The sequence below is a fragment of the Lolium rigidum genome, chromosome 2 (genome assembly GCF_022539505.1).
Source record: "Lolium rigidum isolate FL_2022 chromosome 2, APGP_CSIRO_Lrig_0.1, whole genome shotgun sequence".
Classification (NCBI taxonomy): domain Eukaryota; kingdom Viridiplantae; phylum Streptophyta; class Magnoliopsida; order Poales; family Poaceae; genus Lolium; species Lolium rigidum.
In genome coordinates, this window is record NC_061509.1 from 263,804,468 (window position 1) to 263,875,239 (window position 70,772).

General features: G+C 43.4%; 6 protein-coding genes across 7 annotated transcripts in view; 2 read left to right on the forward strand and 4 right to left on the reverse strand.

The window, feature by feature from the left end:
* Positions 1–2,307, forward strand: part of LOC124693366 (nudix hydrolase 3) — an 8,239-nt gene extending 5,932 nt beyond the window's left edge. Inside the window, exons 15-21 of the mRNA XM_047226849.1 lie at positions 447–553; positions 717–885; positions 1,010–1,093; positions 1,246–1,340; positions 1,447–1,537; positions 1,652–1,798; positions 1,943–2,307. Of these exons, the coding sequence (XP_047082805.1) occupies positions 447–553; positions 717–885; positions 1,010–1,093; positions 1,246–1,340; positions 1,447–1,537; positions 1,652–1,798; positions 1,943–2,002 (753 nt within the window). The 3' untranslated portion in view covers positions 2,003–2,307. The remainder of the gene's footprint in view (positions 1–446; positions 554–716; positions 886–1,009; positions 1,094–1,245; positions 1,341–1,446; positions 1,538–1,651; positions 1,799–1,942) is intronic.
* Positions 2,308–4,403: 2,096 nt separating this feature from the next.
* Positions 4,404–5,231, reverse strand: LOC124690865. The gene is made up of 5 exons (XM_047224192.1): positions 5,094–5,231; positions 4,925–5,020; positions 4,708–4,833; positions 4,575–4,614; positions 4,404–4,465 (listed from the first exon to the last, which is right to left on the reverse strand). Exons 1-5 carry the CDS (start codon positions 5,229–5,231, stop codon positions 4,404–4,406), a joined length of 462 nt encoding a protein of 153 aa, XP_047080148.1.
* Positions 5,232–11,201: 5,970 nt separating this feature from the next.
* On the reverse strand, positions 11,202–21,486 carry LOC124693368 (protein REDUCED CHLOROPLAST COVERAGE 2). Its single transcript, XM_047226850.1, has 23 exons — positions 21,175–21,486; positions 20,894–20,955; positions 20,108–20,200; positions 19,950–20,022; positions 19,581–19,832; positions 19,367–19,431; positions 18,982–19,113; positions 18,859–18,900; positions 18,091–18,624; positions 17,843–18,003; positions 17,165–17,654; positions 16,757–16,819; positions 16,568–16,669; positions 16,108–16,428; positions 15,927–16,019; positions 15,739–15,840; positions 15,531–15,635; positions 15,016–15,149; positions 14,708–14,891; positions 14,462–14,593; positions 14,232–14,344; positions 13,873–13,954; positions 11,202–13,762 (listed from the first exon to the last, which is right to left on the reverse strand). Exons 1-23 carry the CDS (start codon positions 21,239–21,241, stop codon positions 11,828–11,830), a joined length of 5,337 nt encoding a protein of 1,778 aa, XP_047082806.1. The 5' UTR covers positions 21,242–21,486; the 3' UTR covers positions 11,202–11,827.
* A 5,770-nt stretch (positions 21,487–27,256) lies between these two features.
* Positions 27,257–27,853, forward strand: LOC124688693 (probable steroid-binding protein 3). The gene has a single exon (XM_047222333.1). The coding sequence runs from the start codon at positions 27,314–27,316 to the stop codon at positions 27,617–27,619; it is 306 nt and encodes a 101-aa protein (XP_047078289.1). The 5' UTR covers positions 27,257–27,313; the 3' UTR covers positions 27,620–27,853.
* Positions 27,854–28,722: 869 nt separating this feature from the next.
* LOC124690866 (F-box protein At5g03100-like) lies at positions 28,723–30,897 on the reverse strand. Its single transcript, XM_047224193.1, has 3 exons — positions 29,923–30,897; positions 29,685–29,819; positions 28,723–29,569 (listed from the first exon to the last, which is right to left on the reverse strand). Exons 1-3 carry the CDS (start codon positions 30,895–30,897, stop codon positions 29,186–29,188), a joined length of 1,494 nt encoding a protein of 497 aa, XP_047080149.1. The 3' UTR covers positions 28,723–29,185.
* A 699-nt stretch (positions 30,898–31,596) lies between these two features.
* On the reverse strand, positions 31,597–32,407 carry LOC124688694 (probable leaf thionin). 2 transcript variants are annotated; one of them, XM_047222335.1, is made up of 3 exons: positions 32,137–32,407; positions 31,957–32,025; positions 31,597–31,832 (listed from the first exon to the last, which is right to left on the reverse strand). In XM_047222335.1, the coding sequence occupies exons 1-3, from the start codon at positions 32,384–32,386 to the stop codon at positions 31,747–31,749; spliced, it is 405 nt and encodes a 134-aa protein (XP_047078291.1). In that variant the 5' UTR covers positions 32,387–32,407; the 3' UTR covers positions 31,597–31,746. The 2 variants fall into 2 exon arrangements, with proteins under 2 accessions (XP_047078291.1, XP_047078290.1); XM_047222334.1 differs by having other exon boundaries at positions 31,597–31,850.
* Positions 32,408–70,772: the final 38,365 nt, after the last annotated feature.

The window sequence follows — 70,772 nt, forward strand, 5'->3', positions numbered from 1 at the left end:
TTGCAATTATGTTTGGATGAAATTATTAGTACAGAAAGGTTTTGTAGATTTGTAGACAAAGAAAAATAATATGTTCTCTTCCCATTCTGCTTGATTGATGAAAAGCTGATGAACCTTAAATCCTTCAATCCCTGATAGAAGTAAGCAATTCCACTTAAGCGGCGAAACACTAGGATTTCATGAAAGGAGTATTTTCTTTTCTTTGTAGTCTCAATGGCCTGGTTGTTTAATGCCGGAGATGTGTGTAATCGTGCCCAAATTAATTACTGTGTCAACAACCATTGGCTAGCCCATTCTTGGGAGATCTTTAGTAATTCCATCCCCTTTTCTGGAGAGACTTGGTAGGCTGAGAGTCAGGAACTGTCGATCTACTGCATTTGATATGATATGTCATTTTCGTATCCTTGGCAGCTTCATGATGAACTAAACGAGGACTGCTCTTGCAGGATGTGAAAGGTCCTCAAACTATCGCCTTCAATTTGCCAAATGATGAGCGGATTGTGAATGAGCGTGGAACTTCAATGGTTATGCTTAAGAACATTTCAGAAGCCAAGTATGCCTTTTAATTGAGTTTTGTTTACAGATTTTAGAGCCCGTTTGGTTCAAAGCTTTCCTCGGCTGACAATTTATGTACTTATCAGTTTATAGTGGCAACTGCCAAGGGAAGTAAGGGAGTTCATTCCATTATTGACAATTCAAGTTTCTTTATTATTCAGGTTTAAGCTTATCGTGAAGCCTATAGCCGATGCCTGCATCAGAGAGGAACAGAAGGATTATGTTGATTTTGAGCCTTATTATACACATATAGTTTGCCATGAGTGCTGCCATGGAATTGGACCTCATTCCATAATCCTTCCAAGTGGTAAAAAGTCTACAGTTAGATTGGTATGTATACAAAAAAACAATAAAATCAAGAAATGCTTGCATGAGATTCAGTGCTATAGCAGAAAAGGAATACAATGATATCTGGGGTCACTAATTAACTCTCGTTGCCTTGATGAATGTACAGGAACTTCAGGAGTTTCATTCAGCATTGGAGGAGGCAAAAGCTGATATAGTTGGTCTGTGGGCACTGAATTTTCTTATTATTAAGGTCAGTTACTTCACCAATTATGAGAGTATCATGGTACTTGTGTTATCCCAGAGTTCTGGGGCCCAAACGTAGACATTCAAATAATTTTCATACAATAATTTCTACCGCTTGAAATGGATCACATAATACCTCATTTGCTTCTGTTCTATCAGGGGTTACTTCCTAAGAGCCTATCCAAATCCATGTATGTCTCTTTTCTGGCTGGATGCTTCCGGTCAATTCGCTTCGGACTGGAAGAAGCCCATGGGTAAGTATATCTTCCCTGCTAGCAAACTACCGAGAAACTCAGCATGAATACTTCACATGGTTTGTTGAGCCCTGATGGTAGTTTAAATATTATTATGTGAATGTAGGAAGGGACAGGCGTTACAATTTAACTGGATGTATGAGAAAGGAGCTTTTATCTTGCATCCTGATGGGAAATTCTCGGTTGATTTTACAAAGGTAATTTTGTTAAAACGACTAATTCCATTGTTATCTGATTTCACGAAAATGTAGTATAATTTAACTTATAGTTCCTTTGTTATTACTGCTCATTTTTATCTGCGTTTGTGGAAGGTTGAGGATGCTGTTGAGAGCCTCAGCAGAGAGATCCTGACAATACAGGCAAAGGGTGACAAGCCTGCTGCCCAGGCTCTCCTTCAGTCCCGTGCAACTATGACGCAGCCCTTGCGTGTGGCATTGGAGAAAATTGAACACATGCAGGTACTAATCAAGTTTTACCATGTCTCTAAGCAAATTCTAGTGCTCAATTATCTCTCCATTACTTCTCGCTGGATGTCTGACTGGAAGTTTTTCTTCATATGTTAAGTAACATGGACTTATTACCTTGTGTATGTTCATTTCCAGGTGCCTGTTGATATTGCCCCTATATTTGGCACGGCCAATAAGTTGCTTGCAAACATTTAATCACCAGAGGACATCAATCCAGCAAGTTTTCTGCCTCCCAGTGTAATCCGAAAAAACAAATTGTTGAAACAGGATAAAGCTCCACGCTGGGCGACGCGAAAGAAAAGTAGAGGAATAATGAATGACTTCAAATGATCACTGTTAGCGTCACTGTCTGTGTGCTGTGTTTTTAGAGAGGCGTTCACTGTAATCTTTGAACATACGTAGTATTTCCTAGGGAAATAAGAATAGAGAATTGTGTCAGACTGCTGCTGAACCTCTGTTATTTGCCACGCTAAAGGTCATCTTGTGCTTATGTGGCTCTACACATTCTTGTTCTTTTCAGTGAATATACTCTCCTTCCCAAAATAGGATGCATGTGATTTTTGCTCAAAGTCAAACTTCTTAAAGTTTGACCAACTATATAGAAAAAGATGTCAACATTTGCAATCTCAAACCAATGTTGTTAGAACAATCATGAAATATACTTTCATATTGTGTGCATTTGGTATTGTAGATGTTTATGTTTTTTCTATATAGTTAGTCAAACTTCACCAAAAACTATATACATCCTATTTTGGGATGGACGGAGTATATGTTGCAAATATGTACCCCTTTGCAGTTCCATGTTACAACAGTTTGGAGGTGTGTCAGAGACAAGCCTGCAACTGCCAAGATCCTAAACAGTTTTGAGTTCTGACATGCATTTGGGAGTCATATTCTAACCTTTTTCCTGGGAGGACCCTATTCAAACTTTTAACAATTACTTGATGAGAACTTTTTTGGCCTACAGCTGCTGAACTCGTGAAACGGGGAGCTGACGACTGTATATATAAATGTTGTGCAAAACACTGGAGCTAAATGCATAACATTGACATGAACACCGAACTTTCTCCACGTTGGACTGGAACTTACTCATGCGAGTCTGCAAAAGGTTGAAGAAGCAATCCTGTTTGAAGGTAGTAGCATCCGCAAGGCGCTGCTTTGGGCCATGCCATTTTATTTATTTCTTCTTCATTCCTTTTTGCTCTCTTTTTTTTTACTTATCCATTTTCTGCACTTCATAAAAACAAAAACAAAATTGGAGAGATTTGATGATGCCATGCGTTTTTCTGGCAATCTGATCCCTAATTTTGACATCGACACCGTTCTGTCGTCATACCATACCATACCATACCAGAGACTCGTCTTAGAGAACAGCTAGTTTGAAGAAGAAAAAGATATGGAGTACGCAAATTCTGAACCAGGCCAAAGGACATCATTATCTTGATTACTGGCCCATACAAGAGACCAAGAAAGCCAAAGAGTTTATCAGATACACTCCACATTACCACACACGCCACTTATCCAAAAACTCGTCACACATAACGTAGAGGCTCATGTGGCAATCTGCTGAAGAAGCAAACAAATGTACATCAGAGAGATTTTATGTCGCTCTAGACAACTAGACAAATGCCGTGCAGAACAGTGGAGCTAAAGGCAGAGCAAGAGTAACATCCAAAACCAAGAATAAACACTGTATCTTCTTCTCAGAGAAGCCTGGAACTCCCAAGATCTTAAATAGTTTTGAATTCTGATATGCATTTGGGAGCCATATTCTAATCTTTTCTGAGAGCACCCTGTTCAAACATTTAAAAATTACTTGATGAAAAAATAACTTCTTTTGGCCTACAGCTGCTGAACTGGTGAACCGGGGAGCTGATTAAAAAGATAAATGATGTGCAATACACTGGAGCTAAATACAGAGCACGGACATGAGCACCAAACTTTCTCCACCTTGGATTGGAGAAAAACAGAGTACAAGCAGATGAACCTTCTTTTGTTTTCTTCAGAAGTGAGTACTACAGTTACACTACTTTGAAGATAAAAGAGTGCAAGCAGAGGAACCTTCTTTTCCTTATTTTTCTTTTCTTTTCTTCAGAAGTGAGTACAGCTACACTACTTGTGCTTGTACTCTAGTCTTACAGAGAACAGCCAGTTTGAAGAAAAAAGATGTGCAAATTCTGAACCATGCCAAAGGACACCATTATCTTGACTCCAGGCCCTTTGATAAAGCATAAAAGAGACTAAGAAAACCACAGAGTTTATCAGATGCACTCCACATTACAACACACACTGCTTATCAACAAACTCGTCACACATAACGTAAAGGGTTCATGTGGCGATCTGCTGGAGAAGAGAACAAATGTACATCGGAGAGACTTTGTGTCACAGAACACTGGAGCTAAATGCAGAGGCAGGAGCAACATCCGAAACCAAGAAATCAACACTGCACTGCCTCTTCTTCTCAGAGACACCCGAAAACACTTCACAGGCCCATCGTACAAAAATGTGAAAGCTCACTCCACTCCGCTGAAAACTCTCACAAAATGGAAGGACAGACTTCCAAGGTAGAAACTGTTGGTTGCTGGACCCAGAGATCTCAGTCAACGATGGCGGAGAAGAGGATCTGGTTGGTGTCTTGGTCCTCCCCATCCGCATCCCCTGCGAAGAACGGCCAGTTGCGGCGAGTTCCCCGTCAGAAATCCACTCACAGTAAGGTAAGGAACAAGGTGAAAGGCGAGGTGGGGGAGAAAAATTCTACTGTATGTACCTGCCATTGGCCTCAGCTGGTCAGTCCACTCGTCGATCACCTGCAGCGCATGCAAACAAGCGGGCGGCGTGCAAAATCGGTCAGATCTCGTGCGTGCGATTGCGGGTGTTATGGGGGTGGGGATGGTGCTGACCTGCTTGAGGTTGCCGTAGGCGGCCTCGTCGTGTTCGGTCATGAGGGGCAGCCCGGAGGAGGCGAGCAGCCGCTGCGTGGCGCTCCGCTGCGCCGCCAGGCTCGTCCGCATCCGGTCGATCAGCTCCTGCGCGCGCGCAGGCAAGAAGACAGCCCCCAACGGATCAGCGGGCCTGGAAGAAGAAGGCGGATTCGGGAGGGGATCTGGGCTGACTGACCTGCTTCTGGGCGAGGAGGTCGCGGCAGAGGTCCTTGAGCGCGGCCACCTCCTCTTGCACCCGCTTCACCCGCCCCACCAGCTTCGCCGGGTTCGCCTGGATGAGACCGTCGAGTCAGGAGGGAGCGGCTACGGAGGAGGGAGGGGGAGGGGAGTTAAGAATTACTGACGTGGTCGGGGTAGGAGGCGCGGAACTCGAGGTCGAGGCGGCGCTGGACGTCGGAGAGGGCGTTGCTGGCGCCGACGAGCGTCAGGAACACGTCGTTCACCGCCGGGTGGTGGTGCCGCCCGCTCGGATCCGCGGCCATGATTTGTTTGGGTGGAAAGGGAAGGGAAGGGAGGCTGGGACTGGGAGGGAGCGATCTCTTCGTCCTGCCGGCGCCGTGCGATTTCGAATTGGGGATGGAGGTGACCGAGCGGGAAAAGAAAAGTTCACCAATTGCAGCTCCAGTTCGTGTCTATTAAGAGCATCTCCACTCAGGCCTAAGAGCATCTTCAACAGGCGGCGCGCTAAACCTCCGTTTCGGCATGCTGCAAACCGCTGGGCGCGTGATACCGAATTTTACCCCCGCTGGGGGCTCTATTTTGCAGCGCGTGTTGGTGCGGGAAAAAAGCACCTCCGTCGGATGCTCTATTTTGCAGCGCGTTTCGACCTTTTTTTCAAAATTAATCAAACGAACAATGAAAATTTGATCGAAAATACGAATATAATTAAAAGTTTAACGATACAGCGCGACATAGAGGACGAAAATGCAAATCTATCTACTCGTCCGAATCCCAGTCGTAGTCCGACGAGTGGGTGCTCGGAGTCGTCTCCGACACCGGCGTCGTCGTCCACTCGAAGGAGGAGGAGGAGGAGGAGGAGGACAGAACAATGGTGGACGGCCCTGCGCCGTTCTTCTTTTCCTCCTCCTTCCTCGCCGCCTTCCTCGCGGCGGACTCGGTGCGGCGCTTCTCGCGGCTCGCCTTCTTCTTCGCTTTGAGCGCCACCTTCTCCTCCTCCTTCTGCGCGTAGAAGGCCTCCGTGGCGGCGACGTCTTCGGGGAAGCGGCGCGCCCACTCGAGGCGAAGCGCCTTGTCGCGCTCGGCGATGAGGAGGCGCTGCTCCAACTCCCGCTGCCGGCGCTGCTGCTCGCGCGTGATGACCGGCGGCGGCGGCGCGAGCATCTCCCCTTGCTCCCGCGTGAAGACGTCGTGGAAGTTCATCGTCCGTCGGGAGCGGCCGAGACGCCAGGCGACGACGTCGTACGCCTGCGCCGCCTCGTGCGCCATATCGTATGTGCCGAGGCAGATCCGCTCGTCGCCGGAGCGGATCTCCGCGTCGAACCGGCCGCTCGGCCGCGCCCGAACACCGTGGTAGCCGGAGGCGGGGCGGCGGCGCGGAGGCATCGTCGGCGGCGCGGAGGCGGAGCGTCGGCGGGAGAGAGGGAGAGGTGGCGAGAGAGGTGAAGCGTCAGCGCGGAGGCGGAGCGGCGGGAGAGAGGGAGAGGTGGGGGAGAGAGCGGAGCGGCGCGGAGACGCGTGGAAACTTTAGTCAGTTGGCGCGTTCGCGCGTGTCGCGTTTATAGCGCGCGTGGCAGCGGACGCGTCAATTCTCCCGCGCGGGATAGCGCAAACGCGGACGCGCGGCAAAGATTTTAGCGCGCGCCCTTTTTTCCCGCGTCCGCTGGAGCTCCGTAGTTTTTTTGCCGCGCGGCTGTTTTAGCGCGCCTGTTGGAGATGCTCTAATGCACCCCCTAAAGGTACTGTCTTACATCATCCCGTCAGGCCGAAAAATGCGTCGGGTCCACGCTCCAGCGGAGCGATGCAAAGTAACCGAGTTGTCCGCAGCGACGCAAATCTGGCCAAAATATGCGCCTCGGATGCGTCTCTGCGGACGCAGCGCTGACGCATAAAGTGTCCGCTCGCGTCTGGCGGGTCGCCTCAGCGACCCTGTCTTAATGGGTCATCTCAGGTGCGCCAGCGACTGGCGCCGCTGCGTCGCTTCAGCAGTCTGCACCACGTTAATGGCGATGTCTCGCCTGCCGAGCAGCCGCCGCCCACCTTCGCCAACGTAGTAATGGCGACGCCACGCGTCCCGTGGCCGTCGCCTGCCTCCGGCCTATATAAAGAGGGCGCGCGCTCTTCTTCCTCATTTACTCCTCCACACAAACCCTAGCCGCCACAAGCTCCACCGCAGAGCCGCCTAGCTCTTCCTGCGACGCAGCCAGACCCGCGAGGAAGTCCATGGCGGGTCCTGGTGGCCGAAGAGACGATCGAGGCCGCGGGCCTGGGCGCCCCCGAGGCAGGGGCCGCCGTGGTGGAGCAGCTACGGCCCCACGGTCGTTGTCGCCTGCATCTTCCTCATCTTCGCAGGAGGAGCGCTGCTTCGAGTTCCTCCTCCGCATCGACGATGACCCACTCGGCATCAAGCAGCTCCCGGACAAGTTCACCAAGTTCGTCGATGGCGTCGAGCCAGCTCAGTTCCAACAACGGGAGGCCAGCTGCAGTTGCCGGTGGCCTGTCGAGGTCTTGTTCGATGGGCAAGGCAAGATGTACCTATACACGTGGTGGGACAAGTTCCGCCCGCGACCTCGCGCTCGAGCTCGGCTGTTAGATCACCTTCCTCTACAAGGGGGGCGGTGATATGATCGTCAAGGTGTTCGACGGCGCAGCCTACCGCAGGCACTACCACACCGGCGAGTCCGGCTCGGACACCGACAGTTAAAACTGTTAGAGTGTTCTTTCTTTGCAGCGAATATGGCCACGAGCCAATTGAAGTCAGTAGTGGCGGTTTCTGTAAGGTCTTCCTTGGTGGGAACAACAGGGTCATCATTGCCAGCTGGATTTTCCAGTTTGGGTGATTGAGTGTGCCCGAGAATGTTCTTTCTTGGCAGCGAACATACGGAACCAACACTACTGGCTTTCCTCATTTTGCAATGTTTCAATTTGTGTCAACCATGGTTCAAACTATGTATTAGTTTGTGTAAACCATGTTCTAAATTATGTATTAGTTTGTGTAAACCATGTTTCCAATTATATCTATTAGTTTGTGTAAAACCATGTTCCCAATATGTAATGTTTGAAACTATGTTTAAATGGAGAAGGAAAAAAACAAGTAGAAAAAAATAAATGCGTCGCCCCGCTGGAGCCGCCCCCAGGCGCAAACAGACGCGCAGACAAAAACGGTCATTTTCGCGTCCGCGGGGCGACGCAAACGGACGCGCGTGGAAAATTTGGGCGTTCGTCGCCCTGTTGGAGATGCCCTTACACCTTTAACTAGATTCGGGTGATCCAAAATAGGTTCGAATGAGGAGACAGATAGCCTCCTCTTCACGAAGCGGGATCTTAAATCTTAAAAGCATGATTTTTGAAGAGATCAAGAGATACTGTCATATTTGTGGGGTTCCTTCTCTCTATTCTAACTAAAGTTGTACCTTCCACTAAAGAGATGAAATTCATCACGTTGCTTCTAACAACTTTTCTTACGTGGAGTAGCCATTTGTGTATGCCACCATTGCTCATGCTCTCAGTCCTTCCCAAAGTCGTTTGGGGCGCAGGTAGAACGTTAGACACGGCTAGTGGAGTGATACGTTGCAAACGTATCTATAATTTTTGATGCTCCATGCTTGTTTTATACCAAATTATATATGTTTTGCTCACACTTTTGCAATTTTTTACATTTTCCGGCACTAACCTATTAACAAGATGCCATAGTGTCAGTTCCCTGTTTTCTGCTATTTTGTATTTCAGAAAAGTTACAGGAAATATTCTCGGAATTGGACGAAACAAAAGCCGAAGTTAATATTTTACCGTAACGAAGACATAGTGCAGAGGGGGGTCGAAGAGGCGCCACAGGGCGGCCAGACCACCCCATGGCGCGGCCAAGGGTGGGCTCGCACCAAGGGGTGGTGTGGGCCCCCAGGTGGCCACCGACCTCGTCCTTCCGTCTATTTATTCACGATCTCAGGAAAAATCTAAACACCCAAGCCTCCATCCACGAAAAGTTCCGTCGCGGCCGCCATCGCAAACCCTAACTCGGGAGGGTTCTGAAGCTCCTCCCAGCATCCTGTCGGAGGGGGGGGGGGGGATCATCGCCGAAGGCCTCTACATCGCCATGCCCGCCTCCGAAGTGATGCGTGAGTAGTTCATCCCTGGACTATGGGTCCATAGCAGTAGCTAGATGGTTGTCTTCTCCAATTTGTGCCTAATGTTTAGATCTTGGGAGCTGCCTAACATGATCAAGATCATCCTTATGTAATGCTACATGTTGTGTTTGCTGGGATCCAATGAATATTGAATACTATGTTGAGATCGATTATATATTTGTCATATGTTATTTGTGATCTTGCATGCTCTTCGTTGTTAGTAGTTGCTCTGGCCAAGTAAATGCTTGTGACTCCAAGAGGGAGTATTTATGCTCCATAGTAGGTTCATGCCTCTAGTTTTTTGGAAGAGTGACAATAAATTCTAAGATTGTAGATGTGTTGTTACTACTATGGAGAAAACAACAATGTTTTATCCAAGGGTAATTCTATTATTGTTTACTTTACACACATTTCTTAATGCGATAATCTGTTGCTTGCAACTTAATACTGGAAGGGGTTCAGACGATAACAGGAAGGTGGATTAGTCATAGATGCAGTTGGATTTATGTTGTAATACCCAAAAGAATCTCATAGTAATCACATTGTCATGTATGGTCTTATTTTGTCAATTTCCCAGCTGTAATTTGTTCACCCAGCATGTTATTTATCTTTATGGAGAGACACCTCTAGTGAAGTGTGGATCCCGGTCCTTTCTTTTAAACTGATAAATTCATCTACTGCAATCTTGTTTTGTTTACTTTCTGCAAGCGATGTTCTCTTTAGTTCCACTACAAACATCTCTTTCCACTCGATACATTTAATCCTTTATGTTCAACAAAACCGGTGATATTGACAATGTTACTGTAAGTTGGGGCAAAGTATTTGGTTGTGTTGTGTGTAGGTTCCACGCTGTTGCTGACGCCGGTAGTGCGCCCTGCCAATAGTCAGCTAGCAACACCTTCAGAAGTCACACATTTCTCCTACTGGTCGATTAAACTTTGATTTCTTATTGAGGGAAAACTTGCTGCTGTGCTTATCGCACCTTCCTCTTGGGGTTTCCCAACGGTGTCAAGCACCATCAAGACTTTTTCGGGCGCCGTTGCCTGGGAGAAAAAGGATTTATGCAAGGGAAGTCTCTCATCTCCAATCTCTTTACTTTGTTATTGTTTTGCTTAGTTTATTTTACTTTGTCTTGTTTGCTTCATTATATCAAAAACACAAAAAAATAGTTCCTATTTTAAGTTGCTTCTATGTCTAATCCTGTTACTATGTCGTCCGAGGAAATGATCTTCACTTTCAAATAAGGGAGTGAGGAGAGTTTTAAGAAAGCTTGGTCTAGAATTAATAATTCTTATGATAAAATTGAACCTAAAATGACTTTAGGCCTGCTTCTTAGTAGCTTTATTTTGGTCTTGTTCTCGTTCCTAGAAAATTATAATCCTCAAACACCATCGACGTCACGAGTGAGATCTTGTCGTCGAATAAAGGGCCAGAAAACACTTATTTTAGACGATGCCATCTCCATTAATAATGAGCTAAAAAGAAGATAAATACCAAAACCTTAAACTTATCTGTTGAAAACCCTATTTTCTTAAAGAAAACTTCACGCGTAGACCAGTTCCCCACCCCTCATAATGTCAGAGGCTGGCCGGAGGAGGGGGAACCGACCTTTGGAGGAGACGAAGCTCTTTTCTTAGACGCGGCGGCTGCTGCCAGGAGACAAACCTCTCCCCCGGAGAGTTTATTACAGCGCGCTAGAGTCTGCTTGATTCTGAAGATTATGTGAAAAGTATGTTTGGTTAACATCGCTGGATTGCAAATAGGTTTCACCGTTTCAGGGGAGAGGGTATGTCCTATGCTAAGGGCATATATAGGGAATATTCATTTTGGCTCACGGGTGCATATGAACCTGCTGTGTGAAAACACATTCAAAATGCTGAAATAAAATTCCGCATGTAGGGAACAAAGGAAGCGGTAATACCGTAATAGTAGTAAAGAAACATGTCTGGTCAAAACTGTGCTAAATTAGATACCTGAAGAGTGAACTCTTCCTTCCGTTTAAGTTTTTGAACTTGTGGTGGGTGCCAACTTTCTTCTTTATATTCACAATCACAAAGCCAAAACTTACACAGATCAGAAATCAGATGATAGCTGGGGCTGGTCTCTGAAATACTCCACTCTTACAATGAACAGGCTAGAAATGCACAAGAATAGTACAAGTATAACAGATCTATTATTCTCTGTGTAACAATCACAAAATGGATCAGCGTCTCATGGATTCTTGTACAAGCAAAATTGTCCAAAAATAACAGCCTGATTACAGGGACATTTGATACAAACTTCCTGCTCAGGGAAGTACGCAAAAGTGCATCACTTTCTTTACAACAGTCTAATTTATCAAAATTCAGAAGAATAACTACAAAGGTGTTATGTCGACAATGTGTTCAGTACATTGATAAAGGAAATAAAAAATACCGAGTAAAATGGGGGGAATGGTGACATGTTTACCACCTCTCTGTACTCTTCGCAAGCTCCTTCGCAGTAACATATCAATATCACAAGGCCACCATGTGGACATTCTGATCTCTCGAGTCACATGGCAATGCAAAGCCTTGCAATGCCGCAGCACCATAGCAGGGCGACAGAAACACGTAGGTACTAAAAACCACGAAAGATCAGAAAGAAACTAATTCCCCACCCAGAAAAACAGCATCTCTTCCTTCCCGCAAAAAACAGCAGCATGTTGGTTTGCTTTAGCATGCTTTTATTGTCCATAAGAAAGGCTCATCTGTATAAGAATAAAATTTTCTGCAACTACCTGAGGAGACCATCTTTTCTCAGCTCGCAACCTGAACAGCCTCGACTTCTCCATCACTGTAATCAGCCCAGGACTTTGGCTTTTCAGTCATGCTTAAATCATCTTGAGCATCTTTTGGGACTGAAGAGTCATCTTGGACATCTTTGGGGGCTGTTGCGTCAACTTCAGCACCTTCAGAAACTATGGTTTGAATATCAGGCTTCACTTCACCGTCTTCACTTTCCACATGGTTGGTCTTCTCCGTGTTCTTGTTTTCACTTCCAGCTTCAACATCAACTCCACTAGATGTATCATTTCCTTCAGGACTAGTCTTGCCACTTTCAGAAACTTGTGGGGATGCAGTCTTGGGTGATTCGACAGGACTATCTGGAGATGATGGAAGCCCATCCAGTGAAGCTTGGATACCGGCTGGCGATGCTAGAGACTCGTTTGGCGATCCTGGATGGCCATTAGGGCTCCGAGATTGACCCGGCACAAACTCCGCCGCATGAGGATTCATCACTTTAGGGGATGTGTTTGCTTCTGGAAGGACTTCACCACTTGGCAAAATAGGCTTGCTACGAGGCACCCGGTGCCCTGATCTGTTGAACCCTCCAGCTAGACGTGGACCATAAGGGACCCTTGCCGTTGCAGATTGGTGAGGGTGCTTACGGAGAGGGATGGATAACATTGGGGGTACATTGGCTGGTGATGGCAATAGTCCTCCATGTTCTCTGAAACCTGGTACAGCCATTGAACCAAAAGCTGGTACAGTGGCTGGACTGAATGGAGCAGCAGCAGCAGAAAGCTTACTGGTTGTCTCTTTGGCACCTTCTACTGTTGAATCATTCTTTTCACTTCCAGATGGTGAAGATTTCTCATTTTCGGCCCCACTAGACAGCTGTTCTTGATTATCCTCTCCTGGGTCTCTTTCATCATCATTGGACGAACAATCATTTGCCTCAGTCAAAATTGGTGCTTCTTCATTTGGGACGTCAGCTTGTGCTGCTGATGGTTGCTTCTTCTCTGTAGATGTCTCTGCTGAATCTGAGGCCTTTTCAGCTTGATTTAATCCTAGGGAACCATTTGTATTTTCACTATCAGAATTGGAAGATTTGGGTTCATCTGTTGCTTTTGATACCTGCGAATTGTTATCCTTTGGTGACACTTTTATTGTTCCATCTTTCTCTTCAGAAGGGCGAACATTGCTTTCTTTCGGAGCCTTAGCACTTTCAAGATTTACATTAGGATCAGTTGCATGCTTTTCCTCTGTATGTACATCATTCAATGCTTTGACAAGAGTTCCTGGTGCAGCTATTGCAACTTCCTTGTATGACAGTGACTTCCTTACTGTTTGACTGACAATTGGTGCTGCAGATGATATCACCTTGGCAGCCGCTGGGGTTGCTGCCATGGATTTGGGATTGGGTGAATTTTCCCCACTGTTTGATTGGATAGCAGGGTTACTTGCTCTGGAATTGAAGCTCGAACTCTTTGCCAATTTCTTTGCAAGAGGGCTGGAGGCAACAGAAGCTGCGGCCTCATTAGGTGAAACTCGAGGGGAAGAGAAGTTGGGTGGAGCTCTGCCTTTGTATCTTCCATTCTCGTTTACGGCATTTGTATTGATCTTTGCCAGGTTTGGCCTCCTCACGCTTGCAGCAGTTTTGCGATTCCCTGTGGTTCTTCCCTTTGGAACAGCCTCTTGCCAACCCTCATCAGATCTGCACTCTTCAGTATAATCAGCTGGAGGCATGTGGACCATAGTGTTACTTGGTATTTCATCATTTAGTTTCACTTTCACTTGCTCAACAACCGTTCCGTTCTCTTTGACTTCAGAGTTTTTCTTCTCGGTTAATTTCTCTTTCACTTCAGAGTTTTCCTTCTCAGTCGATGAACGATCATTGTTAGGTGGAGGGCTCCTTTGATCTTCATCATCGGCTACTTCAGATGGGTTTTGCCCGGTACGACCTTTTATCTACGATTCATAATGTATATTTATGAGAATGATTGCTAGAGCAGTGAAACAACAGATAAAAAGGTTTGTCTTCAAAAAAAAAGATAGAAAGGTCATGAAGATGAACGTACTTTAGCACGGGCTTGTTTCTTTAGCATTTCCTTGGCCTTGAGCTCATCATCTGGATTGATATAATCTAGAAGATCTGACACACTGACAAAAGGACAATATAAGATCCATACTTAAGAACCAGCCAATATTCGAAACTGATTATTCTGTAAATACAAAGACACATTTAGATTTTTCCCAGTTGACTCTCTTCCATTTGCACTGCCTCACAGTAAAACTGATTCAATTTTGAAGCAGGCCATCACTTTTATTATTCCATGTTGACACTTACAATATGTGGTTCACTAGCAAACCGGAAAAAAAATCTTTGCCGTCTCTTCAATGAAAATATTTAGCTATTGCAAGCTATTATGTCATCTACCTCAGATGGCCTCTGCTTGCTATTGAAGCATCAGGCTTTGGAGTACCGTTGCGTGCTGCTTCCTGCTGCTCTAGTGCCTTCGATTCGAAGTATTCCAGCCAGGCAGCAGCATCCTGTGGAAAATATGATTCAACAGATTTCCTTGTTGCTATGAGAAAAGGCAGTTCATTGGTAGAAACTGAAGACTAAGTGAAAAAATCACCATCTGGAAGATCTTCTTTTCTTATTACCTGTGTCCGAAGATCTTCTGATCCGAGCTTTGATTGAAGTATCCGTAGAGTGGTCTTTTCATGTTGGACACTCAAAGAGTATGCTTCCATTAAAGACAAAGCAATAGCAATAGCATGATAACTAGCAGCCGTCTGTCAACAAAGATGAACTTTCAGTCTAACCTCGTAAGCAGGCGCTAGTGTATGACTGTATGTGCCAGAGCATAACAGTCACACTGAAACACGAGGGGAGGTTGAGTTGCGCACCTGTATATGATCAACACCAAGCAATCGTTGGTTGCATTTTAACGCCTCATGCAAGTAACGGAGTGCAACATGGACGTTACCCAACCCTTCTTCCATCATAGCAACATTGATGTAAGTTGCAGCAGTATTAGGGTGAGATGGGCCACATGTCAGGTGCAAAAGATACAAGGCACGATTGACATACCTGAAATATAGAAATCAGAACATCATGTAGTTGAGATATTAAGAAGAGTATACAAGTGATAGGTAACTGGGGCAAAAACACACCACTAAGCATGGAACTACAGTAAATGAGAGAGTGCACTTACTTTAGCGCCAATTCTGTATGTTGCAGGCGATAGTAGAAAACAGCAAGATCTCCATAGCTTTTCATAGTATCTGGGTGATCAAGTCCAAGTTCCCTCTCGTTAATATCTAAAGCCTTCTGTTGATAGATAGTTGCCTAGTACAAAGAGAAAAAGATTTATGAAGCCAGACTCCACAACACAAAACAACAGGAGATACTAACAAACAGTTTATATGCATTAAAAGCTAAACACATGACAAGTGCATGGCAGCTCCAGGTCACTCAGATGAGCAGTATTATTGCATTAGTTACACTAAAGCAGCTTACAACCTACGCATTCCACGTGATCATCACATTTCAGTGTTGTCCAAAATAATTCCCATCATGCCAACTGTAACACCTATAATTTTTCTAGAATCCCAGTGCCATTCCTTGAACTAACAATATTTGTACAGAAGCTAGTGCCATGTAAATTAGACTGAAGAGTGTTACTGAATACTGTGAAAAGAGAGCAGCAAAATCCCAAAAATATGATACCTGGTTGAAGTCGCCGGTATGATAAAGCACTACTGCCAAAAGGCTGTACGCTCCTGCAGTCATTCTGTGATATGGACCACAAACTGCAACCAGTTTTGCAAGAGCCTGCACCATAATATACATCCAAGTGCAGATTGTATAAAGTGATTGGAGTAGTCTTCAACAAATCATAAGATATAGATGTAATAGTAGGACAAGGACTTTGTACCTTTGTGCCGTAGTTAACAGCATCTTCAAGTTTTCCTTTGTCCAGGAAAGTCTTGGATGACTCCAACAGGGTGCGACCATCTGCTGACGAGCATGCAACATGCTGCAGAAAAGAGACCAAGGTTAACGAACTATTAATTATTTATGCATTTCTCAGTTTTTTGTAGTTTTCATAAGTTCAAAATTTACCTTGTAGATAGGAACAATACTGATAATATCTGACTTTCTGAATGGATGTGGCATATCCATATCGTAGTCTTTGGTAACAAGCTCAAGTCCTACCTATTTGATCATGATTCCAGAAGTGAACAGGTACAATCAGAAATGCCGAAACTAAAAATAATATTAACAGTGACATCTAAACTATTACCTTATGGCAGACGCCACGGAGAATGGCATACTTTCTCAGATCAAGGCTATATTCATCTTTCCATCCCAAGCCAAATCTCTTCATTAAAAAGACTTCCAACCATTTCTGCCTGAGATTATGATCCTCTACGCACTTGCCATCGTTATTTTCTTCTGGAAATGGTCCCAGCAATATATTTAAACATGATGCAACTGATTCAGCCATGTCATTTATATCATCAACAGCTGCAATAACAGCCCGAATTACGTGCTTAAACGCTCGAACTACCATCTCGTGTATACAAAGTGACTGTATATGTGGGAGCTTATCAGAGAGCTCAACCTGAAACACAGAAGATGTAGAAGAGTACTTCATTTTGATGTTTATGGTATGTTGAATGTTCTTTTATTTGTTCAGATAAATGAAGATATGTTTTTGACTCAAAAAAATCTTGAACTTGAACAAACTAAGTAGTATTTACCACTTGTCCCAGTGAACGCATCTGAAGGCCTCTGGTGTGCATAAAATCCGTTAATGTCCTTCCATCAACAGGGGAAAGCTCAAGTGAACCAAAGTCTGCTACCTGATAACAGGATAAGGATGAAAATAAAATAATGTGCCACTCAGAGTACATGCTAGTGATAGCTGCAACAGAAGTACAATATATTACCAATTTTGGCAGGGCAGTATCATCATAATATTTGTGTGCCATCTCAATCAATTCATCGGGGGACTGAAAAGAGAAACATCGGATTATAAAGCATGCTGTAACAGTTAGGAATGGGACTATCGTCACCGACATACAGCACCATATCAGTCTGTTTCCTGTAGCAACTCGACAGTCAGCAAATGGGCAAATTCTTCACAAACTAATGAGGGGCTTAACTGTCCTTAGAAATATAATTCACGAACAAACCAACTATAATGACAGCAAGGCCACCTGTGGACTAATCTACATTTCCGTTTGGACATCTACTTGGTGTGATGTTGTTTGAAGAAGCGGGATCCGGTATAAATTAGTTCATGTCGCCTGAAAACATTTAAGAAATCTCCAATGCAAACATGGTGAGGGAAAAACCTTAGCATGAAGTCCAGTTTCAGATTCTCTTAGTCTTTGGAAAGCAGCTTCTGATAGCGCGCCCTGCAGAATAGCCTCTTTATCATCCTGTATGCTGCCAGTGTTTGCATCACTTGTATTTAGCGAAGTACTTTCTTTCGAGGATGCACTCTTTCCACTCTTATCATCTGACTTCTTCTTGATCTCCTTCAGCTGACCAAATTGTTTACCCAGGCCCTTTACCGTAGGAACATCCTTAGTCTCATCACTTTTCTTTGTGTCGGTCTTCTCAGAAGTTTGACTCTGTAGATGTTGTACCCAGCAAGCACCAAGCTCCCATCTGATTGGTCTTGTTTCTCTTGGAGACTCGCCTTCAAGATTCTGCAGGCTATCTGTAATTATTTTACGAACAAAATTTGTAGTAGTGTCGCTCTCTTCAGAATCAGAACTCTGCAAGCGTTGAACTGCTCCAGATGACTGAACACATGATTTCTGAAGCAGCATCCTTAAGCTGCCAAAGGAAAAAAAAAACAGTCATAGCTGGTTTTATCTAATCAATACAATGGCAACAACAGCAAAAAAAATGACCAAGTGAGCAGAGCTGAAGTAAATTATTTAAAATTGGCTTTGGGTGAACTCGTGCTGTTAAGTAAGCACGAGAAAATAAACGTGCATCATTTAAATGCCCCCAGTACTAACCTGTTGACATTGAGAGCGTTGCTACCTCCCTCAGGCTGGTCTTCAATGTGAATATCCTGCTGTGCTGGAACAACAGTTGTTAATTGAGCATCCAATGGAACTTGGACAACAGCTGTATATCCACAGTGCTTCACAAGAACAACACCAAGAGTAGCAGTATCCTGTAAACCAGTCGAAATACTATATGTGTTAACATAAAAATAAATATAAGTAAACCGTAGTAGCCTGCATCAAAGAAAATATCTTACATGTACTGTTGCACTCTCATCAGCAGTGATTCCCTTCAACAAGTTCCTCTTAGCAAGTTCGTCAAAAGATACTCCTGGAGCCTGACTTCCATCTAACTTAACATCTAACTTCGAACTTGCATCTGCTTTATCTTTTGTCACAGTTATTTTTATATCCCCAATTTGTTGCTTGTGCAAAACTGGACTTGCAGTGCCATTTGTTTTCTCATGTGAACTCTTGTCGTTGGGGATCAGTTGCTGGATAGCTGCAATAGCTTTAAGGACACCAACATCTACAAATAAGCTATGGAGTAGGAAAGCCTTCCTATCTCTGACTTGCCTCTCCTCGGCTGTTTTACAAGGCATTGCGGCCAGGATGGCAAATTCTTTCGCCCATGGTCTGTGGTCATGTTTCCCATCTCTTCCCAGGCCACCGCCATTGCCACCCCAAGTTTCATCTTCTGTTGGAAGGGGTGGGAACACTGATGGAGAATCAGCAACAACAGGGGGAACGACCCAAGTGTTTGACCGGAATCCGTAGGGAAGATTTCCAAACTGGAAAGAAACGAGAAGTAAATAGCAAACTTCAAATATCCAAATTTCAGTTGCGAATTCATGATTTCTAGATGCAAACTAGTGCACGCCCCTTCAAATATATTGAACAGCAAATATCTTGTCTATATATATATATATATATATTGGTTTCAAGATTCAGATATTATCGCATATCAAAGCACATCTGATTATTTTTTATCTTTTTGCTAGAAACCAAGCATTAGTGAATCTCACCTTGTTGTGCTCAACAAATGCCTTCATAAGAGCCTTGTAAGCCTGAAAATCAGAATCACGTTACCATAAAAATGAGCAACCAATGATCAGAAATAGAGCAGACAAGTTCATTGGCTGACTTACCCCCTCGAATCCGCGGTTCGTCTGCTGCAACAACCCAACAAGGGAGTGGCTAATGAGTGCCCGCTTCCCTGATGGATAGAATCCAGCTCGGGATGCCACGATTGTCACCGGCTTCCCGTTACAAACCCTCACCTGCACAGTGGCACCCAAATTCAGAAGTTAGCGAACTATAACTGCAACTGATACACAGCTACACTGAAAAACTAGGCACCATTTGTGACATTGACTATACTGACTTACTCACTGATACAGTTTTTTATATAAATGAGCTAAATGTACAGGTACATTAAATGCAATAAACATAAGAGTACACAGTAACTATCTCAAGTCTTATTTCCCACTTATATATCATCAAATCAATAAGAATACTGAGTAAAAACCTCACATCGATCTGGAAGAAGTCATCCTCTCTCTTGTCATCGACGAATGGACGCGTGGACCTCCTAATGTCTGAAATAGACCACGTTTACAATTAAACAAAACAATGGGAATCTCTTCTCCAACTACAACTCGAACCTACGCATTTCCGTACCCAATGTGCTACGAGTAGAAGAAAATGCAGAGATAGAGAAGAATAAAAAACTTGCGCTGCGACTTACAGTGGATAGGCGGCGAGAGGTGGGAGAAGGAGAAGAAGTCGTAGAACTCCCCCAGCTTCGGCGGCGGGTACATGGGCTCCTCGCCGCCGCCGCCGCCAGCGACCACGGCGCCGGGAGACCCGGCCTCGGCGGCCGCATCGGTGGCGGGCGCAGGCTTCTGCTCGGGCTTCCTGACCCCGAACGCGGTGGTGCACGCGACGACGTCGAGCAGCCGACGGACGTGCGCGACGGCGAACTCCTCCGTGTACTCCTCTGCGGCATTGCGACGGTGTCAGTCCGATATTTTCCTCTCAAAAAAAAAAAAAGTCCGATATTTTCCGTTTTAGTCCTCGAGCTGAAGGCTATTTGCGACCGTGTCCTCGCGTTTACCTTCGACGATGCTGAGGTGGCAGGGCTTCAGGGAGGCTATTTCCACCGTGTCCTTCAGCTGGGCCCCACGGACCTGCATTGCACAAGAAAGGAAGTACAGGCTGTCAGCTAGCACGAATCTTGAAACAGTATGAACAGCTGGGATATGTTATGTGTACCTCGTGGGAGAGGGAGAAGCTGGTGAGGTGGCAGGTGTCCACGTGGACGGCTAGGAGCTTCCGAACGTCGAGGATCCTGTCCGTCGATATGCCCTGAAAGTGCAAGTAGCATATATGCATTGGTCAGTCATTGCTCAGTTGCTAATCGAGCACTCACTTTTTTAGTTTGAAATTACAATTGAGCACTCAATTGGACCTCCTCTTCTTTTAATTCAATTTTATGTTGTCCGGTTTAACGTCAGATAAGGTGGGCCTAGCATCCCCTTGCTCGAGCAGTCGTAAGCGCAACACTATGGCTCGAGTGCAGTTCTGTGGAACATAGACCTTTGATTTACCTTTGATTTGTCAGGCTTCAGAAACTTTCTAGGTCCGCCATTGGGTATGGATATTATTCCACATGTATGTGAGGTTCTTTTCACAATCTTTTTCTAGCCGAATTTGTCAAGTTTGGCCACCAATTTGGCATCTTTCAAGTTTTCCTTTTTTTCTAAATATGTCAATATGAGCGTGTGAACTTTAAGTCTTTAAGTACCTAAGTATGTTTAGTCCATGCTACGTACGAACCACTCATAGGCCGGTGGCTGGGTACCACGTAGTGGAAGGCAATGGTAGAATGCACGATTGCTTGAACAGTTACACGCGTATAAACAAAGAAGAGAAGAAAATGCCAAAGGTGCATGTATATATTTCGTGGACTGTAATTTATGGAGCTCTCCGTAAAATCTTGTGCAATCTGAAAATCGAGGAAGGAGAAGATAAAGCTAAGACGCGGGCGGCGTCTCTCACCTTGAGCGTGAGGTGGGTGTAGTCCGGCGTCTCCACGGTAACGTCCAGCACCGTGGGCAGAACTGCATCAGTAGTTCAATTCATTGACATGTAAGAAGAACAAGTTGAGTAAACACTGATAACAATTCAATCCACCCATTGACCAGAAAACCAGTACAAACAGATTGAAAGCACGGATGGATTGAATTCCCTGTTCAGATTATCCTCTTCTAAACATGGAATTCAGCAAAGAAGATAATCTGAACTTCAAATTCAGCAGAGAAGCCAATTTTGCAGCGCACCTTTCTCTTCCTTCTTCTTCTTGTCGCCCTTGGCCTTGGGCTTGGCCTTCCCTGCCTTGGGCGCCATAGCTGCCCCTGTCCACGCTAGCTAGCAACACCCTCGCTCGCAATTTGTATGCCAATTCCCTCAACGAATTGAGAATCTGGAGACACAGCGCTAGCTACTGTGCTCTTGGCATTGCAGAGAGAGGCAGAGCTTGCAGCTGCGAGGTAGTGATGAGAAGGAGATAGAGTGAGCGAGAGAGGTTTCTGGAGAGAGGATAAGGTGATATATAGCAGTACCCAGCTGCTACGAGCTAGCTAGCTAGCTGAGCCTGAGCTGAGCAGCTTCTACTGGCCCTGAAGCTGAAGGTGAAGGGCGTACGTCGTTCCAGGCAGAGTGGGGAGAAGAGGACAAGAGCGCAGCAAAGGTTGTGAATATGAATAGTGGATAGAATGTTACATTAGTTCAGAGAAAAAAAAGGAAGGAATAGTGCAAAATGCTTTATGAGTAAATAGTGGATGGGAAATCAAAATGTTGTGGTTACCAGCAGGGGAGAGTGGACATGGGTGTTTTGTCGGTCAACTAGTGAATGTAATGCAATGCAAGTTTTAAGTGTCTGTGTGTGCAAGTGTTTTAGTGGCGCCGGGCTGCTGATGTATGTGGGAAAACATTGGCAGTACAAAGAATGGTGTTGATATCATTTTGGGCTACGAGGACATGTATCTCCGATTCTGAAGTTTCTGTTTTTTTTTTCCGGTGCCGGTGTTTATCTGAATATAACTGATGGCGCAGAAGCGTCCACTTGCGCTTTTGCCATTCACGGCGCGCGGTGAGTCTCTAGAACGCGGGCGAGTTCAAAGTTTCTTTTACCAGTATGTGTGCCTGAATAATGTACGCCACATAAATGCACAACTGCTGTTTTTTTTTCTGAACGGATATCATAGATTCATCGGGATGTTACTTGAACCACGCTGACAGCGTCCAAGTGTTGTTCAGCCGTTTGGATTCAGATAATTACACTACTAATAAACTCTGGAAGTTCTTCTAGACACTGTGGAACCACTGGAGCAGGAGCAGATCCCACTGTACGCGCGACTGACTGACTGAGTTTACTGAGCTTGGATGGAGCGAGCGAGGAGCAGAGCAGTACGGGGCGGGCAGTGGGCAGTGGAGCCAGATCCCAGTTGCGTCGCCGGTGTTGTACGCTTGCGCTCGTGTGCGCGTTGGGCACGTGAGAGCGACGGCGGCGAGGTGGATTTGGCGGCATCCCGGCGAACCAATGGCTAGCGGCCGCCCCCTCATCTCGTCACCCGCAGGACCTCTCCCATCTCCCCATCGCAGCCAATCTCGGCGCCCACTCCTCGGCGTCCTATCTATCTGCAGCAGCGCCACGAGCCACGAGGGCTATCTCGCCATCTTGTCCACCCGTTTCTGACCGCGCGTCGCCGGTCGGGTACAGCAGGATCGGTGGGGCGCGTCTTGGAGTCTCGTGACCGGGGCCGGCCGGAGAGTTGTTTTTACGACGCCGTCGATCGACCTGGTGGGGCTTGGTTGGTTGGCTTTGGAACCCACTGCGTTCCGGGCAAGCGGGGGACGGTGAGAGCATGGTCATTTTTGGTGCTCCGGCCACCGTGGGAAGTGGCGGGGCGTTCTCTTGTGCTGCCTCGTGAAGGAACAGCATGCACCATGAATTAGCACTAAAAAACCGTTTCAACCTAACTTGCAACTCATAGATGCATAAATCATGATGCAAATTTAATACAGTGTTGGACTCAACTGAGAATTAGCAAGACTGTAATTTTAGCTCTTTCGATTAGATGGAACTACACACTAGATGTATAGGATAATCTTCTTGCATCGTTCGGGTCTGTGGTGAAGAATCCATATCCGGTTTTATCAAATTCAACAGATGAGTATTATATGTGAACCTGAACTTTGCTCTGGCGGAGTATTTTCCGTTAGACGAGACCTAAATGTATAAATGTATTGGATTATCGTCCATTGACGACATCTCACTTACATAGTAATCTCAAACATAACAGTTTTCCGTGTGCATGCAACATTTGCCATCAACATTTTTTGGTGCTCTCTTAAATTGTGTAAAAGTAATGCAACATTTCGAACACACCCATGGAGCAAAGAAAAACTACGTTTGCAACAAATATCCATTTGTTTGCAATGAAATGTAAAATTGTGTGATGTTTGCAACAAACAAAATCAACACACCCAATAAATGTGCCCAACGAATCCACATTATAGAAACATGTTTGCATCATTGGAGAAGCTCTTCGTAGCATACATCTGGAATAACATTGCAACATTTTTACACACAGATACACAACAAAAATGCGCCGTAGTAAATCATGACATCGTTCGCAAACATCGAAAGTTCCAAAAGAAAACTAACCTCTTCTATCGACAATGAAGAAACCGCCATGGCCGATCTTAGCTTGCCGGTCACTAAATTCCCTGCAACAGAGCTTCGTCGAAGCTAGATCAAAGTGAAACTGAACCATCCACTCGGGATGTTGTCTTCTCTAGGTTTGACATGTTGTAGAGAGCTCGTCGTCCATGACGGGCACTCCCATGGCGTCCATGGCAAGGTTCTTGGCCTTCACTAGAGTGCGAGCGGAAGGCTGGCTTGACTTGAATGATGGCCAACATGTCGAAGGCCGGCGGTCGTGCGTGCGGGATACTTGCGGCGTCTTCTGCACTTACCAGGGTGCACGATGGTGGCCACACACAAAGGAGTTGCGAAATCAACAACCACACTAGAGGAGGAGAAGAAACATCGGTCGTGCAAAAGGGAATAACGCTAGAGGAAAGAAAGCCATGCACTAAGGAAGATGACCGACTGATCCAACAATTGGTAGAATATAAGTTATTTCCTATATATATATGTGTGTTTATTCTATGTTGTTCCATTTATTTATTCTATGAGTGTCTTGTTTATTTTGTACTATAAATTATTTTTTGTTGTATGGTTTGTCAATCTACTTATGCACGTACATATCCAATAATTTTGTTCTGCTCTGTTTTCCTTCCAAATCCACGGTCTTGTATATATGTGTCCCGAATCCACGTTATTGTTGTATAAACTGTGCTCTTGTTTATTGCGCAATTGAACTACCCAGTCTCTCAAAGGATTTGCATAAGAACGAGAGAGAAATAGTGATAGAGAGAGAGATAGAGAGAGAGGGAGAGGGAGCCTTGGATTAAAGAATAGATCTTAGATCTACAATTCAAACCCACTCTCTCAAAAGATATCCATAAGAATAAGATAAAGATAGAGGATATTGCAATGAATGAATATATCTCGAAACTAGAATTCAGCTCATCTCCTCCAATTCTTTAACCTTATCCCGTTGGGACTGGGTCCTATTTATAGGTTCCACCCACCACCTATCCATTGCAAGTAATATTCATGTACAAAAAATATATTTCTTTACGAACAAAGCTCAACGCGTTCCAGTTTTTCAATCTTCATCTAACGCTTTCTTAAACCTCTATTGTCTTCAACTGGTGTTTTCTTCAACCTATCTTGTCTTCAACCAGCGTTGTATTCAACACGATGTTGTCTTCAACCTTGTTATATTCAACTGGCATTGTCTTCAACATGTGTTATTTTCAACCGAGGTTGCTTTCAACATGTGCACTATATGTTGTGTATAAGACAACCCATATCTAGAGCTTCAATCGTGTCCATGAAGCTCTAAATCCTAGGAATCAACTTTTCACCACATGAGGCACTAGAATCAACACTAGTTATACTCAGGCGGCACCCTTTCTTCAACCACATGTTGAAGCTACAATCTTTATTCAAGCAAACTGATTCGTCGAGAGATTTTCAAAGGATTTTTGTGAAAAATATTTATGAGTCATATTGAGCACACAATAAGTTCACTTTCTTCTTTGGAAGATATAGCCCCCCTTGATAGTCCGGATTTCCTATTGACTCAATGCTATAAAGTAAAGACTAATGGTCTGATGTCTTCAACCTTGTTTACATTTGAAGTCTTCAAGCACGCCCTAACCGCTACTTGCATCAAGCCATCTTCTGCGTCTCGAGTCTTCAATTTCTACTTTCTACAAGTCATTTTGAGGGTTTGTCTTCGACATGGGTAAACCAACTTGGGAGGTTTTTCTTATGACTGTAAGAACTTAAGCTTATTAAGAAGTTAAGTCAAGTATTCATCCCGAGCCTAGGTCATGTATGTCTTCAGAGACACTTAGTTTCTTAGGGAGCTTGGTTTCTTAAAACAAACTTAGTTTTTCACTTTTAGGTACGCTCTCGATTCTTCGGGAGCACTCAGCTTTATGCATGATCATTTTCTTCAGGAGCGCTCACCTTTAGGCACGCTCGGTTTCTTCATTCTTTCGTATCACATATATTTTTACTTCCTTGTGAGAGGTCGTCATATATGGTTAAAAAAACTCACGGGGCTCTATTCATGTGTATAGATGAATACTATGTTAGTCCCTTGATCGATTATTATTAATCATCCAAAATTCATTAGGAGGGAACCGGATGCACTTTTACTGACTCATCCAGATTGAATCCAACTTGGTTCCTTTCATCCTGCTAGGTTCTTACAAGTTCCGCTTCACCTACACAACACACCAAAATCCGGTTCTCGTCCATTGGATCTGTTGCCTTGACGTTGTCTTATCCATCGCTAAGCGTACTTGGCGTGGGTCCTACGTGATTTGAAAGTGCATCTGGCCCACTATTTGAATTCAAAAAGGTGGGTCCTACGTGATTTGGAAGTGTTGTTAGTGCTGATGTGGTTTGCTAACCCAACAATGATGGTAACAGTGGATTACTAAATGTGACACGTGTCAACCAATGAATGCGTGCTCACGTATACACCCGGTCACCAGGCTTCTTTTGTAAAAACTAAAGCCTATGCATTGCTCCCATTAAAATGAGTGGAAATTAGTAATCGTGCATAATAGACATGAAAGTAGCTAGATGGATCATGAGAGGAGGGTATTCATATGAAACATGTAGGCTCTATTACACTATGTGAAATGCACTCATCAAGATCTCCCATTTTCCAAGATCAAACTTGGACATATGTCACGTAAAAGAAAGAGGAAACCGGGATATATATTTCCACCGAGTCATATTGTATCATCCCTTGAGTTGATTGCTTTGCTTATTAATCTTGAGCTTGGTGGGTAACCTTAGATAGCTATGGTTGGTTGAATCTTTAAAGTTGTGGAATTTCTCTAGGAGAGTTTGTGGAGGTTGGAGGCCGACTCAACGTCTCACTTATTGGACTATGCAAAATATAGAACGAGGGATCCTGTGGTCTTTGTGTTCCACGGTCTCTACATGCGAAGATTGTAGTTTCTTGAATTTCTCGAAGGAACTGAACTTCGGGATACATTCTCTTTGTCTATACGTCTACTTAGGCTATGTATTTCCTTTTTTATTATGATGTTATAAGTGTTTCCTATATCTTTCTTATGTATTTCCTTTTTTATTATGGTGTTCTAAGTGTTACCTATATCTTGCTTGACTTGTTACATTGTTCCTAGTGTAACCTTTGTAGGATTGAATGACATGGTTGCATTTCAGATATGTTTATATTCTACCCTTCTCCCTACAATCAACAAAAATTTAAAATTTGAACCATTTTCAGACTTGAACATCTTCGAATTGTGAACATTTTAAGATTTTGAACTTTTTTCAGATAACAATGTTTGATTTTGAAATTTTTTCAAAATTTGAACATTTTTTTGATTTGAAAATTTTATAGTTTTGAACATTTTCAATTCTGCACTATTTTAAATCTGGAGATTTTAAATGCCATTTTTGAATTCGAGCAAAAAATTTCAAACAGGAGAATCCGAACTAGTACGTGCTAACAAGAAAAAAAAACTACAACGAGAGAGGAAAATAATGTAAGCCACAGCCATCGAGCTGCTACATGGGCCGACCACCCGGGATCCGCCTTCTTATGGGCCTCGGTTTCCCTTCGTTCTGGGCCGCACATCTCCATGCCAGCCCATCCCGTCAGCGTGCGTGTGGTGTGGCCGACGCAGTCAGCAATACCACTTCCTCTTCTTCACCCACCCCAGACCATCCCCCACTCTCCTCAAGCCGCAACACCTACCACGCACGCACACCAGAGACCGATCAAGATCGAGATGTCGACGGAGCTGACGGCGGCGCAGCTGCGGGCCTACGACGGCAGCGACGCGTCCAAGCCGATCTACGTCGCCATCCGCGGCAAGGTCTACGACGTCACCGCGGGGCGCGGCTTCTACGGGCCGGGCGGCGACTACGCCATCTTCGCGGGCCGCGAGGCCAGCCGCGCGCTCGCCAAGATGTCCAAGGACACCGCCGACGTCTCCGGCGACCTCGCCGGCCTCTCCGACAAGGAGCTCGGCGTGCTCGCCGACTGGGAGAAGAAGTTCCTGGCCAAGTACCCCGTCGTCGGACGCCTCGCCTGAAAGGAAGTCAATTCGCCTGGTCGTAGGCACCCCTCTTCCGCCGTCAAGTAGTACTGTACTGTCCTGTGGTCAGCTCTGTCGATGTGTATCCTGTTACTCCCTGCTGTCAGGGTGTGTATGCTTGCTTACTGGCTGCTTAATACCTGTCCAATAATCCGAGGGCGTGTTTGGCAATAATTTGGTGAATGCAAATACTGAATGGAAATACTGGGATCAGCTATGATTATAGTAGAAGCGAATGGTCTTTGTATTCGTCACACTGATTTATGCTTTAACTGGTTGTTCTACGGCTTGGTTTATGTACTGCAAACGAATGGGAGCAATATGCAGAATCACCAGCCTCCGGAACAAATTAAACGATGCTTGTCCACTATTCCTTGCCTGTAGTTTCAGCTATTTCAAAATTAACCTTTTGCTCTCTGGAATACTGGTGTTCGATTTTCTGCTTTGGTTGTGTAACACTGTCCCCGAATTATATCAGTTCCCGTACTAGCAAAACTCTGTTATTGTTTGCATGTGATTTGAACAAAACCAGTTGAGCTACGTATATGTTATGTAGCATCTATGCGTTTGATTTGAGTGTGCATCTAGGCCCTTGTTATGGAGTTGTGAATTTTGTCATGTAGCCTCTGCTTACATACTACCATGTCTTCTGCCTAGGCTGTTCCATGATGATGGTGCTGGGCGACACTAGAAAATAACAATTATTCGGCAAAACAACACAACCAATTGCTCTATGGTGTCAATTCAAACAATGTAGACAAATCTAGTACATATTCTTCATTTTCAGTCTGTCAAAATGAGGTACACTACAAACAGTGCTGGAAATTGGAAAGCACATCTTTATACACAGGAAATTCAGCATTTGTACTTAACTTTCTTTTGTTTATGAGAGCAAAGTAAGTAACAATGCCGTGAAAGAAATGAACTCCATGAAACAAACATGCAATCCTTGCAAATATCATGATTGGTTGTTTCAATATGAAAGTGACCTGAATGACTTTGCTGAAAAAGTTAAATGTATTGCACCGCAAAGAAATAAACTTTATACTGCGTAATTCTAGACAAAATACACAAGCTTTCCTTCAGATACACAGATATCTTTGCTTCAGCCTGCAGGTGCTACACATAGGACACCACGAAGGACAGAAACAACCCAGTACCAGCTAAACATAACACATAGATGCTAGTAACATTCAGAGCTGCTACACATAGGACACCACGCAGGAGAGAAACAACCCAGTACCAGCTAAACATAACACAGAGATGCTAGTAACATTTAGACCTGCTACACATAGGACACCACACAGGAGAGAAACAACTCAGTACCAGCTATAAACATAACACATAGATGATAGTAACATTCAGAGCGTCTTCTACATTCGCAAGTTCAGATTTAAATCTGGGGCTTAGGCACCAACTCCTGAATCCTGGATTTCTACAGAGTGGTTACCAAATCATTACATTGCAGAACGGAGTAGATCATTTTGCAGAGCATCACAAGGGTGAGATGACATTAGAGAGACAGACAAGGGCAGCCGGTGACAGAGTCTCCGGAAAGGCTATCTAACACGACAGTAGCACGCGTCCACAGGGCATATCGAAGGGATCAGCCATTGAAAAATCATGGGTATGCACGTGGTGCTCGAAAATCTGCTGCCCATCTCTTTTTAGTTCAATACGTGCATTTTGAGAAGCTCTATTCTCCACTTTGAGCCGCTTACGTTGATGGCGCAACCATTTCTTGTTGTTGCGTCTGTTGAGGACTCCAATTTCCATTTCTTCTAGCACTTTTGCATTCAAAATAAAGAACTTGGCAAAGTCAACTGCTGGCTTCTTGTTACCATTGTAATTCTTCAACACCACTTTTTTTAGATGGAGTTCAAGGCATTCAATTGGATCAAGTGGGTCATAGTTCCGCACATTATCCATATTCTTTTGTGGATGTGACTAGGGATAGGAAAAAGAAACAACAATAAGGCAGTTGTTAGCAACAAAAGCAATAGATCATAAGCCTGAGAAAGTGCTGAGTTTGACATTTAAGGCAACAGATGCGAAAACTCACAATGACATACAGCTTCTCCAAGCAAGGGAAGCACTTGAGGAAGTCCAGAACCGCATCCAGATTAGGGCCAATAGAGTCAAGAAACAAAATCTTCATTGTGTGCACTTTAGTTGTCAAGCTGACGGCAATCATTTTCTGGAGAAAAAGAAAACAAGTGTGATATAAGAATAATATCATGCATAAAGGGATGGTGAATGCATAAAGGGATGGTGAATGCGCAGTTGACCTTGCAGCTAACCTGGAAAACGGTGGTTCCAATGCTGAGTGTGGATATGCCTTCAGATAACAAGCCAAGTATCTTCAGTTTAGGCGCCCGGATCACCCGGATGGTCGTAGGACCATTGTCTGAACTAAGTCGTATTAACCTTTCAAGGCATGGGGCGTCCTCGATGATCATCTCTTGGAAAAAGACAATACCTTGAGCGAAGTCCATGCTCCTAAGAGTCAGGGAGCTGATGCGAAGACAAACAATGCCGATGAGATAATGCAGTGAAAGGCTTTCCAAGGCGGTGCAGGCTGAGAGCAGGCTGTGGAGAGAGGCCTCCGAGATGACGATGTTGTATAGGGTGAGCATCTTGAGGTGTGGAAAGTTTGGCACAATCAAGTGAGGGAATTTGCAGGTGCCAAATTTGGCCACCCGAAGTGTCCGCGAGAAGAGGAGCACGGACGGCGGCACATCGCCATAGTGTCCGGTGTAGGTGAGCTCCAGATCCTGCAGATTGGCGAGTGATTCAGAGCGGAGCCAGCCGTCGATCTGGCCTAAGCTGATCGGGAAGAAGATGCCACGGAGCAAGAAGCATCGGGCAGGGCCAGGATGGTCGGAGAGGATCTTGGAGATGACGGCGAGGCGCTTCTGGGTGACCCCCATGGCGAGGTTCCCGTCGGCCACGAGGTTGAGAGGCGCGGAGGAGCGCCAGAGGGGACGCCACCGGCGGGAGAGGACCTGCGTGCGGGCGCCGTCCTTGGTGGGGAGGAACGAGATGATGGCGCCGAGGACGTCGTCCGGGAGGCGGCTGATGAGATTGACGAGGCTTCCCTGCTCCTGGCGGGTGGGGAGGCGGGGGATGATGAGGTCGTCGTGTAGGCGGCCGATGCGGTCGTCGAGGCGTCCCTGCTCCTGGCGGCTGCCACTCCCCGATTCTACTTGTTGGTCGTCGACTCGGCTCCACTCCGAATCGTGCATTGCAGCCTCCGCCCCGGCCGCATCCTCCATTGCCGGCGGCGAGGGTTTGGTCGAGGAATTGGGGAGAGAGTGGGAGGTGGTGATTTAGAGCGACTGGATATCTGCCACGTCAAGATTCAGCCCATCCCAGCCCACTCGTCCTTGGCAAGTAGATGAGCTTTAGCATGGGCCAATATACTTGGCCCAAAGAAAACGAGTTATTTTCAATCCCACTAGCCCAACAAATTGCATGGACAAAGGGAGTAGGATCTATTTGTTTTTACAGAAAACAAATAAAATAGCTACCCAAATTGAGAGCAATGGGTTGGAACCCCAAGACTCACCATATTTTTTTTGGACAGCCAAAAAAGATGGTCGCGGCTGCAAAACTTTCAAACCTGCGAACTCACACATGGAAATGACACATCCTATATATATATATCCACCACAACACCTCAAAACTTCTCTTAGCTCCAATATACGAACGTCATTTGACGTGACTACGAACTTCAAATTTAAATTTATCTAGAACTTTTTGGCCGGTAGACACATTTCTCGGAGGTGAGCGTAATCTCGTCCGAGAAAGAAAAACGAAAATTAGAACTTACAAAAAGAAATGACAATGAAAATGAACAAGTACAACTGAAATCTAACACGAAGTATATACTAGTAGAGTTTACATTAATTAATTAGTCAAGCCAAGGGTAACAATACATCATCGTGGTGGATGACCTTTACTTCAACATGAAAGGAAAACACACACATTGACACATACATAAATAACACGACACACTGACTTTGGATATACGGTGGATGGTATATATATCCATCAATCCATGTTTGTTGGACCGAAATAGTAACATGACCTTGGCCTTGGGCATCATGCACGTGAGTGCATCATTAGGCCGCAATGGATGTGCCGACGGCAATCTTGTTGCAGAAACGGGCACAAACACTGCCGCAGAGTTCCGCATCCACATTCGCCTCTTCACCGTGATGATGAACTGATCCAAATTAGCGGTATATATATTAGTATGTGGTAAGCACAATCTCATTTGAATATATATAATCATCCTAGAATTTTTTTTTGGTGTAGCATAGAACCTTCACCGATGTTCATGTTGTCACAGACGGATAACCTGCATCCCACGTTGCAGAACTTGATGGCATTTGGTGTATCTGCCAAAGGAAATTAAATAGTTGGCATGTAAATAATAGTACTCGAGTATATCTTACTTAGCGAGAGATCGTAATTAAACAAGTTGGAAATGAAGGGCGGCTTTTCCTTACCGGAGTCAGAGTGATTGTGCAGATGAGGATACCCACCTGGGCAATTTCCATCTTCATCTACATTTATACAATGACAGAGAGACGCGCACTTGTACTTAGAAGCACCAGCGAGAGAGCAAGTCGTGTAGCAGTCTCTTCCCGAGTGGGACCGGCAGCAACTCTTTCCCTCTACATGGAGGACCTGCGCCAGGACTAGCCCCAATATGAGGAAACAAGTGATCACACTCCTAAAATCCTTGTTGCTTCCCATGGCTAGCTAGCGATCGAGAAACTGAGAAATTGCAAGTCTGGACTGATGCACTGCCTGAACGTACCCATGGCTCCTATTTATAAAGAGACGATGGTGAGTCATGCATCAGTGCTAGCCATATCCAAGGTGCCTGCCACTCGTGTTCTCGTGGTGTAAATCTCTCGCTCTCTCTATCTCTTATATATCGGAGCAACAATAATGCCCTATGTTTTCTCTCCTGATCGAGTGCGTTCATCTAAATCTGACGGGTATGGCCGCGCCCTTTAAAGATAGAATGCCACTCATGTTCTCGTGGTGTACGTAGATCTCTCTCGCGATCTCTCTAGTGCGTCCTACACGTTCAGATTTGCATTTTGTCTACAATATACTCGTGTGACACATGTTCTACCACCTGGCTGGCTAACCTAGCGCTGAGCAAAAGATTCTGCCACGCCTCTTGCACAGGCCATATGCGTCGCTATCGCTAATATTAGATACGTATTCATTGCCATTTTTATCCATCATATCTGTTGCCTGACGGTGATTTAGTTTAGCAAGATTTTCAGTGGTAATCTGTATCACAGGATCACTGTGTTTAACTTGATCGATTAGCATTGCATTGTCTGGACCATGGTGGTGGTGAGTAACCGATCGATGCACTTACGTCAACACACGAGATTACAAAATATATGAACTCTCGGAACAAGATAAATACTCCGTATTACAAAATGTTCTACTACTGAAATAGTACAAAAATACCCCCGAAAGCTCTAGCTGCTGTTCTGAAACACATCATCTCTCCACCATGTTAGACGCCAAACCTCGCTTCAGTACGCTCTTTCACTTGCTGGTGTATGCGGAAGCATATTGGCACAATGGCAGCATTTTACAGCCAGCTAGCTATCCAAGAGCTGATAGCTTCATCCGATATAGAGCTGATGAATGGATAATTGGATATATATCGACTGTATTCCTGAAAAAAAAACTCTCTTCCCTCCCACGTCTCCCCCGCGAGGCGACGGGAGGAACCCTAATCCGTACAATGGGAAAAACACCACAAAGATGATCAAATTCTTCTCTCTTAAATTCCAACAAAACTACAAAAGCTATTTGAGGAATAAGAGAGAAAGAACAAAGAGGAGAACACCAAATTCTTCAAGATCTAGACCCCAAAAATTTACTCATAAAAAGATTATTTAGTTTGGTCAAAGTGTGGATCTAGATCTCCTCAAATTTTCTCTCAAATAGATGCAAGAATCATTGGATGGGGAGAGAAATATCAAGCTCAAAAAGTCAACAACAATGGTGGAGGAGCTTGAGAGAGAGACGAAGAAGAAGGAATAGCCCAAGAGCGAGAGAGAAAGGAAAAAAGCTTTAAATAGGTTCCCTCACATTTCTGTCCGTTGGGTTCGAAATCCGGCCAAAAGCGCGTCTAGGCGGCACCACTGCTACCATTTCTGGGTGGCAGTTCCGTCCTTGGGAATCCTATATAACTAAGAAGTTCATCTCCACTAACCTATTTTTCTTAACATGCATCCTATCCAAGTCAGCAACTTGCCACGTAAGCAACTTTAGTCCTATTTATTTTCATTTCTTTTAAAACCATCTTTCTATTTACGTGTGTGGTTCACGTGACATGCATAATAGAAAGCCATTATTGGGCCCATCTCCAGTTAATAGAAAGCAACCAGCCCAGGACTGTTTCTCTTCTTCACCCAGCAGAATTTGGATCGACCCACAGTCACCCTCTCTCAATCAATCAATATCCACGGCAGCCCTCTCTCTTCGTCTTCCATGCGATTCCCGTGCGAAATAGCTCCACAGATAATTGATGCCGACATAACAGAGGTTCCTTCTGTGGCTTCTCCTCCCCTCCCCTCCCAATCTTCCGATAAATACCCCATGCTCGACCTAGATTTCTTGCCCAACAGATCATCAAACATGCTCTTTCTCTCTTCCAAGGATCTCAAACATGGCTGGTGTCATTGCTGAGTTTTGATACCTCTGTTCTCTCAAGAGTTGTTCGTTCCGATTCGTAGTCTTGCTGCATCGGCCCTGCCGGCTTTTACCATGCCATCCACCTCACCGTGCCGGCGGGCCACGTAGTGCACTGGCTCTGCCAAGTATGTGCCAGCCATGCATGACCGTACCGCAGGCATGTGCAGCCTGTTCGACCGCACATGGTCTCCCGATTTAGAGGGCCTCCAAATTAATATGTTAAACTAGTACTCTAATGACCCATTTTGTTTAATTGGATCTCAATCATTTCGATGACAGATTCTACGGAGTACTATACTCCATTAAGGCTAGCCATAGTGCTAGTATCTTAGCTAGTACGTAGTATCATGCATATTGGTCCCATAAAAATGCTGATGTGGCGGCTAATTAAGGAGGAGAGAAGATTAGAGTAACATAGGTAGATTCCGTATTATAGAGCATATTACGAGAAAAGTTAATACCTAACAAATCTTGTACACAAATCTACATTGAGATTCTAAAAAATAATAAATATAGCATATCTATGATAGTACTCCATGATACCACCCACTATAGAGATAGTATCATACACAAGTATCATATGCATGATACTACTACATGATACTTAGCACTATGGCCAGCCTAAGGCAGTACTGGTGCTTCGAAAATTTGCAATCGCATTAACTCTAAAGGCCCCCAAGCCACCTACGCCTCTTTAGAGCAAGAACAATAGTGTAGCCAGCAGCTGGCTATAGTGGTTTTCCATGTCATCTATAGCTAGCTTATAGCCACCATGTACAATAGTTGACTCTAAAATCTACTACTTTATAAAAATTATGGCCCACATTTTACTCTCATAAAGTGCCTAGGAGCACGTGCTAGAGCTGACTCTTGCATTAGAGCCCACTTCTCTCTCCTATTCTCACTCCTCCAACTAAACCAAGATATAATATTTTATAGCTAGCTGACTGTTGGAAATTCAATTCAGCTCCCGGGTGCGTATGCTCCCTCTACCAAAAAATCATATTTTGAAATGTCGAAAAATTTGGACAAAAAGTTTTACATGTACATCTCCATAATATAAGTGGGTTCGTCAAGTTTCACGAAAAACCAATATTTTGTGTGGTCTATATAAAAAAGAGAACGTTTATCTTGTGAAAAGCATTATTTTTAGCACTGAATTTTGTCTTTTTTACACACGTCACATGATAAGTTATTTTTTTATTAAACGACTTTGTGAGCACGTAGCACGTGAAGATGTACGTGCGAACTTTTAGTTTCAATTTTTTTAAACCATTTAAAATGTATGTAAGATGCATTTCAAAATATAGGGAGCATTCACCTGGGTTTGGATGGGCTGCCTTGGGAATATTGCCAACATACATGTTCTATACAGGGAGTGGTAACTATAAAAACTAGATAATACCCCGCACGTTGCTGCGGAAATTTGTAAATAAAATTTGTCAAGATAAAACTGGAGTATAAAGTAAAATTATCTTCAAAGTATTGTAAGTATAATAATTGGGTAAACAAAAATTTGTCTGTGAGATAAGCCCAACAAATATACCAAATTCTGGTTACCATGACAAATAGGAGAACAAATTCAGTTCCAACATTAACGAAAAATATACAAATGAGCCAAAGATTACAATACTTACTACAGAGTTACTTCATTTTCTGAAACATGGTAGAAGAATGTAACACCAGTTCGAAATCATTATACAAAGAAATAACCACTATTCATGTACCAGGTTCAAAGCCAGCATTTGAGCTCCCCTAGATTCCAGGGATGTTTCAAAGAACTAAAAAGCTTGATCATGAAAAGAGCAGGAACTTTTACTGTCTGAACCCCTCTTGCAAAAGAATTGAGAAAATAAGTTACACCTAGTTTATGCGTGTAGAAAGAATTGCAGTATGAACAAACACATCCCACCAAGATCTACACAACTATTTACCACACCATTGTCTTGCACAGATAAAAATGAATAGAAGCTGCTACAGACTGCTTGAAAAACATGTAAGACAACTTACTGATGTGAACAAATTTCGTGATTTTTTTGCATTACGGACTCTCATTTGAAGGAATAATCCATGGAAAAATGAATTGTTATATACCAAAATGATACGGCTCATACGAAAGCAGCAATAGCCAATGGAGAATGGAAGATAAAACACAATTAGCACGCTTATTATTATGAAATTAACGTACAGAAACTTTGAAAGAAATAATTTGAAAACTTAAAATCAATTTGAAAGTCGGCTACGGTTACAAAATATGTGAGTCAGGAAACAAAATTTACCTTGTGACATATGAGGCGCCTGCAATAATATAAAAAAAATCAACTACAATAGAAATAAGCTAAACAACGAATGGTAGTAGTGCTTACCCATCTCTTGTCTAGCAGTCTAGGAACGTGTTGTTTTATGCAATAACCTGTCCACAATTCAAGAACAGAGAAAGATGAGTTCCATTGGTTTTGGTCTCTGCAGTAAAAATTAAGCATGCCTATATTAGCGGAACAGAAACAAACACTCCGAAGATGCAACTGACCAAAGCCAAGGCAAGATTTTTTTTTTGGAAGGATGCCAATTGGATCGTGGAACCTCCTAGTTCAGGTCCTTATGCAATAACCTGTCGGCAATTCAAGAATCTAAAGATGAGTTCTCACATTGGTTTGGGTCCCTACAGTAAAATTTTCACCATACCTATATTTGCAGAACAGATATAAACACTGGAAAGATACGATTGTAATCAAAGCCTAGGAAAGAAATAAATAGAACGATGTTAATTGGATCATTGAACCTACCTGTTCAGTCCTCCGGCTCCTTGTCGACCTATGTACAGATAGGTCGGTGTTGTCCTCACAATCGTGCGGTCCACGACAGTACATCAACATCTCATGGATCTGCTGAAGGAGAATGATAACTGTGGACCTCGCTGGGATTGGGAGCTGCTGTGGCCCTTGTCGAAAGGAAAATGCTTTCCATCCGGCGACCGATCGCTCGCCAGCGATCGGTCGTCGTCCCTCGCTCCTGCGCGGCCCTATATAGGCCTGGTTTTTCGGTCCAAACTGGAGTGTTGCTTTTTTTTAAAGAAATGTACCGTGTTGTTTCCAGATTTGTAACAATTAGATAAAAAAAATTGTTGTAAACTCACACGACATAATTTGTAAGATTTTTCTAAGTGATATGTTACGAAAATGTGTGTTTCTTGATACGTTGTAAACAGATGACTTTTTTGTTGTAATTATTTGTGATTTTTGGTGTAATTGTACTAGTCATGGACATTTTTTTCGTAGAGATGTTGTATATGTTCGTTAGTTTTGTAACAAATGCGTATAAAAGTTATAGAGAAAGCATGTCAGAGATGTTGTAATGTTTAGTTGTAAATTATTTCTTAACAATTTTTGAATTATTTGCAAAAATATATTTTTTAGTTGTAAATAGTCTGTGGCTTTTGTGGATGATGTTTGCGACTTTTGTTGTAAACACCCAAATTATTTGTGGCCTGTGTTGCTAATTATTGTTGTAAATATTTTACTCGGTTTGTTCTAAAGATATTTCTGGAATGAAAGCAGACTTTTATTGTAAACATTCAAATAAAATAATGTTGGTTTTTGTTATTAATTATTGTTGTAAGTATGTTTCCGATTTGTTGTAAAGATATTATTGCATGGAAACTGACTATTATTGTAAACACCCAAATAAAAAATATTGTTTTTGTTGTTAATTATTATTGTAAATATATTGATAATTTGTTGTACATATATGTCAAGATTTACTGTGAAAATTTTGTTGTAATACTTTTTATTTTTTGTACACAAAGCGGCGGGTTTTTCTTGCTATACTAAATAGCGGGTTTTGTTGTAAATATATGAAAGTTTGGGGGCAAAGGGAAACACGTGTTCGGTTTAAACTGATAGGCTTAGGACCGCGGGTTGATTTTCCAAAAACCAAGGGGCAAAATGCAAAAAATCGAAATGCTGCTAATTCTGGACGCCGGATTACGGTCGAACGGCGCTGGTACGACCGATCCCCGCGCGCGGATCGGCCGACCGACGGCCAGCACGCGCCTTGTCGAAAACCGCGGGGAGCACGCGGCGGGGGCGCGCTGTCAAGTGGGTGACGAACTGGTGGCGGGGCAAGAGAATGAGAGGAGATAATGGATGAGACGAAGATAAATATAGGGCAGTGTTTGGATGCTTAGAATTGAGCTCTGAATTGGGGAATTTGGAATTGAGGGCCTAATTCTACCGTTTGGTTGTCTTTGGTATTCGTCTATGAAATTGTAGTCCAATTCCGAGCCCACCCCCGCACCAGCCTAACTTACCCCTTCGCGAATTCAGACCTCAGCATCTCCGTATTCATCTCTAAATTGGAGCAGCGCTTCGCTCCGTCCCGAACAGGCCAGCCACGCGAGAGAGCTCCTCCCAGCGGCCAGACGAGCGCCACCGCCGGCCAGACGAGCGCCGCCGCCGGACAGCCTCTTCTTCCTCTGCCACCGGCGCGGTCCCGGCTACCTCCGCCTCCCCGTCATCCTGCTCGGCTCCGCCGCCTTCCCCTGCGGTCGGCAGGAGGCGGCGCATCTCCCGGCTCCCCGCATCTCCGGCCTCCCCTGCACCAGCTTGCCGGCCGGTGGTCTGCTGATACGTCCAAAACGTATCTACTTTCCCGAACACTTTTGCTATTGTTTTGCCTCTAATTTGTGTATTTTGGATGCAACTAACACGGACTAACGCTGTTTTCAGCAGAACTGTTCTGGTGTCTCGTTTTTGTGCGTAAATCCAACTTTCGGAGAAAACCTCGGAATTTATACGTGAAGGCCCTATTTTCCCAGAAGACTCACGGAGCCTGAAGGGCAAGTCAGGTGGAGGCCCGAGGGCCCCACACCCTAGGGCGGCGCGGCCCAGGAGGGGGGCGCGCGGGCCTAGCGTGTGGCCCCCTCGGCCGGCCTCCGACGCCCTCCTTCGGACTACTTATCGCCCTCGACCTAAAAACGCACGGAGAAAAGTCGAAGTCGCCAGAAACCCTCCAGAACGCCGCCACATCGCGAAACTCCGTCTCGGGGGCCAGAAGTCTCCGTTCGGCACTCCGCCGGACGGGGAATTGGAGGAGATCATCGCCATCATCACCACCGACGCCTCTCCATCGACCAGCCATGTTTCCCCCATCCATGTGTGAGTAATTCCCCCGCCGTAGGCCGAAAGGGATGGTAGGGATTGGATGAGATTGGTCATGTAATAGTGTAAGATTGTTAGGGCATAGTGCCTAGTGTCCGTAATTGGTACTTAGATGATATTGTTGCAACTTGTTATGCTTAATGCTTGTCACTAGGGCCCGAGTGCCATGATCTCAGATCTGAACATGTTATTATTTCATCATGATATTCATTGTTTATGGTCTTACTGATACGTCTCCGACGTATCGATAATTTCTTGTGTTCCATGCCACATTATTGATGTTATCTACATGTTTTATGCACACTTTATGTCATATTTATGCATTTTCCGGCACTAACCTATTAACAAGATGCCGAAGAGCCGCTTGTCGTTTTCTCGCTGTTTTTGGTTTCGTAAATCCTAGTAAAGAAATATTCTCGGAATTGGACGAAATCAACGCCCGTGGTCCTATTTTTGCACGAAGCTTCCGGAAGACCGAGGGGAAAGGAAGTGGGGCCACGAGGCGCCGCCACAACAGGGCGGCGCGGCCCGGCCCCGGCCGCGCGGCCCTGGTGTGTGGGGCCCTCGTGTGGCCCCCGCGTTGCCCTTCCGCCTACTTAAAGCCTTCGTGGCGAAACCCCCGCACCGAGAGCCACGATACGGAAAACCTTACCGAGACGTCGCCGCCGCCAATCCCATCTCGGGGATTCTGGAGATCACCTCCGGCACCCTGCCGGGAGAGGGGAATCATCTCTCGGAGGACTCTTCACCGCCATGGTCGCCTCCGGAGTGATGAGTGAGTAGTTCACCCCTGGACTATGTGTCCATAGCAGTAGCTAGATGGTTGTCTTCTCCTCATGTGCTTCATTGTCGGATCTTGTGAGCTGCCTAACATGATCAAGATCATCTATCTGTAATTCTATATGTTGTGTTTGTCGGGATCCGATGGAAAGAGAATACTATGTTATGTTGATTATCAATCTATTATCTATGTGTTGTTTATGATCTTGCATGCTCTCCGTTATTAGTAGAGGCTCTGGCCAAGTTTTTGCTCTTAACTCCAAGAGGGAGTATTTATGCTCGATAGTGGGTTCATGCCTCCATTAAATCCGGGACAAGTGACGTGAAAGTTCTAAGGTTGTGGATGTGTTGTTACCACTAGGGATAAAACATTGATGCTATGTCCGAGAATGTAGTTATTGATTACATTACGCACCATACTTAATGCAATTGTCCGTTGTTTTGCAACTTAATACCGGAAGGGGTTCGGATGATAACCTCGAAGGTGGACTTTTTAGGCATAGATGCATGCCGGATAGCGGTCTATGTACTTTGTCGTAATGCCCAATTAAATCTCACAATATTCATCATATCATGTATGTGCATTGTCATGCTCTCTTTATTTGTCAATTGCCCGACTGTAATTTGTTCACCCAACATGCTATTTATCTTATGGGAGAGACACCTCTAGTGAACTCGTGGACCCCGGTCCATTCTTTTACACCGAATACAATCTATCGCAATACTTGTTCTTTACTCGTTCTTTGCAAACAATCATCATCCACACTATACATCTAATCATTTGTTACAGACAAGCCGGTGAGATTGACAACCTCACTCGTTTCGTTGGGGCAAAGTACTTTGGTTGTGTTGTGCAGGTTCCACGTTGGCGCCGGAATCTCTCGGTGTTGCGCCGCACTACATCCCGCCGCCATCAACCTTCAACGTGCTTCTTGACTCCTACTCGGTTCGATAAACCTTGGTTTCTTACCGAGGGAAACTTGCTGCTCGTACGCATCACACCTTCCACTTGGGGTTCCCAACGGACGCGTGCCGTACGCGTATCAAGCTAAATTTCCGGCGCCGTTGTCGGGAGATCAAGACACGCTGCAAGGGGAGTCTCCACAATCCAATATCTTTACTTTGTTTTTGTCTTGCTTAATTTTATTTACTACTTTGTTTGCTGCATTATATCAAAACACAAAAAAATTAGTTGCTAGCTTTACTTTATTTATTGTCTTGCACTCTATATCAAAAACACAAAAAAAATTAGTTACTTGCATCTGCTTTACTTATTTCAACATGTTTCCTCTTAATTTTACTGTAAAAGATATACCTGTGGGACAAGGGTCTATAATTGGAAGAGATAATATAGAAGAATTTTTCACCCATGTTAGTATGCATGAAGATCTTAAAGATATACCACTTGCAAAAGCTGTCCCTACTTATGAAGATACCTCTGTTTGTTTGGTACGCATGATGGAAGCTAGATTTATTAGTCTCAACCCCATGATACAACACATGTTTCTTACACTTTCCGATATGGAGCGGGGAGAGAAGAGAGATTTTGTTCTAAAAGTCTTAGTGCGAGAATTTGAAGATATAGCTATAGAAGCTAGAAAAGTTTTTATTAAGCATAAGAGGCTTGGCTTTTATACCGACTTTAAAAGAACACTTGAAAAAATGGATATGGATAGAATTAAGTACACTAATAATGTTAATGATGGTGGGGAGATTAAAGCACCAATACCATGTAAGCTCCTAACGATGCATGAAGCTCTAGATGATAATTATGCTTGGCTTGTTCCTGAAAATTTGTTTGATGAGAGTAGCAAGCCCAAGACTAATGAAAAGGGAGCCGCTGAAACTTATGTATCCAACATACTATGCATGGTTGAGAAAACTCCCAAAACCCCTGGTAATGATGTCAATGCTTCATCTCTTGATAACACTTGATATACACTTTCTGCGCCTAGCTGAAAGGCGTTAAAGAAAAGCGCTTATGGGAGACAACCCATGTTTTTACTACAGTATTTTTGTTTTGAATTTGAGTCTTGGAAGTTGTTTACTACTGTAGCAACCTCTCCTTATCTTAGTTTTGTGCATTGTTGTGCCAAGTAAAGTCTTTGATAGTAAGGTTCATACTAGATTTGGATTGCTGCGCAAGAATGCATTTCTTTGTCGTCACGAATTTCGACCTGCCTCTCTCGTAGGTAGCTCGGAAAAATATGCCAATTTACGTGCGTGATCCTCAGATATGTACGCAACTTTCATTCAATTTGGGCATTTTCATTTGAGCAAGTATGGTGCCTCGATAAAATCCATCTTTACGGATTTTTCTGTTTTGACAGATTCTGCCTTTTATTTCGCATTGCCTCTTTTGCTATGATGGATGAATTTCTTTGTTCCATTAATGTCCAGTAGCTTTATGCAATGTCCAGAAGTGTTAAGAATGATTATGTCACCTCTGAACATGTTAATTTTTATTGTGCACTAACCCTCTAATGAGTTGTTTCGAGTTCGGTGTTGAGGAAGTTTTCAAGGATCAAGAGAGGGAAATGATGCAATATGATCAAGGAGAGTGAAAGCTCTAAGCCTGGGGATGCCCCGGTGGTTCACCCCTGCATATTTTAAGAAGACTCAAGCGTCTAAGCTTGGGGATGCCCAAGGCATCCCCTTCTTCATCGACAACATTATCAGGTTCCTCCCCTGAAACTATATTTTTATTCCATCACATCTTATGTGCTTTGCTTGGAGCGTCGGTTTGTTTTTGTTTTTTTTTTGTTTTGTTTGAATAAAATGGATCCTAGCATTCACTGTGTGGGAGAGAGACACGCTCCGCTGTTGCATATGGACAAATATGTCCTTAGGCTTTACTCATAGTATTCATGGCGAAGGTTGAATCTTCTTCGTTAAATTGTTATATGGTTGGAATTGGGAAATGCTACATGTAGTAATTCTAAAATGTCTTGAATAATTTGATACTTGGCAATTGTTGTGCTCATGTTTAAGCTCTTGCATCATATACTTTGCACCTATTAATGAAGAAACACCTAGAGCTTGCTAAATTTGGTTTGCATATTTGGTCTCTCTAAAGTCTAGATAATTTCTAGTATTGAGTTTTGAACAACAAGGAAGACGGTGTAGAGTCTAATAATGTTTACAATATGTCTTTTATGTGAGTTTTGCTGCGCCGGTTCATCCTTGTGTTTGTTTCAAATAACCTTGCTAGCCTAAACCTTGTATCGAGAGGGAATACTTCTCATGCATCCAAAATCCTTGAGCCAACCACTATGCCATTTGTGTCCACCATACCTACCTACTATATGGTATTTCTCCGCCATTCCAAAGTAAATTGCTTGAGTGCTACCTTTAAATTTCCATCATTCGCCTTTGCAATATATAGCTCATGGGACAAATAGCTTAAAAACTATTGTGATATTGAATATGTACTTATGCACTTTATCTCTTATTAAGTTGCTTGTTGTGCGATAACCATGTTCCTGGGGACGCCATCAACTACTCTTTGTTGAATATCATGTGAGTTGCTATGCATGTCCGTCTTGTCTCGAAGTAAGGGAGATCTACCACTTTAATGGTTAGAGCATGCATATTGTTAGAGAAGAACATTGGGCCGCTAACTAAAGCCATGAATCATGGTGGAAGTTTCAGCTTTGGACATATATCCTCAATCTCATATGAGAACACTAATTGTTGCTAAATGCTTATGCATTAAAGAGGAGTCCATTATCTGTTGTCTATGTTGTCCCGGTATGGATGTCTAAGTTGAGAATAATCAAAAGCGAGAAATCCAAAATGCGAGCTTTCTCCTTAGACCTTTGTACAGAGCGGCATAGAGGTACCCCTTTGTGACACTTGGTTAAAACATGTGTATTGCGATGATCCCGGTAGTCCAAGCTAATTAGGACAAGGTGCGGGCACTATTAGTATACTATGCATGAGGCTTGCAACTTGTAAGATATAATTTACATGATACATATGCTTTATTACTACCGTTGACAAAATTGTTTCATGTTTTCAAAATAAAAGCTCTAGCACAAATATAGCAATCAATGCTTCCTCTCGCGAAGGGCCTTTCTTTTACTTTTATGTTGAGTCAGCTCACCTATCTCTCTCCACCTCAAGAAGCAAACACTTGTGTGAACTGTGCATTGATTCCTACATACTTGCATATTGCACTTGTTATATTACTCTATGTTGTCAATATCCATGAGATATACATGTTACAAGTTGAAAGCAACCGCTGAAACTTAATCTTCCTTTGTGTTGCTTAAATACCTTTACTATGAATTTATTGCTTTATGAGTTAACTCTTATGCAAGACTTATTGATGCTTGTCTTGAAGTACTATTCATGAAAAGTCTTTGCTTTATGATTCAGCTTGTTTACTCATGTCATTACCATTGTTTTGATCGCTGCATTCATTACATATGCTTACAATAGTATGATCAAGGTTATGATGGCATGTCACTCCATAAATTATCTTTGTTATCGTTTACTCGCTCGGGACGAGCAGAACTAAGCTTGGGGATGCTGATACGTCTCCGACGTATCGATAATTTCTTATGTTCCATGCCACATTATTGATGATATCTACATGTTTTATACACATTATATGTCGTATTTATGCATTTTCCGGCACTAACCTATTAACGAGATGCCGAAGAGCCGCTTGTCGTTTTCTGCTGTTTTTGGTTTCAGAAATCCTAGTAAAGAAATATTCTCGTAATTGGACGAAATCAACGCCCGGGGTCCTATTTTTGCACGAAGCTTCCGTAAGACCGAGGGGGAAAGGAAGTGGGGCCACGAGGCGCCGCCACAACAGGGCGGCGCGGCCCAGCCCCCGGCCGCGCGGCCCTCGGTGTGTGGGGCCCTCGTGTGGCCCCCGCGTTGCCCTTCCGCCTACTTAAATCCTTCGTGGCGAAACCCCCGCACCGAGAGCCACGATACGGAAAACCTCACCGAGACGCCGCCGCCGCCAATCCCATATCGGGGGATTCGGAGATCACCTCCGGCACCCTCGCCGGAGAGGGGAATCATCTCCCGGAGGACTCTTCACCGCCATGGTCGCCTCCGGAGTGATGAGTGAGTAGTTCACCCCTCGGACTATGGGTCCATAGCAGTAGCTAGATGGTTGTCTTCTCCTCATGTGCTTCATTGTCGGATCTTGTGAGTTGCCTAACATGATCAAGATCATCTATCTGTAATTCTATATGTTGTGTTTGTCGGGATCCGATGGATAGGGAATACTATGTTATGTTGATTATCAATCTATTATCTATGTGTTGTTTATGATCTTGCATGCTCTCCGTTATTAGTAGAGGCTCGGCCAAGTTTTTGCTCTTAACTCCAAGAGGGAGTATTTATGCTCGATAGTGGGTTCATGCCTCCATTAAATCCGGGACGATGTGATGTAAAGTTCTAAGGTTGTGGATGTGTCGTTGCCACTAGGGATAAAACATTGATGCTATGTCCGAGGATGTAGTAATTGATTACATTACGCACCATACTTAATGCAATTGTCCGTTGTTTTGCAACTTAATACCGGAAGGGGTTCGGATGATAACTCGAAAGTGGACTTTTTAGGCATAGATGCATGCTGGATAGCGGTCTATGTACTTTGTCGTAATGCCCAATTAAATCTCACAATATTCATCATATCATGTATGTGCATTGTCATGCTTTCTTTATTTATCAATTGCCCGACTGTAATTTGTTCACCCAACATGCTATTTATTTTATGGGAGAGACACCTCTAGTGAACTGTGGACCCCGGTCCATTCTTTTACACTGAATACAATCTACTGCAATACTTGTTCTTTACTGTTCTTTGCAAACAATCATCATCCACACTATACATCTAATCCTTTGTTACAGCAAGCCGGTGAGATTGACAACCTCACTGTTTCGTTGGGGCAAAGTACTTTGGTTGTGTTGTGCAGGTTCCAGGTTGGCGCCGGAATCTATGGTGTTGCGCCGCACTACATCCCGCCGCCATCAACCTTCAACGTGCTTCTTGACTCCTACTGGTTCGATAAACTTTGGTTTCTTACTGAGGGAAACTTGCTGCTGTACGCATCACACCTTCCACTTAGGGTTCCCAACGGACGCGTGCTATACGCGTATCACCTGCAAGTTGTATACACATGTCGCTGTCCGGAACCAATGGCCCCGAAGTGACAGAAATCGGGACAACCGGAGGGGATGGTAGTGATGTGAGGATCACATGTGTTCACGGAGTGTTAATGCTTTGCTCCGGTACTCTATTAAAAGGAGTACCTTAATATCCAAGTAGATTCCCTTGAGGCCCGGCTGCCACCGGCTGGTAGGACAAAAGATGTTGTGCAAGTTTCTCATTGCGAGCACGTACGACTATAATTGGAACACATGCCTATTGATTGCTTTGTACTTAGACACCGTTTTATTATTATCCGCAAATGCCCTGCTTGATTGTTACATGAGTTTCTCTCATCCATGCAACGCCCGTTATCCGTCCCCGTGCCTACAGTATTTTAATCCTCGCTGTTTACTATAATCACTACCGTTGTCTCCGTTACTCCGCTCGCTCTTATTTCACTACTCGCTATCGCTATAAAACTGTTACTATCGATAAACTCTTGCGAGCAAGTCTGTTTCCAGTGCAGCTGAATTGACAACTCCGCCGTTAAGGCTTTCAAGTATTCTTTGTCTCCCCTTGTGTCGAATCAATAAATTGGGTTTTACTACCCGCGAAGACTGCTGCGATCCCCTATACTTGTGGGTTATCAAGACTGTTTTCTCGCGCCGTTGCCGGGGAGCATAGCTTTATTTGGAAGTTCACTTGGATTGATATTGTTCGCTGCAAATTCTCCATCATGGGTAAAACTCGCGATCCTAAAGTCGCCATATTACCATCCACTACAAGAAAAGGTACAACTCTGAGTACCTCTGCTGCTCTTGATTCACCATCTGTGATTGATAAACTTGTTTCACCACCACATGCTTCACATGCTGGTACTTCTGCTGAATCCGAAAATTCTTATAATATTGATGATATTTCTGCTGTGCTTGATGATAGTGGTTCATTGGGATCCTTTCTAGATGCTACAATTGCTAGGTCTAGACAAATTGAAAATACTGAAACTCCTGATGCTACTACACCTGTTAATTCACCTGAACTTGATTATTTTAGTGATGATCCTGATGAAGATTATGTGGAGCTTAATGATGATCTTATTAATAGATGCAATGCTACTGCTGATGCAAGTAAAATAAAAAAGTTTCTCACACAATATACTGTTAGACATAAGTTATCTGCTGATCCTAAATTTGCCACATCTCCTATATGCATTAAGGATAAAGATTATGATTTTTCTCTTGATCTATCTCATATAGCTATTGTAGAGAAAACACCCGTTTGTGGTACTGAAAAAGAAAGTGATGTAGAACACATGATTGATCTTTCTTCTATGAGTAGCTTGTTTTCTGATGATATCAAGATGCGTACTTATTTTGTCGCTAAATTTTTTCCTTTCTCATTAAAGGATGATGCTAAAACTTGGTATAATAATTTGCCTCCTGGTTCTATTAAAAGTCCAACTGATTTGCGTGATGTTTTCTTTCAAAAATACTTTCCTGCTAGTGCTCAACATGTTGCTTTACGTAAAATTTATAGATTTGACCAGGGAGATGAAGAGAAATTGCCTGAGGCTTGGGCAAGATTTTGTTCTCTTATCAGAGCTCGACCCGGACATGATTTAGAAAAGAATGATCTACTTGATATATTTTATAGTGGACTAACCATTGAGTCTAGGGCATACCTGGATAGTTGTGCTGGTTGTGTTTTCAGGAAAAGAACTCCAGACGAAGCTGAAGAATTATTGGCTAAAATAGGCCGGAATCATGATGATTGGACTACGCCTGAACCAATTCCAACGCCAATATTGAAGAAGAGGGGTTTAATTAAATTGAATGATGAAGATATGAGGGAAGCCAAGAAGTCTCTCAAGGAGAAAGGTATTAAATCTGAAGATGTGAAGAATCTACCTCCCATAGAAGATATATGTGAGATAATTCCCCCTTCATCCATGATTGAGGTAAACTCCCTTCGGCGCTTTACTAGGGAAGATATTCCGTATTCAAAACCTCCTGCTCAATGCTTAGATGAGTTTGATAATTATATTGTTAAGCAAGAAAATTTTAATATGAGAGTAGAGAATCATCTAATGGAAAATTCTCAAGCTATTAGCAATTTGCATGATATTGTGGAGAGAACCTCCAATGATGTTAAGTTGCTTGTTAAACATTTTCAAATGGTTCAAACTCAAATTGATCAACTCACTAAAGTGCAAAATGACTTATTACAAAATAATTCTAAGGAGAAACATGCTTATGAAGTAACAACTAGAGGTGGTGTCTCTACCCAGGATCCTCTATATCCTGAAGGGCATCCCAAAAGAATTGAACAAGATTCTCAACGCATTGAACCTAGTGCCCCTTCTAAGAAAAAGAAGAAGAAACATAAAAATGTTGTAGAATCCTCTGAGCCTGTTAATGATCCTAATAGTATTTCTATTTCCGATGCTGAAACCGAAAGTGGTAATGAACATGATAATAATAATGGTAATGATAAGAATGATGTTTCGATAAAGAAGAAGTTGAAGATGAACCTCGAAAAGCAAGATAAAAATAAAAAGTATACTAAAGAAGATTTTATTGCTAAGAAACATGGTAATGAAAGGGAACCTTGGATGCAAAAGCAAATGCCTTTTCCTGGTAAGAAACTAAAATCAAAGGAAGAAGAACACTATAATAAATTTTGTGATTGGATGAAACCTTTATTCTTGCAAATCCCTTTGATGCTATTAAATTGCCTCCTTATTCAAAGTATATGAAAGATATTGTTACTAACAAAAGGAAAATCCCCAATGAGAAAATTTCCACTATGCTTGCTAATTACTCTTTCAATGGCAAAGTTCCAAAGAAGTTGGGCGACCCAGGTATACCTACCATTCCTTGTTCTATTAAGAATAATTATGTTAAAACTGCTCTATGTGACTTGGGAGCCGGTGTTAGTGTTATGCTTTTTTCTCTTTATAAGAGACTTTACTTAGATAAGTTGATACCTACTGATATATCTTTACAAATGGCTGATAAATCTACTGCTATTCCTGTTGGTATATGTGAGGATGTTCCTGTTCAAGTTACTAATAACTGCTTGATATTAACTGATTTTGTTGTGTTGGAAATGCCTGAAGATGATAATATGTCTATTATTCTTGGGAGACCTTTTCTTAACACCGCAGGGGCTGTTATTGATTGCAATAAAGGAAAGGTTACTTTCAGTGTTGATGATAGGGAGCATACCGTTTATTTTCCCAAGAGGATTGAAAAAGCATGTGGAGTTAATACAATTTCTAATGTGAGAACTATCAAAGTGGGAACTATTGATTTTCCAATATATGAGCCTAAAGAAGAATATCAAACTCTTGTGATTGGATCCATATCAATACAATTCAAGGTAACATGATTGATTTGAGGTTTATTTCTTCTTATGCTATGTAAAATTTATTTGGTGGCAAGACTTGATCAACCTTGTTAACAAATACTTTTTATATGCATAGAGGAGGTAAACAACATCTCTTTCTTCCTCCACTTGCTCTAGTTGTTGTAGCACTTTTATTTTGCAAAGTTCCTTAGTTAATTAGAGATTTCAAAAAATTTCCTGGCCAGTAATAATAAACTTAATACCCAGAAATGTGCATTTTTCAAAGTTTTCAAAAATTCACAAAAATTATACCGTTGGTCCAATTTTTCGACGAGGCACCCGAGAGCACTGGGGATGACCAGTGGGGCACCCTGTGGTGGCACCCCACAAGCTGGCGCGGCCAGCAAGGGGGGCGCGCCACCCTGGTGTGTGGGCCCCCCTTTGCCCCACTTTAGCATCTCTTCCTCCCACACTCTTCTCTCTCCCGAAAAAATCGACACCAGCTTCCTCTCACTCGTGTTTTTGCTCAAGAACTCCAGATTTCTCGATCTCTTTGCTCAGCCAGATTTCTGTCTGAAATTTGGCACTTTTGCTCTTCGGTATGTGACTCCTTCGATTATCCAAGTAGAATTTTGTTTGGTGGAGTATATCTTGAATATTTTGCTGCTGTAGGTAACATGTTTAGTGAGCTTGCATGCTTGTTCTAAGTGGTAGAAACTAGTTTTGATGCATGATTAGTACTCTAGCAAGTTCCTATGGTAGTTTCCCTCAATTATATGTCACTAAATCAAGTTTTATATTGTTTGTTGAAAAATTTCAGAAAAAGGAGGGGAGTAGGCACCAACTCAACCAACAAGAATTGGAGGTGCAACAGGTCATGAGAGTTCACCGAGAAGAAGGAGTATACCCCGCTTACTACCCGTGCGTGGATTTTATGAGAAGTGCAGGGATCTTGCAGGATGTTCAAAGTCTAATCTCTCGTGCAGGGTTGGATGATTTTGTTGATGGTGAACCATGCCAATATGCAAAACTGACTATGTCAGTAGTGCAGGATTTTAAATTCAATTGGTCACGATCTAACCCCATGGTTCAGTACAAAATTTATAATAAAACGGTCAACTTGCCATTCAATGATTTTTGTGCAGCAATCGGAGTGCCGCAATGGGGATCATGCGAGAAGATAAGGGGATCGCCGCAAGAGTTCTTGGACCTCTTCAAGATGATTTGTCATGGAAGAAGCTTCTCAGAGGATGGTGGTAAAATCAGTAGCATTCATCTCCCAACTATTCGTTACTTTGCTTATTTCATCACCAAGTGCGTTCTAGCAAGAAAGAATGGAAGTAAAATATCTATCCAGGATCTAGCCTTTCTAGCTGCTGCATTACAAGGTAATAGGACTTATAACTTGGGTGCTTTGATAGCCAACGGAATTGCTACTAACCGTGAGAAGGGAGGAATTTGTGGAGGTCTCATCGCCTCTCGCTTATTAGCTATGCATGGTGTAGAACCTCACCATCTTGATATTCAGCTCCCCGTAGAGAAACTTGACATAGTCTCCATGATTAAGCATGAATTTGTTTCTGATTCGTCTAATTTGAGCAACCTGTCTTACAGAATAACATTTTACAAGAAAGCTTGGAGATTAACTAAGAAAACTGAAAAATTAGTAGGATTGCCTGCACCTGCCCTGTTTAACCTTGATTCCAGGGAGGATTGGTCAGTCGCGGAAGGTGAACTGAATGCATACATAAAGGGAGATGGCCATCATGCAAGAGACAACGCGGATGAGGTCGAAGAACACCTCGACTCGTCATCAGATGCAGCAAGTTCTTCGCATCAACAAGTTGGGCATGAGGAGCCTCCACGCTTTTCTTCTGCATCGGTACCTTATTATGACTACGCCATGTATGATCCACCGGCGTGGAACCCAGACCCTCGTCAGGGTTGATCTCCACTTAGGCCAAAAGCCTAAGCTTGGGGGAGGTATACCGGCATCACTCATTCTTTGCATATTATGGTTGCTGGATACTTGTACATACTTGTTTAGTTTCTTTGAGTGGTTTTCTAATGAGAGGGGGATGATATTTGAGGAAGTGCTGCCTGAAAACAGATTCTGGACTGTTACTAAAAAAAATTCGTGCGCACAGCCAGAACTTTATTTTGAGCTTCCAATTTTTGTGCATGTTCCCCAGGTTGTTATCTAACTTTCATTAGTTGAACATTTTTCGAGCTGAGCAACGGAAGATTTTTGTAAAAATCGATTTCTGTACTGCTGTCAGGTTTTGGCAGATTTCTGCCATCTTGTTTTTCTGTGTTTCTTTTAGTTTTCATTTTCTTGTTCTTGCTTTGTTTCTTTCCTAAAACACAAAAATACCAAAAATATTTCTGTTGTTTCTCTTCACCATTTGTTTATCTTGGTTTCTTGCATTTGTTTCGCTTTATTTGCTATTTCTAGTTTGCTATAAGAAAACCCAAAAAGATTTTGTTTTGTTTGCTTGTTTCCTTTTGTTCTTGTTTCCAAATTCGAAAACACCAAAAATATTTGCTGTTCTTCTTTGGTTTTGTAAAGTTCATTATGAGTTCAATGGTCTTCGGTGGCTGGAGCGTGGTTTTCATTTCATATTATCCAAGCTACACAAGTGAAAAGGCAATAATGACGATGTTCGACAATCTGATTGTGGTGAGAGGCTGGTATGAACTCTATTTGTTTTCATTTTTGTACATATACTCATCCATGTGAGCATGCTTAGTTGGGTCATGTGAGGTATATGTCATTTAAGAAAGTCTAGTAGTTCATAATCTCTTATGTTTAGCTCCAATTTATTAATATGAGTAGCATGTCATGGATGTTTGCTTGCATTGTTTTATTCATAGATAGGTATGATATTGTGGTATCCTCCTCTCGAATAATTCGTTTGAATTAACTTGGCACATGCTCACGCATGCATATGACTGAACAAGAGTCAATTAAGCCTCAATGATTTACATTGCTTCGAGTTCTTGTATCACTTTTATGCCTCGGTTAATTTATTTTGCCGCAAGCATGATTATGACGATTCATCGCTCTCTTGATTTGTAGCTCCCTAGTCTTTTGCTAGCCTTCACTTGTACTGAGCGGGAATGCTGCTCGTGCTTCCAAACACATGAAAACCAAGTTATTCCAGAGTGTCCACCATAAATACCTATGCATGGCATTTCAAACCATTCCAAGTAAATTCTCATGCGCTACCTTTAAACCTTCAAAATGCTTCTCAATTTGTGTTAATGTTTCATAGCTCATGAGGAAGTACGTGGTGTTTAACTTTCAACCTTGTCATTTACTCTTGACGGACTTTCATATGGACTAGTGGCACATCCGCTTATCCAATAATTTTGCAAAAAGAGCTGGCAACGGGGTTCCCAGCCCCAATTAATCAACTTTCACTAATAATTCTCTTCACATTTTTTGCTCTGATTCATCAGTAAGCAACTTAATTTTGCAAATAGACACTCCTCCATGGTATGTGATACGTCTCCGACGTATCGATAATTTCTTATGTTCCATGCCATATTATTGATGATACCTACATGTTTTATGCACACTTTATGTCATATTCGTGCATTTTCTGGAACTAACCTATTAACAAGATGCCGAAGTGCCGGTTCTCGTTTTCTCGCTGTTTTTGGTTTCGAAATCCTAGTAACGAAATATTCTCGGAATTGGACGAAACGAAGACCCGGGTTCCTATTTTCACCGGAAGCATCCGGAACACCCGGGAAGGACCGGAGGGGGGCACCGGGCCCCTGGACCATAGGCCGGCGCGGCCCGAGCCCCGGCCGCGCCGCCATATGGTGTGGCCACCCCTTCGACCCTCCTGCGCCGCCTCTTCGCCTATATAAAGCCTCCGTCGCGAAACCCCCGATGCGAAAAACCACGATACGGAAAACCTTACCGAGACGCCGCCGCCGCCGATCCCATCTCGGGGGATTCGGAGATCTCCTCCGGCACCCTACCGGAGAGGGGATTCATCTCCCGGAGGACTCTACACCGCCATGGTCGCCTCCGGAGTGATGAGTGAGTAGTTCACCCCTGGACTATGGGTCCATAGCAGTAGCTAGATGGTTGTCTTCTCCTCATTGTGCTTCATTGTTGGATCTTGTGAGCTGCCTAACATGATCAAGATCATCTATCCGTAATTCTATATGTTGTGTTTGTCGGGATCCGATGGATAGAGAATACCATGTCATGTTAATTATCAAGTTATTACATATGTGTTGTTTATGATCTTGCATGCTCTCCGTTACTAGTAGAGGCTCTGGCCAAGTTTTTGCTTTTAACTCCAAGAGGGAGTATTTATGCTCGATAGTGGGTTCATGCTCGCATTGACACCGGGACGATGACGATGAAAGTTCTAAGGTTGTGTTGTGTCGTTGCCACTAGGGATAAAACATTGGCGCTATGTCCGAGGATGTAGTTGTTGATTACATTACGCACCATACTTAATGCAATTGTCCGTTGCTTTGCAACTTAATACCGGAGGGGTTCGGACGATAACCTGAAGGTGGACTTTTTAGGCATAGATGCAGTTGGATGGCGGTCTATGTACTTTGTCGTAATGCCCAATTAAATCTCACTATACTTATCATGTCATGTATGTGCATTGTTATGCCCTCTCTATTTGTCAATTGCCCGACTGTAATTTGTTCACCCAACATGCTTTTATCTTATGGGAGAGACACCTCTAGTGAACTGTGGACCCCGGTCCATTCTTTAATACCGAAATACAAATCTGCCGCAATACTTGTTTTTACTCGTTTTCTCTCGCAAACAATCATCTTCCACACAATACGGTTAATCCTTTGTTACAGCAAGCCGGTGAGATTGACAACCTCACTCGTTTCGTTGGGGCAAAGTACTTTGGTTGTGTTGTGCAGGTTCCACGTTGGCGCCGGAATCCCCGGTGTTGCGCCGCACTACATCCCGCCGCCATCAACCTTCAACGTGCTTCTTGGCTCCTCCTGGTTCGATAAACCTTGGTTTCTTTCTGAGGGAAAACTTGCTGCTGTGCGCATCATACCTTCCTCTTGGGGTTGCCCAACGAACGTGTGAAATACACGCCATCAAGCTCTTTTTCCGGCGCCGTTGCCGGGGAGATCAAGACACGCCGCAAGGGGAGTCTCCACTTCCCAATCTCTTTACTTTGTTTTTGTCTTGCTTTATTTTATTTACTACTTTGTTTGCTGCACTAAATCAAAATACAAAAAAAATTAGTTGCTAGTTTTACTTTATTTGCTGTCTTGTTTGCTATATCAAAAACACAAAAAAATTAGTTTACTTGCATTTACTTTATCTAGTTTGTTTTATTTACTACTGCTAAAATGGCTACCCCTGAAAATACTAAGTTGTGTGACTTCACTAGCACAAATAATAATGATTTCCTATGCACACCTATTGCTCCACCTGCTACTACAAGCAGAATTCTTTGAAATTAAACCTCGCTTTACTTAATCTTGTTATGCGAGAGCAATTTTCTCGGTGTTAGTTCCGATGATGCTCGCTGCCCATCTCAATAATTTTGTTGAACTATGTGAAATGCAAAAATATAAAGATGTAGATGGTGACATTATAAAATTAAAATTGTTTCCTTTCTCATTAAGAGGAAGAGCTAAAGATTGGTTGCTATCTCCGCCTAAGAATAGTATTGATTCATGGACTAAATGCAAGGATGCTTTTATTGGTAGATATTATCCCCCTGCTAAAATTATATCTTTGAGGAGTAGCATAATGAATTTTAAACAATTGGATAATGAACATGTTGCTCAAGCTTGGGAAAGAATGAAATCTCCGGTTAAAAATTGCCCAACCCATGGATCGACTACTTGGATGATCATCCAAACCTTCTATGCAGGACTAAATTTTTCTTCGCGGAATTTATTGGATTCAGCTGCTGGAGGTACCTTTATGTCCATCACTCTTGGTGAAGCAACAAAGCTTCTTGATAATATGATGATTAATTACTCTGAATGGCACATGGAAAGAGCTCCACAAGGTAAGAAGGTAAATTCTGTTGAAGAATCCTCTTCCTTGAATGATAAGGTTGATGCTATTATGTCTATGCTTGTGAATGGTAGGACTAATGTTGGTCCTAATAATGTTCCGTTAGCTTCATTGGTTGCTCAAAATTCTAGGCCATATCCTGCTAATGATAATTCTTATAGTAGACATGTTTCACCTAATGAGGAAAAGATTTTAGAAATTGAAAGATCCACCAAGAGCTTTATGCAATCACAATATGAGCAAAATAAATTGTTTACTAAAACTATGAATGAACAATCTACCTTGTTGAAGAAAATAGGAAATCAACTTGAAAATTTAAATATGGAGATTTCTGGGTTGCAAACTAAACTTGCAAATGCTAAAGACCGAATCTCATACATGTCTGCGTCACAATCTTCTTTAATTAATAAAATGGCTGCTAAACCTGAGGATATTGAAAATAAAATTGTTACTACAGCAAATGCCATCTAAGTTAGAATTAATGAGAATATAAGATTAATGGCTGAACTGCGTGCTAGGTGGGATAGAGAAGAAAATGAAAAACTAGCTAAAAAGGAAAATGTAGCTAAAGTTTGGACTATTACCACCACTAGCAATGCTAATTCTTCACATGTTGCTGCACCTCCTACTATCAATGGTAAAATAATTGGTGTTGGCAATGTTTCTACTCCTAGTGCAAAGCGCGCAAAATTACTCGAAACTGCTAAAACTGCTGAAACCGCTTGTGATAAAACTGCTGAAATTTTTTCCAACCTTGGGGATGATAATCCCATTGCTTTAGATTGTAATGATTTAGATTTTGATGATTGCCACATCTCTGAAGTTATAAAGTTCTTGCAAAAACTTGCTAAGAGTCCCAATGCTAGCGCTATAAACTTGGCTTTCACAAAACATATTACAAATGCTCTCATAAAAGCTAGAGAAGAGAAACTAAAACTTGAAACTTCTATTCCTAGAAATCTAGAGGATGGTTGGGAGCCCATCATTAAAATGAGAGTCAAAGATTTTGATTGTAATGCTTTATGTGATCTTGGTGCAAGTATTTTTGTTATGCCTAAAAAAGTCTATGATATGCTTGACTTGCCACCATTGAAAAACTGTTATTTGGATGTTAATCTCGCTGATAATGCTAAAAAGAAACCTTTGGGGAAAGTTGATAATGTTCATATTATGGTTAACAATAACCTTGTCCCCGTTGATTTTGTTGTCTTGGATATTGAATGCAATGCATCTTGCCCCATTATATTGGGAAGACCTTTTCTTCGAACCGTTGGTGCCACTATTGATATGAAGGAAGGTAATATTAAATATCAATTTCCTCTCAAGAAAGGTATGGAACACTTCCCTAGAAAGAGAATGAAGTTACCTTATGATTCTATCATTAGAACAAATTAAGATGTTGATGCTTCGTCTCTTGATGTTACTTGAGATACACTTTCTGCGCCTAGCTGAAAGGCGTTAAAGAAAAGCGCTTATGGGAGACAACCCATGTTTTCACTCCAGTATTTTTGTTTTATATTTGTGTCTTGGAAGTTGTTTACTACTGTAGCAACCTCTCCTTATCTTAGTTTTATGTTTTGTTGTGCCAAGTAAAGTCTTTGATAGAAAAGTAAGTACTAGATTTGGATTACTGCGCAGTTCCAGATTTCTTTGCTGTCACGAATATGGGTCTACCTCCCTGTAGGAAGCTCAGAAAATTAAGCCAATTTACGAGCATGATCCTCAGATATGTACGCAACTTTCATTCAATTTGGGCATTTTCATTTGAGCAAGTCTGGTGGCCTAATAAAATCCATCTTTACGGACTGTTCTGTTTTGACAGATTCTGCCTTTTTTATTCCGCATTGCCTCTTTTGCTATGTTGGATGAATTTCTTTGATCCATTAATGTCCAGTAGCTTTATGCAATGTCCAGAAGTGTTAAGAATGATTGTGTCACCTCTGAACATGTTAATTTTTATTATGCACTAACCCTCTAATGAGTTGTTTCGAGTTTGGTGTGGAGGAAGTTTTCTAGGATCAAGAGAGGAGTATGATGCAATATGATCAAGGAGAGTGAAAGCTCTAAACTTGGAGATGCCCCGGTGGTTCACCCCTGCATATTATAAGAAGACTCAAGCGTCTAAGCTTGGGGATGCCCAAGGCATCCCCTTCTTCATCGACAACATTATCAGGTTCCTCCCCTGAAACTATATTTTTATTCCGTCACATCTTATGCACTTTGCTTGGAGCGTCGGTTTGTTTTTGTTTTCTGTTTTGTTTGAATAAAATGGATCCTAGCATTCACTTTGTGGGAGAGAGACACGCTCCGCTGTAGCATATGGACAAATATGTCCTTAGGCTCTACTCATAGTATTCATGGCGAAGTTTCTTCGTTAAATTGTTATATGGTTGGAATTGGAAAATGCTAAATGTAGTAACTCTAAAATGTCTTGGATAATGTGATACTTGGCAATTGTTGTGCTCATGTTTAAGCTCTTGCATCATATGCTTTGCACCTATTAATGAAGAAATACATAGAGCTTGCTAAAATTTGGTTTGCATAATTGGTCTCTCTAAAGTCTAGATAATTTCTAGTATTGAGTTTTGAACAACAAGGAAGACGGTGTAGAGTCTTATAATGTTTACAATATGTCTTTTATGTGAGTTTTGCTGCACCGGTTCATCCTTGTGTTTGTTTCAAATAACCTTGCTAGCCTAAGCCTTGTATCGAGAGGGAATACTTCTCATGCATCCAAAATCCTTGAGCCAACTACTATGCCATTTGTGTCCACCATACCTACCTACTACATGGTATTTCTCCGCCATTCCAAAGTAAATTGCTTGAGTGCTACCTTTAAATAATTCAAAATTTATCACCTCTGATTTGTGTCAATGTTTTATAGCTCATGAGGAAGTATGTGGTGTTTTATCTTTCGACCTTGTCATTTACTTCGACGGACTTTCACAATGGACTAGTGGCACATCCGCTTATCCAATAATTTTGCAAAAAGAGCTGGCAATGGGGTTCCCAGCCCCGATTAATTAACTTGCATTAATAATTCTCTTCACATGTTTTGCTCGATTCATCGGTAAGCAACTTAATTTTGCAAATAGACACTCCTTCATGGTATGTGATTGTTGGAAGGCACCCGAGGATTCGGTTAGCCATGGCTTGTGTAAGCAAAAGGTTGGGAGGAGTGTCATCCATAAATAAAGAAAAACTAAACTAAAGTACATGTGTAAACAAAAGAGAAGAGGGATGATCTACCTTGCTGGTAGAGATAACGTCCTTCATGGGAGCCGCTCTTGAAAATCTGGTTGATAAGGTAGTTAGAGTGCCCACTACCATTCGTTGACAACAACAAACACCTCTCAAAATTTTACTTTTATGCTCTCTTTATGTTTTCAAAACCAAAGCTCTAGCACAAATATAGCAATCGATGCTTTCCTCTTTGAAGGACCATTCTTTTTACTTTTATGTTGAGTCAGTTCACCTATCTCTCTCCACCTCAAGAAGCAAACACTTGTGTGAACTATGCATTGATTCCTACATATTTGCATATTGCACTTGTTATATTACTCTATGTTGACGATTATCCATGAGATATACATGTTACAAGTTGAAAGCAACCGCTGAAACTTAATCTTCCTTTGTGTTGCTTCAATACCTTTACTTTGATTTATTGTTTTATGAGTTAACTCTTATGCAAGACTTATTGATGCTTGTCTTGAAGTACTATTCATGAAAAGTCTTTGCTTTATGATTCACTTGTTTACTCATGTCATTACCATTGTTTTGATCGCTGCATCCACTACATATGTTTACAAATAGTATGATCAAGGTTATGATGGCATGTCACTTCAGAAATTATCTTTGTTATCGTTTTACCTGCTCGGGACGAGGAGAACTAAGCTTGGGGATGCTTGATACGTCTCCGACGTATCGATAATTTCTTATGTTCCATGCCATATTATTGATGATACCTACATGTTTTATGCACACTTTATGTCATATTCGTGCATTTTACGGAACTAACCTATTAACAAGATGCCGAAGTGCTAGTTCCTGTTTTCTGCTGTTTTTGGTTTCAGAAATCCTAGTAACGAAATATTCTCGGAATTGGACGAAACGAAGACCCAGGTTCCTATTTTCACCGGAAGCATCCAGAACACCCGGGAAGGACCAGAGGGGGGCACTGGGCCCCCAGACCATAGGCCGGCGCGGCCCAGGCCCTGGCCGCGCCGCCATATGGTGTGGCCACCCCTTCGACCCTCCTGCGCTGCCTCTTCGCCTATATAAAGCCTCCGTCACGAAACCCCTGATGCGAAAAACCACGATACGGAAAACCTTACTGAGACGCCGCCGCCGCCGATCCCATCTCGGGGGATTCTGGAGATCTCCTCCGGCACCCTGCCGGAGAGGGGATTCATCTCCCGGAGGACTCTACACCGCCATGGTCGCCTCCGGAGTGATGAGTGAGTAGTTCACCCTCGGACTATGGGTCCATAGCAGTAGCTAGATGGTTGTCTTCTCCTCATTGTGCTTCATTGTTGGATCTTGTGAGCTGCCTAACATGATCAAGATCATCTATCCGTAATTCTATATGTTGTGTTTGTCGGGATCCGATGGATAGAGAATACCATGTCATGTTAATTATCAAGTTATTACATATGTGTTGTTTATGATCTTGCATGCTCTCCGTTACTAGTAGAGGCTCGGCCAAGTTTTTGCTTTTAACTCCAAGAGGGAGTATTTATGCTCGATAGTGGGTTCATGCCCGCATTGACACTGGGACAAGTGACGTAAAGTTCTAAGGTTGTGTTGTGCTTGTTGCCACTAGGGATAAAACATTGGCGCTATGTCCGAGGATGTAGTTGTTGATTACATTACGCACCATACTTAATGCAATTGTCTGTTGCTTTGCAACTTAATACCGGAGGGGGTTCGGACGATAACCTCGAAGGTGGACTTTTTAGGCATAGATGCAGTTGGATGGCGGTCTATGTACTTTGTCGTAATGCCCAATTAAATCTCACTATACTTATCATGTCATGTATGTGCATTGTTATGCCCTCTCTATTTGTCAATTGCCCGACTGTAATTTGTTCACCCAACATGCTTTTATCTTATGGGAGAGACACCTCTAGTGAACTGTGGACCCCGGTCCATTCTTTAATACTGAAATACAAATCTGCTGCAATACTTGTTTTTACTTTTTTCTCTGCAAACAATCATCTTCCACACAATACGGTTAATCCTTTGTTACAGCAAGCCGGTGAGAATGACAACCTCCATCGTTTCGTTGGGGCAAAGTACTTTGGTTGTGTTGTGCAGGTTCCACGTTGGCGCCGGAATCCCCGGTGTTGCGCCGCACTACATCCCGCCGCCATCAACCTTCAACGTGCTTCTTGGCTCCTCCTGATTCGATAAACCTTGGTTTCTTTCTGAGGGAAAACTTGCTGCTGTGCGCATCATACCTTCCTCTTGGGGTTGCCCAACGAACGTGTGAAATACACGCCATCAGTATGTGATTGATGGAAGGCACCCGAGGATTCGGTTAGCCATGGCTTGCGTAAGCAAAGGTTGGGGGGAGTGTCACCCATAATAAAACTAAAATACGTGTGTAAACAAAAGAGAAGAGGGATGATCTACCTTGCTGGTAGAGATAACGTCCTTCATGGGAGCGGCTCTTGGAAGTCCGGTTTGCGAGGTAGTTGGTGTACCCATTACCATTCGTTGACAACAACAAACACCCTTTGCGAAGGGTCAAAACAATTTTACTCCTGTTTTTAAAAATGAAAAGCTCTAGCGCATGTTAATCCCTGCTTCCCTTTGCGAAGGGTCAATCTTTTACTTTTATGTTGTGTCTCCATCCTTTCTTTGAGCACTTTCTTGAGAGCACAACTGTCATTCTTAGTGTAATATGCTTGTCTCAAAATATGATTGATTGTGGTATAACTTTGATGCTTGTATCTTTGACAAACACTATTTCTAGTTTTTCTATGAACTTCAGAGGTGCCTGAGCATTTATGTTTTGCTGATCAAATATGGGCAAGCGAGATACCACTCTATCATGCTCTTTTATGAACATTGCAATCCCGCTTATATACATGATTCATGATGCTTATTATTAATTGTTGGTACCTTTCCATGATTGATATAGCTATTAGATGATCTTATTTGCATGTATCTTATCATGAACTGCCTAAGTGTTAGCCATAGCATGAGAATATTTACATCATATGAACAAATGTGTTCGTGAAAGTTCTTTTATCGCTCAGTTGTTAACTAAATTGCTTGAGGACAAGCAATAAGCTAAGCTTGGGGGGAGTTGATACGTCCAAAACGTATCTACTTTCCCGAACACTTTTGCTATTGTTTTGCCTCTAATTTGTGTATTTTGGATGCAACTAACATGGACTAACGTTGTTTTCAGCAGAACTGTTCTGGTGTCTCGTTTTTGTGCAGAAATTCAACTTTCAGGAAAAACCTCGGAATTTATACAGAAGGCCCTATTTTCCCAGAAGACTCACGGAGCCAGAAGGGCAAGTCAGGTGGAGGCCCGAGGGCCCCACACCCTAGGGCGGCGCGGCCCAGGAGGGGGGCGCGCGGCCCTAGTGTGTGGCCCCCTCGGCCGGCCTCCGACGCCCTCCTTCGGACTACTTATCTCCCTCGACCTAAAAACGCACGGAGAAAAGTCGAAGTCGCCAGAAACCCTCCAGAACGCCGCCACATCGCGAAACTCCGTCTCGGGGGCCAGAAGTCTCCGTTCTGGCACTCCGCCGGGACGGGGAATTGGAGGAGATCATCGCCATCATCACCACCGACGCCTCTCCATCGACCAGCCATGTTTCCCCCATCCATGTGTGAGTAATTCCCCCGCCGTAGGCTGAAGGGGATGGTAGGGATTGGATGAGATTGGTCATGTAATAGTGTAAGATTGTTAGGGCATAGTGCCTAGTGTCCGTAATTGGTACTTAGATGATATTGTTGCAACTTGTTATGCTTAATGCTTGTCACTAGGGCCCGAGTGCCATGATCTCAGATCTGAACATGTTATTATTTCATCATGATATTCATTGTTTATGGTCTTACCCGCAAGTTGTATACACATGTCGCTGTCCGGAACCAATGGCCCCGAAGTGACAGAAATCGGGACAACCGGAGGGGATGGTAGTGATGTGAGGATCACATGTGTTCACGGAGTGTTAATGCTTTGCTCCGGTACTCTATTAAAAGGAGTACCTTAATATCCAGTAGATTCCCTTGAGGCCCGGCTGCCACCGGCTGGTAGGACAAAAGATGTTGTGCAAGTTTCTCATTGCGAGCACGTACGACTATAATTGGAACACATGCCTATTGATTGCTTTGTACTTAGACACCGTTTTATTATTATCTCGCAAATGCCCTCGCTTGATTGTTACATGAGTTTCTCTCATCCATGCAACGCCCGTTATCCGTCCCCGTGCCTACAGTATTTTAATCCTGCTGTTTACTATAATCACTACCGCTGTCTCTGTTACTCGCTGCTCGTTATTTCACTACTGCTATCGCTATAAAACTGTTACTACCGATAAACTCTTGCGAGCAAGTCCGTTTCCAGTGCAGCTGAATTGACAACTCCGCTGTTAAGGCTTTCAAGTATTCTTTGTCTCCCCTTGTGTCGAATCAATAAATTGGGTTTTACTACCCGCGAAGACTGCTGCGATCCCCTATACTTGTGGGCTATCATCTGCTCCCTTTGCCCCATTTGCACTTCGATTTTGCAGATTTGGTGGAGAAGAAGAAGTGTTGATTCAAGAAATTTTGCAATTCCACACAATGTGCATCCAAACAAGATTTAGAATTCCATTGATCTTTTGATTCTATAGCTGAATACCACGCGCATCCAAACAACATTTGTGGTATTGAATTGAATTGGTTGATTTGGTTTTCCATTGCCAATTCAATTCAGAGCCCAATTCATTGCAACCAAACACAGCATAGGAGTAATCGAGAAGATGAATAGACGGTGGTGCTTGGGATAGGAATAGGAGAAGACAACATCGTAGATGCAATAAACTGATTGGCTTCGTCGGAAACATTCATGGTGAGGAGGCTGGACGGTCGCGGCGACGGTGGTGGTGTTAGTGCTCGTGATTACCAGCAGGAATAGGAAGAAACCAAGACTTTTTCTTTCCTAGGACGAACGGCCTAGTCCGCAAGCCCACAAACGGCCTTCTAGCCCACGTCTGTCAACCTGCACACGTTCCAAGAATTTGTTCGTGCGGGAATCAGTAACCAAGCGAGGCACCACACGCTGCTTCGCCAGATAAAGGGGATGACGTGGCTTCACAGGATGCAAGGAAAATCATGTAGTGGGAACTTCCTATTTAGAGATAAAAGATTATGTGTTTTTTGTTAAATATTCTTCCGTTCGTTTATGTAAGCTAAGGTATTAGAACAATTACAATTTGTACTCAGACATGATCTTCTATTACTATGTATATGGATAGTATTGTCTGGACCATCTACCCAAGTTTATATGTGCTACATTTCCATGCTATGCCTATGTGGTATATTCCTATGTTTTCACCTTCTGGAATTACTTCTGTTATTTCATTATGAAATGTGAATTTCTCATGTTATTCTGGACTGTAAATGCGGTGCTATAGAAATATTTTTTAGCCTCTTGAAATTAAACTACCTAAGTTCATTTCCAGTTCATGAGGTATAGAAAGGATATAGCATGTATGCTCTTCCCCCTTCTTTTACTGTCATGGAACTGTTTCTTGTTGTCTCATTTTGTCGCTCAAGTTTTATTTCACCATGCTGGAGCTGGAGAACATGAGAGAAGGACATGGATCATAGTAATTGGTAATTGCCTGGTTGTTTCCCTTTTCGATGATTTTTTTTCTTTCTTTTTTAGATTTCCTGCATACCCTCTTTATTAGGCACTCATTCACCCGTAATGCTCCATCTCGCTACTAATTAATGATCTCCTCACATGGTGCATTCCAAATGTGAATTTCACTGCAAGTGTATTCCAAATGTGAATTTCACTTGCAAATTTGAATCTTGTAGAATGGCTGATCTTTATTTTAAAGCAGTTTCAACATAACTTGAAATACACTTGTATATTTTGACCGGTTATTCATCTACTTGCCTGCGGGCAAGCACGCGGATGCCGCGCGCTTTCCTACCTAGTTAGGTATAGACAAGAGAGAGAACATATCGATTGTCCAAACCCCCAAACCCCTCGCCGCCGTCACGCCTCCTCAAGAGCTCGTCGCCGCGATCCGATCTGATCCGGCCTGCAGCTCCTCGTACAAAGATACGACACTGACGATCTGGTCACCATGGTGCATCCCCCGGCCCAGCCGAGGAAGCAGCGCGGCGCCCCGCACGCGCCACCGCCGGGCGTCATGAAGGTGGCGGCCGGCTCCAGCGATAGGAATGGTATATGGGAAACTTCCCACTGATCCGGCATATATCTGGCAGTGTGGCATCAAACCAAACTAGGCATTTTCATGTATTTTCACATGCTTACTTTTATAGTATACTTGTTAGGTAGGATGAGACTCTTCAACGAACTAATTACAGTTACGGATAATAACCAATTTAGTCTGAGACTCTTCATCGATTTACCGCACGGAAGGGATTCGAACCCAGGTGGGCTCGGATCAACACCAGAGCACGAGCCACCAGGCTAGCACTTGGTTCTCTGTTCACTCATATATGGGAAACTTTTAATCATATGTCCAGTTCCCTCGAAATACCGGTTGGGAAAATTAGGCGTGTGGCCTATGTTTCAACCGAGAAGTTCATACTATTGGTTCACTACATCACACGTCTTTATGTTGGCATGGGGAGAAGTAAGAGTGCGTGGAACATATATGAAAACTTAAATATTAGTCTTGGAATAAGTAACTCCTAAAACTAATGGACTCTTTTCATACCGGAAGCTGTACTCATGCTTGCTAGGTACTATAGAACTAATGGATTGGTACTATAGAACTATATGCATGCATTATTGTTCTAAATTGTTTGAATAAATGTATACTTTTGTTAAACCAGCCATATGGTATTGCTGCACCGCCCCCATTGGGATTCTACAATTAAGAAAGAGTGAATCTTTTCTGGACCTTCTTTAGATTCAACAGCAACAGGACCCATCATTTTTTTTCCAGGGGAACATGCATAAAGCATAGCCTACGTCACGACGGTTAAGCGGTCGTAAATGTGACAATTTAAGATGCACAAAATCCAACAGTTTCAATGAGCGTGTGTAGCTAGCATCCATGATAGCAGAACCGCGTTGATGTTTCGTTTGTTTCTCACTTATTTATACTACTTTTTTTTTACATATATACAACCCACTCTATACATCCAGATATAAATGAATAGTTTTTGTGTGTGTGGGGTGGTGGGGGTATTAATGAATAGTTGATACAATAGTTAGAGGCATGTAATATTGTTTGCTAAATATTATGATGCATTATCTTTTTTTTTCTTACACTCTAATGTCTATGATGTCTGAGAATACTATTTCGTACACCAAATTTTTGCCGCAGAATTTATTAATCTTTTTGTGCAGGTTGAATCATTTTAACACCTTATGTTTAGTTCAACCTGCTTGAGAAAGAGATAGTAAAATGACGACTTCCGGTATCTAGCTTGAACAAGCTCGCATCCTTGTGTGCCCTGATTCAAGTTTTCTCATATTATTTGTGTGTAGTATTGTTTGTATATATGTGTTTACCTTGGCACATGGATTATACATGCCTAATTGACAAACATTATTTTGAAGAATGTGCTCAAACAATGTCTTGATAGAGGTTTCTAGTGTATACATCTGTCTCTGTAATGTGAGGTCCCTATAACTAGTTTGTTCTTGAATTACATCGTTGTATATCTCATGGTTTTCCATAGTCAAACTTTTATTTCTAATAGACGAAGAGTTGATCACTAATTCCTGACTTGACTTTCCTAAACTTGTAGGATACAACACAACCTTCATTGAGATGTGTATTTATCAATTGATTTCGCAAATCATCTATCCTTAGAAGACATGCATCGATTCACGGCCATACTACATAAGTTGGATCCATAACCGCAAATTCAATGTTCACCACCGGGTCCTTAAAGATGACGAAGCAACCCTAGTCGTCTTAGATCGGGCATGTGACGATCGATGGCATGCCGCTCCTACGGAGTGAATAAGAGCATCTCCAGTCGCGTCCCCCAAATCGTCCCCCAAAGCGATTTGGGGCGCGCCGGACAAAAAAAGCGTTCCAGCCGCGTCCCCCAAAGCCCATTTTTGTCCGGCGCGCCCCGATACGGTGTCCGGCGCCCGAGCCCGTCCCCGTCCCACAGGGGACGCTCCGGGGACGCCGGACACAACGAAAGCGAGGCCAACCGACGCGGGCCCGACCCGTCAGCGGCACGGGGAAAATTCATCTCACACTCCCGCCAAATCCCGCCGCTCCCGCCAAATCGCGCCTATACCGCCGCGCACGGGCCTCCCAAAACATATCCTGCCGCCGATTCATTTCTCCTATCCCGCCGATTTCTTTCTCCCTCCCGCCGTGCACCCGCCGCCGCTACCATCTCCCCATTCCATGGCGCCGCCGACAGCCCCCAAAAAGATGGCGAAGAAAGCGGCCAAGAAGCCGCCGGGCAATGCGACGATAGGGGCGAAAGCGCCGTTCGCAAAGCCGCGGAAGGCGCCGGCTGCGAAGAAGAAGCCTGAAGGAATGACCGAAGATGAATGGCAGCAAGATTGCCTGCGCCGGAAGCTATCGACGGCGGAGCGGAAAGGACGGAGGGCGGCGGAGCTGGAGAAGAAGGCTCTGGCGGCGCGCCAGCACCAGCACATAATCGCCAAGTGTATCGCCGCCACCAACGCGAGCCCATATAGTACGAACGTGCCGGTGTACGTTCCGGGAGTCTTCTCTCCGTCGCAAGCCGCCTTCTACAACGACGGCCCCTCCGCCACTCCCGGGTGCGTGACGCCTAACTTGTCGCCGCACTACCAGGATGCGCTGCAGCACGGCGGCTTCAACCCCAACAACCTCTACTCCCCGGCGTACGAGCAACGCGAGCCAGGACCCGGTCCGGACGGCGGCCCTTTCACCGGCCGCAGGGGTCCGCTCGAATACGACGGCGCCGGTGCTGAGGAGGACGACGGGGTTGAGGAAGAGGACGACGAGGAATAGGACGGGGTGGAGGACGACGAGGAGGGCGACGATGAGGACGAAGAGGGCGGCGAGGAAGAGGACGACGAGGGTGCCGGTGACGATGATCTCGTGGAGGTAGACGCGGACGGCGTGAGGACGAAGAAGAAGAAGAAGAAGAAGGCGTCGGGCACACGAGGCCCGAAGTGGACGCCTCTGGAAGATCAATGTCTGTGCGAGTCGTGGGCGACGGTGAGCCATGACTGTAAGGATTCGTAGCATAGAAAACAAAAAATTTCCTACCGCGAGAACGCAATCCAAGCCAAGATGCAATCTAGAAGATGGGAGCAACGAGGGGATGAACGAGACTAACCCTTGAAGATTTCCAAAGCCTACAAGAGGAGGCTCTCGTTGCTGCGGTAGACGATCATTTGCCGCTTTCAAAAGCGCGTAGAAGATCTTGACGGTGCCACAATCGGGCAGCACCTCCGTACTCGGTCACACGTTCGGTGTTGATGAAGACGACGTCCTTCTCCCCGTTCCAGCGGGCAGCGAAAGTAGTAGATCCTCCTAGGAATCCCGGCAGCACGACGGCGTGGTGGCGGTGGTGGTGGAGAACTCCGGCAGGGCTTCGCCTATGCGCTACGGGAGTTTGTATGTGGAGGAGGGGAGGCTAGGGTTTGGGGAGAGGGGGCTATGGGCGCCGGCCTCAAGGGGGCAGGGGTGGTGCGGCCAAGCCATGGCTGCCCCTCTCCCTCTCCTCCTCATTATATAGGTGGAACCCCAAGGGTTTGCCCAAAGTCTTCGAATAAGACCCCAACAGAAAAACTGCCTTATGGACGAAACCTAGAGGGACAGGGACTCTCCCTTTCCCTCTTTTCTTGGCCGGCCAAGGAGGTGGAATCCATCATGGACTCCACCCTCCCACTTGGTTGGCTGGTTAGGGTTTGTGGAGTCCCTCCGGGACTCCTCCTTCCATAGTGATTTATTCCGGATAATTCTAGAAACCACCTTCCATAAATTCACCGGATCATTTCCAAACTTGGAAAGTGACTTCCTATATATGAATCTTATTCTCCGGACCATTCCGGAACTCCTCGTGATGTCCTGGATCTCATCCGAGACTCCGAACAAAACTTCGAACTCCATTCCATATTCCATATCTACTTAAACGACATCAAACCTTAAGTGTGTCACCCTACGGTTCGCGAACTATGTAGACATGGTTGAGACTTCTCTCCGACCAATAACCAATAGCGGGATCTGGAGATCCATAATGGCTCCCACGTATTCAACGATGACTTTAGTGATCGACTGAACCATTTACATACGATACCGATTCCCTTTGTCACGCGATATTTTACTTGTCCGAGGTTTGATCATCGGTATCTCTATACCTCGTTCAACCTCGTCTCATGACAAGTACTCTTTACTCGTACCGTGGTATGTGGTCTCTTATGAACCATTCATATGCTTGCAAGCTATTAGACGACATTCCACCGAGAGGGCCCGAGTATATCTATCCGTCATTGGGATGGACAAATCCCATCGTTGATCCATATGCCTCAACTCATACTTTCCGGATACTTAATCCCACCTTTATAACCACCCATTTACGCAGTGGCGTTTGATGTAATCAAAGTACCTTTCCGATATAAGTGATTTACATGATCTCATGGTCGAAAGGACTAGGTAACTATGTATCGAAAGCTTATAGCAAATAACTTAATGACGTGATCTTATGCTACGCTTAATTGGGTGTGTCCATTACATCATTCATATAATGACATAACCTTGTTATTAATAACATCCAATGTTCATGATCATGAAACCATGATCATCTATTAATCAACAAGCTAGTTATACAAGAGGCTTACTAGGGACGCCTTGTTGTTCACATAACACACATGTATCAATGTTTCGGTTAATACAATTATAGCATGGTATGTAAACATTATCATAAACACAAAGATATATTATAATAACCATTTTATTATTGCCTCTTGGGCATATCTCCAACAGTCTCCCACTTGCACTGGAGTCAATAATCTAGTTTATATATGTAAAGATATAACACCTTGGCCTTCCGGTGCTTTATCATGTTTTGCTCACGGGAGAGGTTTTAGTCAACGGATCTGACATGCTCAGAAACGTATGTATTTTGCAATTCATTTACGTCTTAACGCATCACTCATTTTCCAAATGAGTCGGCATTTAAATATGTTTGGTCTTCTGGTGAAACCTTAATTTCGCGGTCTGAAATATGTCACTAATATTATCACACACAATATAGCTTCAAAGTTCTGACACTATCGGAACTACACCAAGTTCTCAAAGAACCTCTTAACTTAACATCCTCAGTCATTGTCAAAACAATGACATACTCTGCCTTTGTTTGTAGAATCCGTCACAATATTTTAGAACTCTTCTAAATCTAGCATAGATAACTTCTTAGCTCATTGTGCTACCTTTTAATCAACACTTAGCCTAATTGAGATTTGAAATTCATTTTTATATGTGACCAAACTAATATCGGTGCAACAACTTACAGCGATTTGTTTGTCATTTTTCCATACAAAAAAATATATATATCCTTGGTTCTTCTTAAGTACTCAAGAATATTCTTACTGTTTTTCAATGATTATCATATGAATCATTTTGGTACATGCTCATAACATTTTTAGAGCACAGGACATCTAATTGTGTACATTTTATTCGTGATCTATAATCACTCATGTGTTTTTACTCATTGAGTGTCAGACACACTCAAGTCTTGTTAAACTTTCACATGACAAGAACATTTTCTTAATATTTCTATATTGAACTACTT

Coding starts and splice junctions, on each gene's coding strand:
- LOC124690865 (XM_047224192.1), bottom strand. CDS start 5,231: ATGGCCGCGGATCCGAGCGGGCGGCACCACCACCCGGCGGTGAACGAC. Junction 5,021..5,093: donor GCGCCTCCTACCCCGACCAC/GTCAGTAATTCT, acceptor GGTCTCATCCAG/GCGAACCCGGCGAAGCTGGT. Junction 4,834..4,924: donor ACCTCCTCGCCCAGAAGCAG/GTCAGTCAGCCC, acceptor GCGCGCGCGCAG/GAGCTGATCGACCGGATGCG.
- LOC124693368 (XM_047226850.1), bottom strand. CDS start 21,241: ATGGCGCCCAAGGCAGGGAAGGCCAAGCCCAAGGCCAAGGGCGACAAG. Junction 19,114..19,366: donor ATGACTTCTTCCAGATCGAT/GTGAGGTTTTTA, acceptor GCCACTGTGCAG/GTGAGGGTTTGTAACGGGAA. Junction 15,636..15,738: donor CTGTTAACTACGGCACAAAG/GTACAAAGTCCT, acceptor ATTATGGTGCAG/GCTCTTGCAAAACTGGTTGC.
- LOC124688693 (XM_047222333.1), top strand. CDS start 27,314: ATGTCGACGGAGCTGACGGCGGCGCAGCTGCGGGCCTACGACGGCAGC.
- LOC124690866 (XM_047224193.1), bottom strand. CDS start 30,897: ATGGAGGATGCGGCCGGGGCGGAGGCTGCAATGCACGATTCGGAGTGG. Junction 29,820..29,922: donor TTGGAACCACCGTTTTCCAG/GTTAGCTGCAAG, acceptor CTTTTTCTCCAG/AAAATGATTGCCGTCAGCTT. Junction 29,570..29,684: donor TGGAGAAGCTGTATGTCATT/GTGAGTTTTCGC, acceptor TCCTATCCCTAG/TCACATCCACAAAAGAATAT.
- LOC124688694 (XM_047222334.1), bottom strand. CDS start 32,386: ATGGGAAGCAACAAGGATTTTAGGAGTGTGATCACTTGTTTCCTCATA. Junction 32,026..32,136: donor GCACAATCACTCTGACTCCG/GTAAGGAAAAGC, acceptor TTCCTTTGGCAG/ATACACCAAATGCCATCAAG. Junction 31,851..31,956: donor CTGTGACAACATGAACATCG/GTGAAGGTTCTA, acceptor AATTTGGATCAG/TTCATCATCACGGTGAAGAG.